The sequence below is a fragment of the Rattus norvegicus genome, chromosome X (assembly GCF_036323735.1).
Source record: "Rattus norvegicus strain BN/NHsdMcwi chromosome X, GRCr8, whole genome shotgun sequence".
Lineage (NCBI taxonomy): Eukaryota > Metazoa > Chordata > Mammalia > Rodentia > Muridae > Rattus > Rattus norvegicus.
In genome coordinates, this window is record NC_086039.1 from 33,971,441 (window position 1) to 34,043,529 (window position 72,089).

General features: G+C 41.1%; 2 protein-coding genes and 1 long non-coding RNA gene across 8 annotated transcripts in view; 1 reads left to right on the forward strand and 2 right to left on the reverse strand.

The window, feature by feature from the left end:
• Window positions 1-1,411, reverse strand: part of Ace2 (angiotensin converting enzyme 2) — a 47,394-nt gene extending 45,983 nt beyond the window's left edge. Inside the window, exons 1-2 of one of the 3 annotated variants that reach the window (XM_039099655.2) lie at window positions 1,171-1,411; window positions 1-212 (exon numbers count right to left, since the gene is read on the reverse strand). The exon at window positions 1-212 is cut by the window's left edge and continues 77 nt beyond it. In XM_039099655.2, coding sequence (XP_038955583.1) covers window positions 1-109 — 109 coding nt within the window. In that variant the 5' untranslated portion in view covers window positions 110-212; window positions 1,171-1,411. Of the gene's footprint in view, window positions 235-1,170 lie in introns of those variants that run through there. The other 2 variants (XM_039099654.2, NM_001012006.2) reach the window with 2 other exon arrangements.
• A 20,973-nt stretch (window positions 1,412-22,384) lies between these two features.
• Window positions 22,385-55,684, reverse strand: Cltrn (collectrin, amino acid transport regulator). The gene is made up of 6 exons (NM_020976.2): window positions 55,622-55,684; window positions 55,239-55,297; window positions 50,898-50,983; window positions 41,286-41,399; window positions 39,204-39,398; window positions 22,385-23,050 (listed from the first exon to the last, which is right to left on the reverse strand). Exons 1-6 carry the CDS (start codon window positions 55,677-55,679, stop codon window positions 22,894-22,896), a joined length of 669 nt encoding a protein of 222 aa, NP_066125.2. The 5' UTR covers window positions 55,680-55,684; the 3' UTR covers window positions 22,385-22,893.
• A 12,972-nt stretch (window positions 55,685-68,656) lies between these two features.
• Window positions 68,657-72,089, forward strand: part of LOC102555398 (uncharacterized) — a 9,868-nt gene continuing 6,435 nt past the window's right edge. For 2 of the 4 annotated variants that reach the window (XR_010061386.1, XR_010061387.1), the window contains exons 1-3: window positions 68,657-69,399; window positions 69,810-69,935; window positions 70,941-72,089. The exon at window positions 70,941-72,089 is cut by the window's right edge. This is a non-coding gene — a long non-coding RNA (uncharacterized LOC102555398). The remainder of the gene's footprint in view (window positions 69,400-69,809; window positions 69,936-70,940) is intronic. The other 2 variants (XR_362414.4, XR_005498135.2) reach the window with 1 other exon arrangement.

Sequence of the window (72,089 nt, forward strand, 5' to 3'; positions counted from 1 at the left end):
CAGCTTCCTGGTTAAACTTGTTTAAAAAGCTCTCGGCCTTTTCCTCGATGAGGGACTGAGCAGTAGCAACAGCAACAAGGCTGAGAAGGAGCCAGCAGGAGCTTGACATCTTTCCCCGTGCGCCAAGATCCCATCCACTGAGCAACTTTCCCTAGAGTAAAATCTCTTCATGAGTTTTTCTCTCTCATCAGCCTTTGAACTTGGGTTGGGCACTGAGAAGGGAAGAAAAAAATGCTGAAGAAGAAACAGAAGAGAACAGTAAACAAGCTGCTGGACCAATATGAAGTTAATCCTGGAGAGGACAGATATGTAAACAGATATTTCAGAATGATTTTTTTAAGTAAACTAAATAAAGGCATGTTATTCATTAATCCTAGAAAACCTTAGCTCTGCTAACATTTTATGGCCAAATCAAAACTTGGACATTTGGTTAATATGTTCCTTAAAAGCTGATAAAGATACACCGCGGGGTATACTATGATTTTACAGTAACAAAAAAAAAAGGCCAGAATTAGAAATCATGGACACACATTGGAACTTATAACGTTTTCTGACAAGTCTCTCAATAAGCGATCCATCCTCTTCCTCTCCCCTTTCTCTCTTCCTTAGAGCTTTTAGACAGTTTCTCTCTGTAGCCTTGGCTGTCCTGGAACTACCTCTGTAGATGAGGCTAGCCTCTAACTCAGAGATCTGCTTGTCTCTGCCTCCTGAGTGCTGGGATCAAAGGTGTACACCACCACCACCTGGCTGAATCTTTTTTTCTTTATAAAAATCCGATAAAAGTAGAGGCAAAGTTTCTTACTTGTAAAGGAAGCTGTTAGCCAAGGAAATGAGCTTTTGAAAGCATTCACTTAAAATTAATGGAGAGAATGGGGCTAGGTGCCTTTAATCCCAGCACTCAGGGGACAGAGGAAAGCAGTTTGAGGACAGCCTGGTCTATCAATCAAGGACAGCTAGGGCTATACAAAGAAACCCTGTCTCTAAAAACGAAAAAAAAAATGATTTCTCCACCCATTTAAGAAACTGTAAGACTATTCTCCACATATAGGACTGATACTCCCCATTTGGCTGGGGTGAAGTTTCAAGCTGTCAATTTCTGTTTCTCAGGAGACGTGGTAAACTCCAGTTCTGTGGCTGACTTCATCGGGTGCCTCTTTCCCTTTCACTTACCTGCTTACAACTAAGCTGAGACCTCAAGGACGTAATAATGACTCCGCATTATGAAATCCAAAGCGTATCCATGTCAAGTCCTTGGCATCCATAGGCATGAGATCGTGGCACTATGAACTCCGAAGAGATTTTAATGGTTATCCTGGTGAAGTTCAGCAGCTGGCCCCGTGTCCTCATTCCCAGAGTGGAAGAGAGGAGCCACTTTAAATGGTAAGGCTCATAGGCCTGCTTGATTATGATTATGAAAGCTTCACACAGAGCAAACATTTCTCCATCCAGAAAAACGAGTCTTCCAGGTTCAGAAGAAATGCTAATAACCAAGCCTGAAAAATAATTCCACTACTTCACCTTATTCTAAAGCTGGGCACACAATTGTAGAATAAGAGAAAGTGGGGGTTGGGGATTTAGCTCAGTGGTAGAGCGCTTACCTAGGAAGCGCAAGGCCCTGGGTTCAGTCCCCAGCTCCGAAAAAAAAAAAAAAAAAAAAAGAAAAAGTGGTAATTGCTCGAAGTGCTTTGTGTGGTAACATTTTATTTAAGCATCCCAACATACCTGTGGGCAAATATTTACATCATCATTTTATGGAGTGTGAAATTGGGCTTAACTAGCTAAACCTCACTAGGCTAATGAGTGGAAGCAAGCCATGGATCCAGGCTGTCTGGCTCTAGAACACAGACTCCGAGCTAAGTTGTATGATACAGGAGTAGAAGAACAGGCTTGGAGCCATACATAGCCAAAGGAGAAGGAACTACTTCTTTAATGAAGATGATGGATCTGGTTCTATAACATCCATGAGAATCAAGATAAAGCAGGGGCTAAATTTCAAAAATTAAAAAGAAAATGGCAGGAGAGAAGAATTGGTACAGATGTGGCTGGGATGCTTTTTCGTGCACAGGATATGCAACCTCCTTGCTTCCCACGGGCTTAAGGGAAAAATAAATCGGAGAACACAGTGGGACACAGCATGTGAGTCCCTGAACACGAACATTGGATGCAAAAAAATAAAAAGAGCTAAGAACACCTCCTGAATGAATTGCTTGGGGTTAAGACAGAAAATAGGACAGTTCAAATTCAGTTTACTGAGACAGAAAATGAGATTCACAAAATCAAGTTAAAATGTAGAAAACAAGATACAAAATCCAAGCTAAGAGTAGATGGACAAGAAGACTAAACTAGAGATGAGGCAGGAAAATGGCGGAAGCCAAGAAACTGAGGAGCCAGGGAAATAAATGGTGGAATTGCATAGAGTGATGCTTTACAAAAACCGGCCTGCGATGGCCAGTAGCAAGTACTCAATGAACTGCTGGGATTTTAATTCACTCTTCATTGGGAAGATAATCTCAACACCTAGAAGTATTTATTATCTTTGATCCCATTCTGAGAATAGAAAGGACTCTCCAGAGATGGAGGACATTTGACCCAGAAAACAAGTGGCCTCAAGGAACATATTCTCTTTAAGGAAAGAGAACCAGAAAAAAAAAAGATGAAATGATTAGACAGGCAAGAAGCTATTCTAACTTTGAAAAATGTTGGAGTCGGAGTGTGTTTGATAAAAAGCAAAGAGTTTGACTTTGATGTTTAACAAAATTGTAAAATATAATTTTTATTATGTGACTAATAAGCACTTGGAAAGTGTCTATCTGGTCCATAAGGGATTTTCTAAGAAGTCAGGTGCTGCCGCCTCCCTGATTACCCCTCTAATGAAAACATACAGACTATTTCTTATATAAGAAAGATTCCAAAGATAAAGGTTTTCATCTCAATAAAGGATGTATGTATGTATGTATGTATGTATGTATGTATGTATGTATGTATAAACTGTGTGTGTGTGTGTGAGAGAGAGAGAGAGAGAGAGACTAAAATTGAATGTCCCTGAAACAACCACATATTGCAGGATTGGGCAGTTGCCTGATGCACAATCAACAAGAATTTGTCTGGTATTTATTGGTGGCCTAGTATGGGCTCTGTGGTACTCTAAATATCATATACAAGCATTAATGCATAAGGCAGCAAAGATTCCCATAGGTGTTGTATTATCTGATATTAGGGTATAGAGCACAATTGAGTACTCTGTGATAAATACTATGGCTTCCATTAATCAGAAAATAGAAGAAAGGAAGGAAGAGGATGATGAAATAGGGAGAGAGGTTTTCTGTTAAAAAGGGGGAGTGTCTCTGAAAAGGTGTCAGCTGAGTGGAGGTCTAAAAGGTTGTGTGAAAGCTATCTGGGAGAAGACTTTTCTGGATAAAGGTGGTAGCCATGCACAAAGAGTATAGGCAGATCTCAAAACCATCAAAGGCCTATGTGACTAGACATGAAGCTGAGAAGAATGCTTTGTCTCAACAACAGGAGGGCCTTCAAGAAAATGCCATCTTTAGATTTTTACCCTTAGGCATGCAGGAGGAGAATGGAAGCCTTCAAGTAGAGAAGTTATATGACAGAAGTCTTTACATGCTCTGACTGCTGCTTAGCGTGCATACTAAGGAGATTGAGCTGTGTGGCTTTAGGCCTTTGATATACTAGTACTTTGTATGCAGTTTCTTTACTGAGAAGCTACTGGTCTCATGGAGATGGTGTATTTTATGAATTCATACCTGCATAGTAATAAAAGCTACTCACAATGAAAGCAGCAGTGTAATAACTTATAAATTTCCATACTGAGATATTTAAGCAAACTGTCGGACAATCCTTCATGGACAGTCATCACATCAGTGCTTGACTAAGGGCTTGATTCCAGGGTCTATTTGGACGGCAGGATCCTGATTTGTTGATTTTTTTTAAACTGACCTATGCTAAAATAGGAGGGGAAAAACACCTGTGGAGGAAGCAGGTTCATTTGTGAAAGTAAAGAATTCAAAGAGAGAAAGTCTGAGCCCCGCCATGGAAAACATGCCAGGTGCTCTGATAGCCTAATAATCACATGCAGATACAACACTTTCTCCATACACAAAGAAGAATAGTGAGTGCTTCTTGAGAGAAGAAGGGAAAACAAATCATAAACATAATGGCCTCCTCCTGATATTTCCAGATACTATCTCTGTGGTTATGCTTGCTTTGCACCAGGCCTCGCACAGAAACTCTTCACCATAACATTTATAAATGGGAGACCCTGTTACTACAATTAAGGAGACAACTTCCTAGTGATCTCAGGACTGATCTAAATTCCCATGGACTGACAGGAGTGGGTTGCAGGCTGTTGAGATAGATGCCTACTGTCTGTTGCGTCGTAGCTTCAGTCACCTAGGAACTTCAAGTATCTGGTAAGTCCTCATCGGTCTGGCACGTTCTCAGAACAAGCAAGCCCACACAAGCAAAGCAGAAATGTGATACTTTGACTACACCAATTTTAGGCTTTAAACCTATTTAAAGTAGAAAGTGCTCTAGGGCAGATTCCATACTGATTCTGATTTGCTTGGGTATTGCTTTGTGTGGTATTATTTTGCTGTTTTCTTTCTTTTGTGAATACTAGTTACTGGCTGGTCCAGACCGTGGACCTGAGGGCTTACAGTAAATGGCTCCAAGTACTTTTATTGCTAATAATTCTGCTGCCTCTGCACACATGCCTTCTTGGGGTATCAGCTCTTAGTAGCCCCACCCACAGCAAGTCTCCCTGCTTTTGATCTGCTGTCTGCCGAGACCTTAGTGGAAACTACATAATCATGAGGTTCTGTCAGGAAGCTCCCCTTGCATAGGTTCATACCTGTGGGTGGGTCTCCAATCTTCTAGAACAAAGTACACAGACTTTGAGATCCAGGTTTCCCTTACTGATCAACTTTTGATGTGCTTCCCACTGAGTCACAAGCAGTAAGGTTGCCAAACAGCTAGAGCAAAGCCATCTTCTACTTCCCCACACTGAGAGAGAGAGGGAGAGGCAGAGAGAGAGAGAGAGAGAGAGAGAGAGAGAGAGAGAGAGAGAGAGAGAATGAATGAATATTTCTGATAACACTTTATCTTAAAATCGATTGACTGACACTTCTGACAGAAACAAAAAGGGTGATATTAGGAATACAAAACAGAGAGATTTAAAGTTTACATGACCAGGAATGATTTATGCTTAGTACAATTGTTTTTAGCTACACATTGGTCACATACAGTAAGTTCATACATTCTTTAGAAAACGGACAAATTGGTTTCTGTCCCACTATCTCCTTTTTCTGTATTTAATTTCACAGTAGACCATTCCTCTTACAGATAATATCCATTAACCAACTTGACAAATCTTTCCAACAGAAGTCAAATTTGTAGGAATAGTGTGTTTTTCTGGGAAGTTATATCGATTATGAGTTCCTGAAATTTATGGTTCTGTCTTACTTGACACAGTAACACTAATGTATCTTCACATATAAACTATAAAATATCACACAGCACTGGATCAGGGGAACCACTAATCAATTTGTCTAGGACCGTAACAACCCTAAGTTTCTACAATTTAGAGCTTTCTAAAATACTGAGGCTTTATCCTACATGGAACAGAATACATGACAAGGGTAAAATAGAAACGTGACATGATCTTTTTTATATTTTAGAGACATCACTTTGGCTGATATTCCAAGAGTATACTCTACATTAGGTAAGGTTATATGCAGAAATCAACAAGGACTGCCTTCATCCAAGTAAGGTATGATAGGGCCTTGGTGGTAGCACTATTGGTAAAGTATGGTTAGGTTTTGAATGCACTTTGTAATTTTTTTTAAGGATTCTCATAAGTTGAAGGATCATCGGAATCTTTGGAGGATAAACAAATAAAAAGGTCAAAGGTGAAACAAATAAAAGGGTCAAAGTTGAGATCGATTTAGAAGGAGACGATTGCTAATAAACAGGTTTGGAGGTATGATTAAGAGTCTGGTGGAGCTTGTGAGAAGATGCTGAGAAGGCAAATACGAAGTTTGGCAGAGAGTTCAGGGATAGGAATTTAAATCTGATAATTGCCAACTAAAGATGGTAAATTAAACTCATCCTGACAATTAAGACCAAGTGATCCCAGTGTACTGAAAGTTATTACTTAGTCCAGACTGAAGAAAAATAAGATACACAAATAAGATCCAGGTGTGGTGGTATCTGTCCTTGGGAGGCAGAGGCAGGTGGAGCTCTGAGTGCAAGAGCAGCATGGTTTACAGAAACAACCAAAGTTACACAGAGAAACCCTGTCTCAACAAACAAACAAACAAACAAACAAACAAAAAGACAAATAATAAGAAAAAAAACCACAATGTCCCTAGAGGAGTCATCTGAGCAATACGAATGGTGATGATGCGGGGGACTTTTAGGAACTTGAGCACTAGTTTTCAGCCACATTACAACTGTCTTAGAAGCACAGAGATATTGAGCTGACATAAGATGAATATCCAGGAAAGGCAACTAATATAAAAGATAATCAAAGTTAAGTGACTTAGAGCCAATGCAAAGAAAGCCTTCAACTTTGGTGGGCATTCAGAACATAGTACAAACAAACAAAATAAAAAACAACAACAAAAGAAAACTCATTCGAGAGCCAGATCCTGTCTCAGCTAAAGTTTAAAGTTGACTGAAGAATTTTCCATGTTTGTTAATGCTCCCAATTTTCTCGAAATATCTTAGAAAAGCCTTCGCTTTTGTTGGCTTCTATCCCAGGCTACGAGTCATGCTTTCTGCTCCAACTGGAAATGTTCAATGGTAGTTGTCTTCTTGACAGACTGTGCCTGGAGACCTCATTGTGCTCCTCCTCATTCATCTAAGGGAAGTGTCTGTTTTAGGTCATCAGGGGGATCCTAGTCAAGACCAGTTACTAACTTTCCCCCCTATCTCCATCTATTCAGAGTCCCTCTTATCAATCTGGAAGCTGGAACCCCCTGCAGTACCTAGTAATACCAGATGTCTCCCATCCAAGAACTAAACAAGCCTGACCCTGCTTAGCTTCTGAGATCAGATGAAATCAGGTGTGAGATTCAGGGTGGTGTGACTGTAGACAGGATGAGACTCCTTTAAAGCTAATAAAATATTGTGTAGCATGGTGGTTTAAACCTTGTCAACTTAAGTAAGCTTTGAATCACCCAAGAGACACAAGGTTTGACTGTAAGCATACCATCCCATGGAACCTGAACCTAATAGAAGGAGGAAGTTAGCTACATATATGCCATCCTCTGTCTCTCTCTAATTCTAGACTGTGAATACCATGTGACCAGCCGCCTCATGTTCCCACTACCTTGCATTCTCCGCCATGATGGATCGCGTCCCCCACAACAGTGACCCAAATTAAACCCTTCCTCTCTAAACTGTTCCTTGTCAGGTATTTTGCCACAACTATGAGAAGACTAACTAATATACCTAGATTTTCCCAAATGTACTAACTTCCAGAAGAAGTGATGTCCGGCGGAAATGCTGATAAAGGCTGTGATGAATTGATTTTCTTTTTTGCAATTTGCCAACCTGACAATTTGAAATTTTTCAATGTCATAATCTTTTTAATGAGTCAAGAGACAGAACTCCACCTACGCAGCCACGTTATTAAAACTGCTCCTCACCATCACCACATACACATAAATTAGCAGTATTTAGACAATTTCCATCCTTTATTTTCTCCCACATCACTTACCACCACATGTGGATAATTACATTCCATTAGTTTATCTTTAATGTAGCCTGCCCCACTAGAACCTCAACTCAAGGAGGTTAGAGAGTTTTCTGCTTGGTTCACTACTTATTAGCTTCAGCTGCTTTGAAAACTGGACGTCACATAATAGACACACCAGAATAAGGTAGAGGGCGGTATCAACTGAAAAGGGGCAGGTAATCATACAAGATGAAATTTGGATGAAAATTGTAATTTGAATTAATGTGCTGAATGACATGAGAAGAAAAATAGCATGATTATTCTAAGCTAGATGCCTTATATGTGTTAAGTCACTAAAGACAAATAAGTGATCCTATAAGAAAGAAATCAGCACCAGTTTTTGTAAATGAAGATCTATGTCCATCAAACTACCACTTCGAAGATCATAATATTAATTTGGGAAGTTAGGACTTGGCCCAGATATCGCAGTCACCAAACAGTGAATTAGGCAGCAAAAGGAGTAAGGACACGCTGACATTGTATGAGACAAAATATCTTTCTGTCACAATTACCACGATACCAAACTCATTGCTGCCTATGAAATTGGGATGTCAAGGAATGATATAACACATATGGAAATCTTGACAATTCATCCCATTAATAACTTTTACTTGAAAAAACGTTATTAAATTTACTCATTCATTTTAAGTTTTTAATATTACATGTATTCTTCAGTCCTCTTTAGTACTGTCCCATCTGTAGGCATAAACTAGAATTCATTTTCCCACAACTACATTTATCAGAATCCTTAGATGAGGTAGAAGGTACTTTTCTAATAGTGATAGCAAAATGAAACACTCACTAAAATAATAGAATTGCAGAGTGTATGCTATAAAATAAGTGTTGTAGAAAAGTCATCAGGATGTATATATGCTCTTTAAATTCAGTCAGCAAAACATAGGACTAGTAATTATAACAGTGCTAATTTATTTATTCCATAGTCTAAGAGTACTATGAACTCAGAATGTTAGAATTCCATTCAGAGTCCATACCATTGTGGACAAAATGATGGCTCAGCAGTTAAGAGCACTTGCTGTTCTTCTAGAGGACCCAAATTGATTTCCAGATCACATGTTGGAAAACTTACAAGTGACTTTAACTCCAACTCCAGGGGACTGACACCCTCTTCTGGACCTTGAGGTACCCATACATATGAGGCATACATTCAACGGCACACACAGTCACATAAATAAAAATAAATCTTTAAAGTAGGTTTTCAGAAACAAAAACAACAAAAAAATGAGTGCCTCCCAGAGAGGTCATTATGTTAAGGGAAATACTTTAGATGCAGGAGAGGGGCAGGGAGGGAGGGAGGGAGGGAAAGAGGGGGAGGAAGAGAAGGAAGAAGGGGAGGGAGGGAGAGGGGGAAATAGGAGGAGGAGGAGGGGAAGAAGAAGAAGAAGGAGGAGGAGGAGGAGGAGGAGGAGGAGGAGGAGAAGGAGAAGGAGAAGGAGAAGGAGAAGGAGAAGGAGAAGGAGAAGGAGAAGGAGAAGGAGAAGGAGAAGAAGAAGAAGAAGAAGAAGAAGAAGAAGAAGAAGAAGAAGAAGAAGAAGAAGAAGAAGAAGAAGAAAAAGCAGCCATATTTTCATTCATTTGTAAAGACCAATAAATCAACTCAATTTTGCAGAACAGGATGGAGTAGTGGTCACAAGAGACTGGGGGTAGGGCAGAGATGGAGAGCCAATAAAGTTAATGAGGACCACTGAAACAGAATGGGGAAATTACTCCCAGTTCTTTAACATGGTAAGACAATTATTAGTTAAAGCAAACTATGCTATCTTTTAAAATGACTAAAAGAGGAAGAGTTTCCCCAAACATAATGATGATTCCAATTTGAGTTAAAAAAATAGTGTTTCTCACCATGATTTGATAATTACACAGTGTATATATGCATTGGATTGTCATAATATACCCTATAAACATGTACAAATATTCTGACTCCATAAAAGATAAGGAGTCCCTGTCATTGTTTTAGAAAAGATGAGATAGCTAAATAACTGTGGCACAAATAAGCTAGAATGCTGGTTAAACTTAAAGGCTTCTCTAGCAGCCATGTTGGATGTACTCATTCCTACACTCACAGTTTGTGAGAACAGGATGTAATAGTTATGACCTGCAGCTGTGAGAGGCGCCACACCTGCTAACAACAATTGTGTTATTGGAATGGGTGTATTTACTTCATAATAAATAGCTGACATAAATTATAGAAGCATAGGTAACCATATGAATCACGAGGTCTTTGGGATTCTCTGACACGTATGACCCAGATGTCTGCTCATCCTCTGAAGTACCATTTCTTCCTGTAGTGCATGGGATAATTACATCACCACAGCTCTTTTATATTATGTGGTTGAGCAGTCGATTCAAAGTAAAATATGTGATTAATATGGGGAGAAACCCAAATAAAGTCAAGATACTTCATGACTTCATAGTTTAGTCCATTATGAAAATATTAATCCTAAAGTTCTGAAAGAGAAGAGAAGACAGAGTGTGTGACTGACTCTACAATGCATAGAATTCTCTCCATTTGTGTCCCTCACACATGATATCTCAGCTAAGAGCATCAGTGATGCTGTAACAATTATAAGCTTCAAGGACATGAGGCTTCTGAAGAGCTAACACAAGCAGAGTGAGGTTTGTCTATAGTGCCAGTGAAAGAAGCTTCATCGGATCTCCAAAATTTTATCCTGTAAAACTAGTACTGTGCCCAAGGGTGCTAAATCGGAGAGATGTGAGGGAAAGTGTGGGTGATTATAGAACCACCCCATTTCCCAATATCATTAAGATGGTACATAGATATGTCACATTGTAACTCTTCAGCATCATAATAGTCTAACTTCAAGGAGGACTAGTCTAAAAGTCGTAAGTTGAAGGTGTGAGCTTCAATGCCCACACAAATACTTGAACTTGGAATTATAAGAAGGTGCTGATGTTTTATGTCTTCTTATGTTTTAAGTCAATATCTCTTGGCTTCTACAGTGCTGGAGATGTGATGTCACCATGTATATTATATATATATATATATATATATATATATATATATATATATATTAAACACAGGAAATAAGTTGGGAAGCGTTGGCATTCGATTTAATACCCAAAACGGTCCATTGAAAGATATGCCACCCTGTCTTCGATCCTATCAGAAAAGAGTCTTTGCAAGTCACAAATAATGATTAACATTTACATGCAGGAATTCTATGTGAGGCATTTTACAATCATGCATATTTTAATATATTTTTAAAAGCAAATTACATCATCCCACCCCCTTCCTTTTCCTCCTCCCTGATCCTCATCTCCTTCTCAAATTGTCGGAGTGTTTTCCTTTGATTGTTGTACTTTGGGTGCACAGAGTCACTCCACGAATGAGGGGTCCTGATTTTCATTTTGGGGGAGTATAAATGAAGACTGAAAAGAAGTTAGCTAAAGAGCCTAAGTCCAACTAACAAGTGGAGGTGCCTGGATTTGAGTCTATATTTTCGCCATGAAGGTCAACTAATTAGAGAGGGGGCTGTGTGGATATGTACTGGAAAGCATTTGTGTTCATTGAAAAACTCCTTCTTCACTTCTTCCTGTCTTTGTGCCCTTGTACAGCATGACTTCGAGATCTCTCCAAGCATCATTGAGTATAGTTGATTTCTCCTCTTTGGAATGCTTTGGTCAGTAGAAAGCAGTAAAATTGTGATATGTCAGTTCTGAGTTTAGGCCATAAGAAGTCTAACATATCCTCCCCTCCCCCTGCTAGGTTCTGCCCCTGGTCATCAAACCTAAGCTGAATTCCAGGAATGTAATGGACCACTGGAGCAGAGATGAAATATCCAAGCTGAGACCATTCTGGACGAGCTAGCCCCTAGTCTTCTTACACTGACCACAGCTGCATAGAAGAAGCCCTTCTTCTGGAACTTCTTAGTTAATTTCAGACCAAGTCATCAACCCCACAGAATCGTGAACTAAATTTACAACTGTTGTTTCAAGCCACAGAATTTTGCAGTGACTAGCTACATAGAAAAAGCTAACTGATGATATGTAAATAACTTCATTAAGCTGTTGTTTTTTTTGTGTTTGAGGCGGGGTCTCATTATATAGCCCTGGCTGTCCTTGAATTCTGATAAATCCACTTGCCTCTGCCTCCCAAGTGCTAGGATTAAGACATGGGCCACCACATTTTGCTCACTAAGCCCTTTTTAATGAAGTATTCAGTTTGGATATCTTTTATATTTTTATTGAAAAATTTCTATACATTATATTCTGATTATGCTTTACCCTCCTGCAACTCTCCCTGGATCTTTCCTATCTTCCTACCCACTCAACTCTAGGCCCTTTCTTTCTCTATCTCCTTAGAAAATAAACAAGCAAACAAATAAGGCAAACAAGCCAGAATTTAAAAAATTAAAATAAACACACGAAGACACAAAAATGAAAACCCATAAAAACCTAAAATCAGAAACCGTGATATATAAACAACAACAAAAATATGGTGAGACCCCAAAAAATGTCCAAAGAAAGTAATATGAGACAAAATGTCTACAAAAGTACCATTGAGTTCATTTTGTGTTGACTGTCTACTACTGGCATGGTGTCTCTCCTCAAGTGTGGTTAATATAATGAGTGAGACTCCACTGAAAAAAATATTTTTTCTTTTCCAAGCAGATATCAATTGGAGATAGTGTCTTAGTTAGGGATGGGAGTAGTGCTTCTTTAAGGCTTTTTTTTATTTACATGTTTGTATGCCTGGGTGGATTTATGTGTGCCATATGTATGAAGGTCTTCATGGAAGCCAAGAAAAGTTGTCAGATCCCCTGGAACTGGAGTTACAGGCAGTTCTGAGCTTCCAGGTGGGTTCTGGAAACTGAGCCTACACCCTCTTCAAGAGCTGTGAGTGATCTTAACTACTGAGCCATCTCTCTAGACACTACCTTGGTTCTGTCTTAAGGAAATAGGAAAGGATACCTTTCATACAGGTCATTATAAATACTTATTCCACCCTCTGTAGGAATATTCTGAGGAACAGTTTCTATAGAGTCTTCATCCCAACTTTGATGTTACCGTTCTTGAGAACTTCAGACACCAAAGGGAAAGCTTGCAAGATCACGTCTGTGACCTTCACCTCTGTCCAGTAGCCCTTCCACCTTAACATCAACAATTTCTTTGTATTAATTAAATCTGATATAATCAGCAAAGAATGCCCAATAATACAAAGCTCTGGGTAGAGAGGAGAGAGAGTTCCTAAACACAATATTGAAATGTTTTCCATGGCTACAAACCCCCCATGTGCTGTTAACAAACACTACTAGAAGTAGACTTGAGAGTGGACATCACATAGACCACACTGATTCTGTTGCTGGCAACTTGTTCTCAGATGATGTAGATAAACTATGATGTGGGTGAGATATGAGCTGTACAGTTACAAGACCTTCCCTGATGGGATGTCATTAGGAGTCCAGTGGGTTTTCTATGTTAAGAGTTGAGCCACAGGAACTGCTTGCTACTGTTGCTGCTGAGAACGTAGGTTCCAAAAGCCACTGAATGCTTGCTGGCACCCAGACCCTTTTACTGCTTTATTGGGGTGTGTCAATCACTGTTACCTTTCTGAGTGCACCAAACCCATATCTTAAAGTTCAACGTTTTGCTTAGTGCCTAGTCTGTGTCACCCAGTATGAGAAATGGGCTTTAACCTATGAGTGTGTTTTACAATTCAACCCCCACCTCTTTCTATGTAAGGTGGGAAGAGGCTCAGAAAAATGAAAAGGATTTCGGAAGGAGAAAATAATTATGATTTTTAAAAATGGACAGAAATAGCAGAGCACTTTTGCCTTGGAGCTCGTTGACGTCAACACGCAAAAGACATTGACCAGATACCGAAGCATCTCTTGAGACAGGAACAAGAGGAAATGACTGAGAGGGCACTGCACAAGCTCATGTTTAGCCCTAAGGGAGAATCGCCTGACAGTTGTAAACACTGATACATTTCTAAAGGAGGCTGTATAAACTGCATCTCTGGAAGGTTCCGTTGGATCGATCCCCAGCTCAGTCAGAAGTTTAAGTATAGTCCTGACTATAGTGAAGGAACATGGAGAACCAGAGTTCCAGATAAACAGTGCTCTGATACAAGCCACGAATACCGCCCCTTACCACCTGTGCCACTTCTATTGCTGGTATAAGGACATCAGTTCCCTAGGCAACAAAGCTTATCCCTACTTTATCTATAATGTGAGAAGAATTAAACCCCCTGTCCCTGGATCCCAGCCCTCTCAGAATACAGACTCCCCTTAATCCTCATTCAGGTTCAGTGAAGACAGTAGAAAGGCACATGTTTGTTTGTTGCACTGATTTTCTACCTTTGCTACATGTATGAGCATGTTTTATGATCTAGAGAGGTGGAGGATTTATAGGGAGCTAAAGAGGGGGGTGGTGCTTCCTACCCTGGAGACACCTGGGCTTCTCCCCTAGAAGAAATTAGTAGATGTTTGAGAACGAGGAATGGTGTAGCCTAATTTTCTGTTGTAACAGGAAACACTGGGTTTTTCTTTCTCTAAATTGGTCTTGGTATTCAGATGAAGAGAGTTACATTTCTGAATGCAGCTCTTTCTAGATCCCCTGAAGCACACTCTGCACCACAGACAAGAAAAACACAAGGGAAACAGAGCTCCCCTCAGCTCATGGTGTAGGAATTTGCAGCAGGCAGTTATCCACACAGCCATCTAAATTGGAGAACAGAGTTATAGCTCTCTTTTTTGACTTTCCAGCTCTGAAACACAGCCCAACTGCCCACGATTCTACTTTTGCTCTGCACCACTGTGCATGGCACCCAGTGTTGTGTCCGGCAGTCCTCTAGCAACCACCTCAAACACTCTCCAGCCATGGGTTCCAGACACCCCTCCCAGTTCCTGCCCTCTGTCAAGTGCGCACCTGGCATGATATGCTCCAGTTACTCCAGGAAGAGAAACTGATGATGAAGCACTTTTTTTTAACTAGAATAAGATAAAGGTAGAACAAAGGGAATCAAAACAGAAACAAGACCGGACAAGCTGACTTCTGCTTGCAACGTTAGTCTTGGGCAAGGCTAGCCTCGGCTACACAGAAAGTTCAAGGACAGTTTGGACTATAGGAGTTCCTTTCTCAAAACATGAAAATGATAGTTGTTGGGATGGCTCAGCAGAGAATTAGTTGCTGCCAAGTCTGATGAACCGAGTTCAATCCCCAAGTCCCTTATTATGGTAAGAGAGAACCTACTTCTGGAAGTTGTCCTCTGGCCATTACATGTCCACCATCATACTCGCCCCTCCCCTGAATGCAATTTTATAGATTTTTATTTAATTTTATGGATTTAAATATATTTAAAATATATTTAAATATTTGTGTGCTGTGTGAGTATAGGAACCTACAGAGGTCAGAAGAGGCATTGAGTTGCCTCAATAAAACAAGACAAGACAAAACAAAACAAACAAAAGAACAGTAAACCCAAATGAAAAAAAATAAGACCAATAAATGACATTTTTATATGATTTATAAGACGTGACATGGAAACTTCCCAACTCAAATCCACAAAGAAAAACAAGGAAGGGTTTATTTAAGGAAATGGGTTAGTCTTCATATCCACAATGACTAAATCTTAGGGGTAAGATAAGTCCCTGATGGGAAAGATAGGGAGATACGTCAGAAAGGTGGCAGAAGGGAATGCACAGCTAGGAATCTATTTCACTTCTTAATGCAGGCAAAAATTATGCAACTCAGAAAAAGTGCCATTGTGATGATTTCTGGCCCTTCGCAAGACCGTCAAGCCTCCACCTGCCCTGTAGAAACAAAACTGTCTTCTAGTCCTCAACCAAGTTTCCTGTGACATATTTAGTGGACTGCTTTACTGGAATGTACGTGTCCAAGCACTCCCTTCTGCAATCATGGCACTTACATAAGCCTCGCTATTCTCTCACTGTAACTACACAGGTGATAATCCAGCAAGCAAACAATGTATGACAGGAATTAAATCGAAAGCCCCAGTCACTCAAAATGATGGCAAACGTATTAATTAACATTGGCCACCTTTTGCCACTTTCGAGTCAGTAGATTCTAAGTCCTCTACTCATTGGTTTAAATTTCTTTAGCTATTCAGAGAGCAAGTTGGGCCACCTGGGATCATCCCACACGGAAGCCCCAAAGACTTATCCTGTCTGTAAAAACCTATTCCTCCTTTTGCAGTGCCCTGTCCTCACAGGGACCATTGAAACCTTGCTCATAGGGGTTACAAGTGATGAAACAAGACAGGTGAGTCATCCCCAGGTATCTGGCAAGCAAGACAAAGTAAAAGACACAAAGTGTCATTTGCCTTTGACCTGGTGCAATGCTTGACTACTTAATCACGAAACAATTTGTCCAGTGACTGGGTAAAACTTTCAAATTGGATTGGAAATTGGAAGACAATTTATTCAATAAATGAAAAAATGGAATGATTCTAATCAGAAGCCGGGATGGGGAGAGCAGTAGAAAGGAAAAGAAGAAATGTTGGTTAAAATCTAAATGAAGGCCATTGTAGCTGGACATGATAATGCAGGTCTGTCGTCCATGCTGTTCTGGAAGCTGGCACAGGTTGATCCCAAATCCAAGGACTTCCCAGCCTACAGAGTGATGTCAAGGCCTAGCCGAATGTCTCAGTGAGACCCTGTCTCAAATATAAAGTAGAAAACAAACTGAGGTCCTAGCTCATTAGTGGAGGAGTTGGCCAGCATGGCCAGATGGGGACTGAGGAGAGAGAATCCTCAGCTATATTTATGGGTGTTGGCGCTGTGACACCAACCTCATAGAGGCTCAGGAGAGGTGAAGACAAGGAAGGTTGTGATCTTAGCAAACAAAACTCCAGTGACCTTTAAGGGATCAGCCTCGTCAGAGTGCAGAATGGACGTCAGCAAGCAGAGCTGCAGAGAAAGTGGAAGGCAATAAAGGCAAGTATGAACTGAACTGACTCTTTTCATGAAAAAGGTCTTGCATGTTGCCTTAACTGCTCTTAAACTCCTGAGATCAAGCCATCCTCCCACCCCAGCCCCTGCTGTAGCTGAGGCCACCAGCAGCCACCACTGCAGCTGGCTGATAGGCCTACTTTTTTTTTTTTTTTTTTGTTTTAAAAAGCTGCTCCTTAAAAATTCTAGGCTTTTATTTAAATTTTCTGTGAAATTTCAAATTTTCCTTTTAAAGAAGTGTGTTCATACAATCTTAAAATAAAATAACTTTAAAAAAATTCAACTGTGAAGAAGGTACAGGATACAACCATAATCTACACATGGAAAATCCGAGCTTTAGCAGTGCAAATGATTCAGTGTCTCTAAAACGAATATCATTACAATGACTCATGTTGCAATGTTTGGCTGTCAGTATGTTTTTCTACATGAATGCATGGAGGTAGATCTTTAATACCTCATTAAACAAGCATTGTTTCAAACCATGGCCTTTATAAACCTTGCTTTCAAACCAGGACAGGAATTATCATACAAAAATCCTGCCCAATTCAAAATTGTCTTCTTGGTTATCATGTACCATGTAGTTATCCTCAATCAAGATGGGAATGAAGCCATAGGACAGCTTTTTCATCTGCCACCCTAGCAAAAACGACTGCCATTCATATGGCTGTCTAGGGACGGCAGCAGGCCACATGTTACTTATGTCCCAAAATGCAATCATGCCACGATTTCTCTAAGATTACCTACATATAGAGTTTTAACTACCAACCCTGGGTTATGGATTTTTACGTTAACAAATAATATAAATTACGAAACAAATAATATAAATATTTAACCATACCCAACTGATGTTTGAATGTCTAGATCCAGTGTTCCAGAAAATGAAAATAGAGAGTCTGAGCCAAGGTGACTGGCAACAGGAAAAAAAAAAAGGCCAGAAAACTCACACATTCAAGACCAGTCAAAAACAAACAATTTGACCCAGAAAATTTCTTCTTGCACAACCTCTGATCTTACTGATGTCCATTCACTAGGTCTCTCCAAACTCTAAGTTTGGATGATAGGCCTACTTTTTAATGTTCTGAGATCAGTGTCTGCGGAAGGTCTTCATGCCTGTCCTTGTTTGTATTTCGTGGGTCTCACATGATTTCATGAACGGAGTGAAAAGCATCAGGCACATTCTTGGGGATGGAAAGAGAATAAAGAAATAGAGAAAGTAGAAAAGAAGCAAAAAAGAGTTTTGTATGTGCTCATCTAAGGAGAGAACAGAATATAAAGTATAATACAGAATCTCATGGAGATTCATGGGTTTTTAAATAGAGCTCAACAGAGTAGATGCTTAATTTCTTCTTCTTTTCCTTTTTTTTTTTCTTCCAAACTTGTTTAAATCGATTGCAGACTGCTCCAGCAACTTGTTGGCTCCACATGTTCCGTCTGAATCTGTGCTCCAGGTTTTGGCACCAGATGAATGAAAGAAAGAAAAAGCAGAATATGAGTGCGGTTAGGTAAGCTGGAGGAGGTTCATTGTAGATAAGAGAGAGCATGCTCAGAAGCACAGGTGTCTTGGAGAGCCCAGAGTAAACATAACTCTGAGTTGAGCCATGTAAGCAGACAGGGAAGGGAAGAGGAACTGCTGACCAAGATGGGTGGCATGAGCCACGAGACTGGCATAGCCAAAATGGCTGAGTTTCATAGGAAGCAGGGGAGTGGTTGGGGGTGGAAGTTCAGTCCGATACTTGGGAAGGAGTGTTCAGGGTAGTGGGCAAGGGTATGCAGCTAGGAGGACACTGTAACAGGTAGAGACCGAAGGATGATGGGAGAATCTGGCCACCAGATCTGCTTTGGTATGTTAATGGTTCCTCAGCCATTTGCTCTGGTTTTAAGACATAACACTCTTATTCCGTGATACCCAGGAGTGACAATAAATGTTCCCAGTTCACAATATTAAATATGTAATTATATATAAAATATGGTAATTGTTCTAAATGCCAGAACTCCTGAACTCACTATTCCCCACCGTGTGTGTGTGTGTGTGTGTGTGTGTGTGTGTGTGGTGTGTGTGTGTGTTGTAGTGTGTATGTGTGTGTGTGTGTGGTGTGTGTGGTGTGTGTGTGTGTTGTAGTGTGTATGTGTGTGTGTGTGTGTGTGTGTGTGGTGTGTGTGTGTTGTAGTGTGTATGTGTGTGGTGTGTGTGTGTGTGGTGTGTGTGTGTGTGGTGTGTGTGTGTGTGTTGTGGTGTGTATGTGTGTGTGTGGTGTGTGTGTGTGTGTGTTGTAGTGTGTATGTGTGTGTGTGTGTGGTGTGTGTGTGTGTGTTGTAGTGTGTATGTGTGTGTGTGTGTGTGTGGTGTGTGTGTGTTGTAGTGTGTATGTGTGTGTGTGTGTGTGTGGTGTGTGTGTGTGTGTTGTAGTGTGTATGTGTGTGGTGTGTGTGTGTGTGTGGTGTGTGTGTGTGGTGTGTGTGTGTGTTGTGGTGTGTATGTGTGTGTGTGGTGTGTGTGTGTGTGTGTGTGTGTGTGTGTTTTGCTGAGGGTGGAACTTAGAATCTTAAGCCACCCATACGTTAGGCAAGCATTGTACCACTGAGATATACCCCACCCCACTCTTTCCTTCTATGATCATTTATCTTAATTGCTTTTTATGAGAAACATGTATGTTAAAAGTATTTTCAAAGGCCAAGGTAGCAAGCAGCATTTCTACTTCTTCTATGAAATAGGTCCAGATGTCACCATCCCTGCTAAGTGCTTCTGTGTTGTGTTGATTTTCAGGTGCACCGTTTCCCCAGTTTCACTGAGGAGTTTGCGCTAAGGACAGACAGTAGAAAAGCAGTTCCATTTCCACCAGCTTTACATTTGCTTTCCAGTACATATCACCTCTCAGTGGTTTCCTACATAGTGCATTACGTGATCATTACATTAAAAAGAAGAAGCGGGGTTGATGATTGACTCCTCTCTCTTAGCCAGGGTGTTTGTCAAAGGCAAGAGGCAGAAGCTTCATTTTGCTGTTCTGGTGATTGTCAAGGTTACGGCACATTTCTGTTAGCGTAAAAATCTTTTCAAACAAGGTGTTTAATGGAGCAGACCTTTTCCAGAGGGAGAAAACCCTCCCTGTCAGGATAAACAGTAGAGAAAATGGGCTAGTGACCAAAATGAGCTCATGTCTGTCTTCCAAATAAAACCCATACTGGTATTAATGTCACTTAATCTCTTTCTATAACTAAGACATTTTCCTAACAGCTGTATATTATATATTATGTATAATATATTTGTTATATTGTATATAATATACAGCTGTAATATTACAATTATGTAATATGTAATATACATAATGTTCTATAATCTTTTGGATGGCTGTAAACCATTGTAACATTGTAATATCTCAAATTTCACCACTACACCACCCCTAATTAAAAACAGTGCATACCTTGTTAGAAACGCACCTCTTGGGTTCTGCTTGCTAACACACTCTGAGTAACATTCAGATGACGTTTCACTGTTAAAGACTTTTTTATATAAAGCCACACTAGAGTGTTTCTAGAGTGTCAAGCTCAAGAGAGTGAAAGATATAAAATTGCTCTTTCGGGGACTGGAGAAATGGCTCAGCAGTGCTGAGTACTGGCGGCTGTTCCAGAAGAACTTAGCTCATTCCCATCAGCCACAGTTATCTCTAACTCTGGTTCCAGGAGACCTGAGGCACTTTTCTGGCCTCCTCAGGTACTGCATGCAAGTGGTGCACAGACTCATACTCGGGCAAAGCACCCACACACACAAAATATAAGAAAAGTTTTAAAAATTTAATAAAATAAAAAATAATTGTACTTTAGTAAGTCAAATGTTGCTAACCGAATGATTAAATCCGTTCCTCTCATAGAAGTTGTGAGTCGAGTGTTGGGGACCTAGTTCAGTGGTATGGTGGTTTCCTAGTCTATGCAAGGCCTGGTTTCAATACCTTATACCACATACCAAAAAAGAAAAAAGAAGTTGAGAACAGAATAATTTTTAATTAAAAATTTTAATTTATTTTTATTGGATTTTTTATTTATTTACATTTCAAATGTTATCCCCTTTCCCAGTTTGCCCTCTGGAAACCCCTTATCCCATCCTCCCTCCCCCTGCTTCTATGAGGATGCTCTCCCACCCACCTACCCACTCCCACCTCACCGCCCTGACATTCCCCTACACTGGGGCATCGAGCCTTCCCAGGACCCAGGGCCTCCCCTCCCATCGATGCCTGACAAAGTCATCCTCTGCTACATATGTGGATGGAGCCATGGGTCACTCCATGTGTACGCTTTGGCCCCTGGAAGCTCTTCAGTGTCTGGTTGGTTGATATTGTGGTTCTTCCTATGGGGTTGCAAACCCCTGCAGCTCCTTCACTCCTTTCCCCAACTCCCCTATTGGGGACCCCATGATCAACCCAATGGTTGGCTGAGAGCATCTGCATCTGTATTTGTCATGCTCTAGCAGAGCCTCTCAGGAGACAGCTATATCAGGTTCCTGTCAGCATGCACTTCTTGGCATCTGCAAGTGTCTGGGTTTGGTGGCTGTATATGGGATGGATCCCCAGGTGGTAATTATTACGAGAGTAGCAGTGAGGGAGGAACAGAGGAGGGTCAATCAGTGGGATTAACCTAATAGTTGGCCAGGAACATGCAGTTCTGGTATGCCATTGCACAGTGGGGTGACTACAGATAATGCTGTGTTTTATATTCTAAAAACACAGAAGAAAATGTTTTGAATGTTTTCACCAAAAAGAAATGATGTTTTTCAAGAAGATGGGTATGCTAAATCTGCATTAAACATCACATAGTTGCATACAGATAACAGAGCATCATGCTGGGTGTTCCAGGATGCCTCTAATCCCAGCACTCTGAAAGCAGAGATAGGTGGGTCTCTGGGAATTCATGAGGTCAGTGTGGTCTACACAGTGAGTTCTAGGCCAGCTAGAGTTACATAGTGAGATCCTGCCTTAAAAATCATGCTGTATATAATGTAGTGTTATGAATATGTTGTAGATATGCATCACCATGCCTGTATTTTACATACATAAAAATATACACAAGTAGATGGTTTCGTGGGTAAGGCTGCTCACTGCAAACCCAGGCAACCTGAGTTCCATCCTTGAAGCCCATATGGTGGAAGGAGAGAGTGATACCCCAAAACTGTCCTCTGGCCTTCACATACCATATACATGCTATGACACTTGTGGGCACGCACACACACACACACACACACACACACACACACACATTATGCACACTAAAATAAATGTTAGAATTTAAAAATATACAATTTTCTGTTTTATGCGTGAACTTAAAGATTAGTTTAAATTTTAAAAGTGTGTGTGAAAATAAAAAAGTGTCTGCAAGCAAGGATGTACACAAATAAAGCCAGGCAGTGTCGACACACTCCTTTAAGCCCAACACTCAGGAAGTAGAGGCAGGCAGATCTCTGTGAGTTTGAGGCCAGCCTAGTCTACAAAGTGAGTTCCGGCACAACCAGGGCTACACAGAGAAACCCTGTCTTGAAAACAAAACAAAACAGAATGGGTGTATACCCATAAGACCAACACAAATTTCTAGGGCTTTAGATCAAATTAAATATAAATAATAAAGTTAGACTCACTATGTTCCACCATGTGAAAATGTCTCAAAGCATAGTCAGCCACACAATCAAAGTGAGATGATCACTACTTTTATTATATCAGCGTAGATAGGACTTGTACAAATTGCAAATAGCAAACAACAAAAAGATCCTCTTGCCCTACTAAAGGCTAATATGTATAAAATATACAAGCAGCTGTTTGTGTGAGAACAGAATAAAATTCCATTACCATTTTCATCCATCTCATGTTTACTTTTCCTTGCTTCATCATGTACAGACTAATATAAACAGTATTCAAAAAGATCCATTTTTAATTATTTCTGTGCCATGCTATAGTCATTCTCCAGTGGTAAGAATTTTTCCTTAGGTCTTCAAAATATGAAATATAGTTATAGCCCTGACTTAATTTCTAAAGATGCTCAAATCAGTAACTACAAACATGTGTAACTACATTTACATATTTGGTTATCAAAAAGAAAATTCTCGAATATTTTGAGAAGCCAACTAACTCCTTATGATTTCAGTGGTCTATTGTTGTCTATCACATTCAAGCATCTTGAAATTTTCTTACAAGACTGTAACTCTCAGAGAGGGGTGAGACGCTCATCCTCTGTCAAGAAGCCATCATTAATGTGCCCTCCCTTCATGTCCAAGGGATCACAAGGGATGCCATTTTCAATTGTGATGATGTTTTCACACTTGTCTTCTGCATCCTCCACTCCAGGTGGTCCTTTCTTGTTCCTGAAAGCACATGAAAAGAGAGAGTGGAATCAAGGATGAGGAAGCTTTGGATGAATATGGTGTTGTTTGCAAACGTGACAAATAGAAAGGGGCACTGGAGAAAGGGGCTGTGTGCTTTCCAGGACTATAACAGTTAATGGAGTAAAAAGACTACCAAGATAAAGATTCCACATTAATGACATGTACATACTAATTAGAATAAGTAGTCTTATTTAAAACACCAGCCTAAGAAGTATAAGAATAGGTATATTTTATATACGACACACATATTAATTCATTTGCATACAACTCCACGCAAACAAGTTGCATAAAGGAGCATGAAAAAATATATAGTGCACTGGCAACTTTTTAAAAATTAGTTCAGCCATGCAGTGGCGGTGCATGCCTTTAATCCTAGGAGGCAGAGACAGGTGGATCTCTGTGAATTCAAGGCCAGCCTGGTCTCCAGAGCCAGTTTCAGAACAACCAAGGCTATATAAAGAAACCCTGTCTCAAAAAAAAAAAAAACCCAAAATATAAAAACCAAATTCTGTAACATATGGGATTTCAAAAGGCAATAAATTCCTCTCATGGAATTTGACAAAGTAATGTTGAGTGAAGCTCAAATTAATGAAATATCAGAAAGCCAATTCACCTGACTTTGAAGAAATGAATTGCTACAAACTGGCTGGTTTTACTCATTACCAAATAGTTGTGTTCATTGGTAAGTCTAGGTTTATAGTTCAAAATTCACTTTGTTAATTATATTAGAGCACTCAGCTGCAACTCCGAGTCATTCCTATTCTACATGACAGAGTTGAGTGTTGGATTTTCTGATGTTCTGACCCCCTGTGTACTTGCTATTCATATCCTTAATGTTTCTTCAGGGTGTCGAAAGCTATATACCACTGGGGCCTTAAGATACCATTAGGGACTCCCAACAATGGTGGCAGTAACTCAGGTATCTGACAGATAAGGAGATGGCAAAAATTCTTTGATGATGATCAGAAGGGGATTTCCCGAAAAGTCCTACAAGAGAGTAAATTTTCGTGTGTTTTAAGGACTATTTGGTACACAAAGCGGGAAAGAAAAGAAAGCTCTTCTTTACAGGAGAATTCTAGCTAATAAAGAGCAATGGAAAGTCACTACTGCTCTAACAGTCGATTCTGCTCACCAATGAAGACAAAACAGTTGAGTAAGTGATACTCAAATAGGCTTTACACATGATCTCAGAATACCCTCATAATCCACATATGAGATACAAAAGACTACCCATAGGTGGAAAAAATGTCAAGTGTTTTCAGATGAACACTGAGAAGATCCCAAATATTATTTATTTTTCTGCATTCTTTCCCCTTCTAAATTTTTCATCTGACACTCGTAATTAAGAAGGCAAGTTTAAAGACATTTTATAAAAATAACTGTCCTGACCAGGTGGTGGTGACGCACACTTCTAGTCCCAGTACTCGGGAGGCAGAGGCATGCAGATCTCTGAGTTTGAGGCTAGTCTGGTCTACAGAGCAAATTTCAAGACACCCAGGGATACATAGAGAAATCCTGCCTCAGAAAGACAAAAACAAACAAACAAACAAACACACTTGTTCTGGATTCACTCAAAGGTAATCATTCAATTCAGGGGGATAGATAAATAAACAAATGTAGAACAATGGTTGCGTGGATAGACAAAAAAGTTCTGGATGGTCAGATGGATGGAGGGATGGATGGATGAATGGATGATGGATGGATGGATGGATGGATGGATGGACAAGTGGATGAATAGATGTACAAACTAACATTGTAGGCTAAGGTACTCAAACACTAATCCAGTGTAAATGTTGAATGAAATCTATCATAAATAGAAGAAAGGAAGAGAGGGAAACAAGAAGAAAGAGAGGAGAGGAGGAAGACATATATATTTAGGAAAATTTATGAATCTCTTGTGTCTTCTTTTAATGGATGAAGAAGATACTTATATTCCAATCTTAGGAAATAGGAGTTAGTATTGTTTTACCGGGTTTTGCTGATGACATACTAAATAACATTAAATAGTTGACATTCAGAATGAAAAATAAAGTAGCATTCCAATTCTGTCAATCTTTATGTTATCATTTGATAGTACTTTGCCATTGTATATGCCATTATAAAATGGCACAAGTAACTCTCTGGGCAATCACTAAATAGGAGTCGTTGGGTTTTCAACATCAACTCATAAAGGTTCTGGCTTAATGCAGGGTTGGAAGTTTGGTGTTGTCTTTGCAGGTAGGCTACTGTGTTGCCTCTTTCTTGGGATGAAGACACAACGCTGGCCATTCCAAATCTCAACAACCAACACAGTCATGGGTACGTGAGACTTTAATATTATGAGAGCATCCTCCCACCAGGCTAACTCACCCACTGAAAGACCTAAAATACTCTATTTAATGCAGGGATGCCACCATTTTCTATGTCCTCCAAAAAGTCTAAGTAACTAATGTCTGTAATAGTGAATCACACCACTTCCTCTCATAGTAGACAGCATTTACTAACAAGTATGACTTAAGTTGGGAGACAGTCCATCACTTTAAAAGGGGGGCTTCAACAAAAGGGAAAAAAGATTAAAGATAATTTTTTAAAAGCAAAAAAATAAAAACAAATCCCCTGTAAAATTGTTCTTTGGCTTGGAGTGAATAACGACTTTCTCTAACAATAGATTTTAAAGTTTGCTCTGAATTATGTCGGTCCATATGACAAAAACCTTTTGGTAGTGGTGGTTCACATCACTAAATTTCAGCCCTCAGAAGGCGAGACAGATGACATCTGTGAATTCAAGGCCAGCATGGAATACAGAGTGCGTTTGAGGCCAATCTGGGCCACATAGTAAGACTTTGTCTCCAAACAAAAAATATTGGTGAATTTTTGTAATGTGGGACATACACACATGCTGGCACATACTTACATATGTATACACACAATCTGTGATGTGGCATATATATGCACTGATACATATATGTATATAAACAGAGGAATATGCAATGCAAAGGTAGTCTGAGAAACAATGGCAAGTATCTACTGGCCAGACAGTTTCTTCTGTAAAACATAGTTTTGTGGAGTTAGAAAAATAATGACAGAGAGCTGGATATGTGTGGATCAATGCAAGGGATCTGACCTCCCTTCTTCCAACTACAAAGGAAGAACAATCAGGCACCACAGTGAACAGGGAATAAATTAAAAAAAAAATACAAACAGGAGATGACCAGAAAGAGTCAGAGGGAAATCCTTATGGAAACATATCAAATTGATCTGTGTTGGAGACAACTCAGGGACATCTTGTTTAGTGTGACCTTGGATCCAGTTGTTCAGAGTCTTGGTGCTCCTGGGCTTCACAAACTGCGGCGTCAGGAACTTGCTAGTTGGTAGACATGATAAGCAGCTCAAAGGTTATCTAACAACTTTATAGCACTTCGTCACATTGCATACCTTGTGCCATAATAAACCGATCCAGTACCCATGGGTTGCTCTTACTGAGCATAATAAAACTTAACTGTCTTTCTGGATTATTCTCATTTGATGTTCTGCTAAAAGCATGAGTTCTTTTTTCTTGAAGGGTCTAAGAAGGAAAGCTATGCTACCTCCTAAGAGATTGGAGGAGCTTATCCCCCATACATTCAGAGAGAGGTGGTCTAAAAACGGAGGACATGAGATATCTCAGGAGGCCTTTGAGGATTGAGTGTGTCGTTGACAAGAATATGCTCTGTTCTGATATATGAGTAAAAGCAAAAGGAGTATCCATGTCTCTCTTAAAACTACAGCCTAGTAGGTTAAGTCCCAAGAATGGTCAGGAAAACAACAGTTAGACCAAATACATTTTTCAAATAAGACAGAAATAATTATTGGCAATTAGAGCAGTCCTAATGATCCCTCTAAACAATTCCTAAGGAAAATGTCATTGTTGCTGGAATGACTTAGTGGACATTGCAGTATGGTGCCTGGCTTCTCTGGCAACTTTCTAATTATCCAACACAGTAGGCAAGTTCTTTAATATTGGTCAATAACCAGTATTATTCCAATAGCTAGTTATTTCAATCATATTGGGATAATGATGGTGATAAGAATTTCCCCATGGCATGAATTTCACTAGATACCTTCTATGTGTTTTTGTCTTTTGAGTTCCTGCTACAATGCAGTACAGATTGTATTGTCCTTGTTTTTAAGATGATGAAAACTGAGTTTCAGATATATGTAGTGACCTTTCTTTCAGAATGGAACATGACTCATGAAAGTCCTAGAACACTCTTTTAGATACATCAGCCTCTACACTTAGCACAATGATTTACTACTGCTTGTGTACTTTTTATTTGATTATTGATGATTCATTCCATGATAGGAGCTTTCGTGCAGATCACAGAAGACACAATCATAGATAATAGAGATGGGCCCTGCCTACAAGATGATCATAGTCTTGTTACTAGTAATGCAGCAAGGCCAAGGACTTAAGACATAGAACCCTAGCTAATGTTCACACCTGAGCAGAGTCATTAGTAAATTTTCTTGGTTTGTTACTAGTTATTCTTCTTTTCCTGTAAAGTCAGTGGCAAATCAAAGTGTATTTGGGTTTCTTTATATCCTCCTTCTTGTACAAAGCTGTAATTCTCTCAATCGTTTCACACATTATAACTTGACATTCAAGTCAGATGTAGCGGCTCGTGACTTTAATCCCAACACTCAGGAGGCAGAGGCAGACAGAGCTCTGTGAGTCAGAGGCCATCCTGGTCTACATAATGAGTTCCAGTACAGCCAAGGCTACATAGTGAGATCCTGTCTCAAAAAAAAAAAAAAACAAACAAACTTTATATTCTTATAAATTGTATTACAAATAAAAGTGTAAGCCAAATGAGAAATTTCTTGATAATTGTTTTCCCTTGCTGTGTTTAGAAATGTACCCCTCTAAAGGGACCTCAGAATGACCTCTCTCCCTCCCTGAGAAGATTTACATACAATTAAGGATTGGTACAGGAGAGAAAGATAATTTCCTTAGTGGTGTGACCATTGGCAAGTTGCTGATGCCCCTATGAATAACCCTCACCCGTGCTCCTGTAAGCAATCCCAGTGAAACTCATTGGGTCACCTTCCCCCGATAGAAAGGACATCAAAGTAAAGGGAGGGGGCAAGTTGTGAGGTATTACATCCTTATTATAGGCAGGAAAATTGAGACACATGGAAATTAGGTAATGTGATCAAGTAAGTTCACATATGTAAGTGCTACAGTATTTGAGTTACCTAGTTTGAACACAAGCCTACTCAACCCCACAGTTTGAGAGCTCAGTGTAACGTTGTCATTAACAAAACTAACAGATTAATGCCTTGCCTGAGACATTTCCTCAGTGGTAAGTCAACTATGCATCCGTCTTAGTCAACTTTAGCATGCCTCTCCATAGAAGCAGAACAGTAGCCCAAAGGACCACATAGCCCCTTCAGGTCTTCTGAGTCTGTGATTTTGGAACACAAAACTCTGTTCACTATTATTTAACACATAGATGGGATGGTTAAACATTTCCCAAAAAAACTTTCATTACATTTATTTATTTATTTATTTATTTATTTAGTGTAAGCATGTGTGAATGGGTGTTTGTGAGCCATGGCATGAGTGTGGAAGTCAAAAGGCAATTGGCAGGAATCTGTTCTCTTCTTCTAGCATGTGGGTTCTGGGGGTCAAACTTAGATCATTTCCTTTGACCTTTTGAGCTTTCCCTGCTGGGCCAAGTTGAACATTTCATTAGCTTTCTTCCTCAAGGCTTGAAAAGAAGTATCTACCTTCTGTATGATTATAACAAATTTTCAGACGAGCCACGGTACACAAAACTGTAATCTCACTATATTGGAGGCAAAGGCAGGATGTTCAAGGTCATCCTCAGCTGTATGATTAATTCTAGACAGGTCTGGGCTACATGAGACCCTGTCTCCAGAAAATGGAGTCATAGGCTTTCCCCCACTTCAAACTCTACCCTCTCCTATTCTTTGAAACAATACTTTGCCAAGGAGAAAAATCACCACAGATAGTATCAAACTTAAAACAGAAATCATTTTGCTCGGGGAGAATGTCATAATGGTCCTGACTATATTTGATCATTGTTGATGCTTTGCGGGTTTCCACAAAACATTTGCCCATCTGTTTTCCTAGTTTGGATGTGAAATGAATTTGTGAAGGCAGCATTGTAACAACAGCCTCGCTTCTCCTAGGCAACAGATTATGATACTACGGAGCCAATTATTATATTACTGCAGAATCTGTTTGGAAGGAGATAGCTGATCCCATCACAAACTAGCTGAAAGACCAGCAAATGGCAAGAAGATAAAATAACACTAAGAGCTAACACTTGCCGAGCACTCACTGTGTGCCAGGTAGCATCCTAAGCACTCTCTTGTACTGAGTCTTTTAACCTATCAGGTTAATTATTTCCAGTACACTTAGCTTATCAATCAAGAAAAGTTATCTACATGCAACCAGCAAAGGTAAATTTAAGCAGAATGACTAAGACCACAAAGCCATATTCTCCTCCCAAACTCCCGTTTCCCTGCCTCTTTGTTTGTACTGGAATACAGGTAATGGGTTCTGTGTGAGAGCATAATGTACGAGATCAATACTTCCAACCTAAGCAGTTTATCTCCTGAATCTAGTGTTGTTAAAAAAAATCCTGCATTATATTGTACTAGTAAGGAAATTGGGAATCAAGCAAATGATATCAATCATTTGGACCCACGGAGTATAAACATCTCAGAAGAAATACAACTTTAAAGTGCCAAGTGTGGATTTTCAAATATTGCAAGAAAATGTATCTTGATATTCTAAAACCTAAAACAAATGCATGCGCCAGAGCAAATAAGTCAGCATGCCATGCCACACTCACCCAGAAAAGTCAAGCAAGTACCACTTGATCCTAGTCTTGGGGCTTAGTTTAAAGCATAAACAAATAGCACGTTTATGCCAGAGTGTTACCATTTGTGGGAAAAATGGAGGTATTTGCAACTTAAAATGCTTCTGTTAGTAATTAGGGAAGCACATAGAAAAAGTGGTAAGTGTGAGGAGAGGTGTTTAATTCAACACATAGTTGATCAAACACACCCCACAGGTCCCAACTGGATGTCAAGCCTTTCACAAACCATGTCCCTGTGGTTTTAGGATGTATATCCCCAGAGTGCCCCTTCACTGAATTTTTTCTGTCTTTATCAGAAAGGAAGGTTTAGACAGGAGAAGATAGGTTTAGGGAAGGATTAAGGGGGCAGGGGGAGTGCTGGAAAGATGCCTCTACTTTTAAGAGCGTAGACTGCTCTAACAGAGGACTAGAGTTTGGTCTCTAACATCACAGCAGGTGGTTCAGAATCACTTTTAACTCCAACCCTAGGGGGATCCATCTCTAGCTTCTTCAGACTTCTGTGCTCGTGTGTACACACACCCCTATGCACATGCACATAATTTACAATCATAATTTTTTCAATTGAGGAAGTTCTCCTTTTCCTCTCTGAATTAGAGATACTTATAAACAAAAATATATTCTCCTTCTATCATGCTGACAAATTTTTGTCTCCCCTCCTTGCTGCTACTCCAGTAACTGCCACTGATCTGGAATTTCCCTTTGAAGCAGTATTAATGATTTAGACATTAACTCAGCTTGTCTCACTGAATGCAAGAAAATGAACTCAAGAAACTGGACCCTGCATGTGAGCTGGCAAATTGAATATTTGAAAACTAAAGAAACTAAGACAACGTGGATAATATCAAAATGTATTTCTTTCAAGTACCCTAATTTAGTGAATCTGAGAGTCGGATGAAAAAAACTACACTTTCTAAACAACTGTTCCAGTAGATCCTGATTCAGGGAGTTGATTCAAAAGCCACAAGCAACAGGAACTTTTTACAATGACAAACACACAAGGGACCAGTATCCACTAGTAGAAGAGAAGATTGGCACAGGAGTTTGGCCTACAGGCCCCAGGCCAGCAATGGTAGGGAGACCTTAAAACATTTGTGCTACTATGGACATTTGCGTGTGGATTACTACCAAAAGCTTAACTCCGCCCATGCAAAAAGTATGCTTTTCTCCATATAGCCAGCATACAAAATTACAACCTAGAACTTTACACAGCCTAGAGTAATCTGAGAGGCTAAACCTCAAAGAGCTGCCTCTCTCAGGTTTATCTGTGGGTATTCATGTCTGTGAGGGACTGACTGTCTTGATTATTAATTCATGTGAGGAGAAGACTCGGCCCACTCTGGCCAGCACTGTTCGTGTGGCAGGTAGTTCTGCGCTGTCTAAGAAAGCTAGCGAAGCTCGAGCCTGTGAATGAAGCACAGTGTGACCCAGCAAACAGCATTCCTCTGTGGTCCCTCCCTGTTAGTTTGTACCCTGACCCTGACTTCCCTCAGTGATGGACTGTAACCTGTAAGAGGAAATGGTTTCCTCCCCTATGTTGCTTTTGGTCAGTGTTCTAGCACAGCAACAGAAAGGAAACTAGAACATAGATGTTAAACTCAAGCCTGGATACAAAACGGTCTCATAGGATACAGTGGAAGAAAAACAGTGGGGTGGCTTATGGGGTAGAGGTGTTCATTATGCAAAACTGAAGAGCTGAGTTTGAGAGCTTGGCCCATTTATAGGGGAGAGGAGAAAACTAACTGCATAGTTGTCCTCTAAAACACACACACATACACACACACACACACACACACACACACACACACAGAGAAAGAGAGAGAGAGAGAGAGAGAATCATATATACACAGAGAATAATAAAGAGAATAGAATAGAGTACAATACAAAACAACAGAGGAAAATATTAATAAAAGGAACCTCATTAAATAAGAGACACCGGATTTTAAAACCATCAAAAGGAATAAAATTAAAATAGCTATATTGTAAGTCATGACTTAGGTAAGTTTTAGGTATTAACTTGAACCATTCATAAGAAAGTAGGAAATAGCTCTCTGCTCCCAAACCCCGTGGGAGAGAGACCTCACCGCCTGATCAGGTGGGCACTCCTGAGGCTGCAGAGCGGAGGAGACCACCAACACTGCCCACCCCTGCCCACATCCCTGGCCCAAGAGGCAACTGTATAAGGCCTCTGGGTTCCCGTAGGGGAGGGCCCGGGAGCGGCAGGACCCCTGCGCCTGATACACTGCCGGAACCTGAAGGAAACAGACCGGATAAACAGTTCTCCGCACCCAAATCCCGAGGGAGGGAGAGCTGAACCTTCAGAGAGGCGGACACGCCTGGGAAACCAGAAGAGACTGCACTCTGTGCACATCCAGGCGCCAGAGGAAAACACCAAACGCCATCTGGAACCCTGGTGCACGGAGGCTCCCGGAAAGAGCGGCGCAGATCTTCCCGGTTGCTGCCACAGCGGAGAGGACTTAGGCAGTACCCCACGAGCAAACTTGAGCCTTGGAACTGCAGGTAGGACCAACTTTTCCCCTGCAAGAAACCTGCCTGGTGAACTCAGGACACACAGAGGCAAAATTCCTCTAAGGCCGTGCACTTCCTGTGTTTACCGGAAGTCCCACACCGGCGGATCCCGGACCGCAGCAGCTCTCTGCTCCCAAACCCCGTGGGAGAGAGACCCCACCGCCTGATCAGGTGGGCACTCCTGAGGCTGCAGAGCGGAGGAGACCACCAACACTGCCCACCCCTGCCCACATCCCTGGCCCAAGAGGCAACTGTATAAGGCCTCTGGGTTCCCATAGGGGAGGGCCCGGGAGCGGCAAGACCCCTGAGACTGAGACACTGCCGGAACCTGAAGGAAACAGACCGGATAAACAGTTCTCTGCACCCAAATCCCGTGGGAGGGAGAGCTGAACCTTCAGAGAGGCGGACACGCCTGGGAAACCAGAAGAGACTGCACTCTGTGCACATCCAGGCGCCAGAGGAAAACACCAAACGTCATCTGAAACCCTGGTGCACGGAGGCTCCCGGAAGGAGCGGCACAGATTTTCCCGGTTGCTGCCACAGCAGAGAGGACTTAGGCAGTACCCCACGAGCAAACTTGAGCCTTGGAACCACAGGTAGGACCAATTTTTCCCCTGCAAGAAACCTGCCTGGTGAACTCAAGACACAGGCCCACAGGAACAGCTGAAGACCTGTAGAGAGGAAAAACTACACGCCCGAAAGCAGAACACTCTGTCCCCATAACTGGCTGAAAGAAAACAGGAAAACAGGTCTACAGCACTCCTGACACACAGGTTATAGGACAGTCTAGCCACAGTCAGAAATAGCAGAACAAAGTAACACTAGAGATAATCTGATGGCGAGAGGCAAGCACAGGAACCCAAGCAACAGAAACCAAGACTACATGGCATCATCGGAGCCCAATTCTCCCACCAAAGCAAACACGGAATATCCAAACACACCAGAAAAGCAAGACCTAGTTTCAAAATCATATTTGATCATGATGCTGGAGGACTTCAAGAAAGACATAAAGAACTCCCTTAGAGAACAAGTAGAAGCCTACAGAGAGGAATCGCAAAAATCCCTGAAAGAATTCCAGGAAAACACAATCAAACAGTTGAAGGAATTAAAAATGGAAATAGAAGCAATCAAGAAAGAACACATGGAAACAACCCTGGACATAGAAAATCAAAAGAAAAGACAAGGAGCTGTAGATACAAGCTTCACCAACAGAATTCAAGAGATGGAAGAGAGAATCTCAGGAGCAGAAGATTCCATAGAAATCATTGACTCAACTGTCAAAGATAATGTAAAGCGGAAAAAGCTACTGGTCCAAAACATACAGGAAATCCAGGACTCAATGAGAAGATCAAACCTAAGGATAATAGGTATAGAAGAGAGTGAAGACTCCCAGCTCAAAGGACCAGTAAATATCTTCAACAAAATCATAGAAGAAAACTTCCCTAACCTAAAAAAAGAGATACCCATAGGCATACAAGAAGCCTACAGAACTCCAAATAGATTGGACCAGAAAAGAAACACCTCCCGTCACATAATTGTCAAAACACCAAACGCACAAAATAAAGAAAGAATATTAAAAGCAGTAAGGGAAAAAGGTCAAATAACATATAAAGGGAGACCTATCAGAATCACACCAGACTTTTCGCCAGAAACTATGAAGGCCAGAAGATCCTGGACAGATGTCATACAGACCCTAAGAGAACACAAATGCCAGCCCAGGTTACTGTATCCTGCAAAACTCTCAATTAACATAGATGGAGAAACCAAGATATTCCATGACAAAACCAAATTTACACAATATCTTTCTACAAATCCAGCACTACAAAGGATAATAAAGGGTAAAGCCCAACATAAGGAGGCAAGCTATACCCTAGAAGCAAGAAACTAATCATCTTGGCAACAAAACAAAGAGAATGAAAGCACACAATCATAACCTCACTTCCAAATATGAATATAACGGGAAGCAATAATCACTATTCCTTAATATCTCTCAATATCAATGGCCTCAACTCCCCAATAAAAAGACATAGATTAACAAACTGGATACGCAACGAGGACCCTGCATTCTGCTGCCTACAGGAAACACACCTCAGAGACAAAGACAGACATTACCTCAGAGTGAAAGGCTGGAAAACAATTTTCCAAGCAAATGGTCAGAAGAAGAAAGCTGGAGTAGCCATTCTAATATCAAATAAAATCAATTTTCAACTAAAAGTCATCAAAAAAGATAAGGAAGGACACTTCATATTCATCAAAGGAAAAATCCACCAAGATGAAGTCTCAATCCTAAATATCTATGCCCCAAATACAAGGGCACCTACATATGTAAAAGAAACCTTACTAAAGCTCAAAACACACATTGCACCTCACACAATAATAGTGGGAGATTTCAACACCCCACTCTCATCAATGGACAGATCATGGAAACAGAAATTAAACAGAGATGTCGACAGACTAAGAGAAGTCATGAGCCAAATGGACTTAACGGATATTTATAGAACATTCTATCCTAAAGCAAAAGGATATACCTTCTTCTCAGCTCCTCATGGTACTTTCTCCAAAATTGACCATATAATTGGTCAAAAAACGGGCCTCAACAGGTACAGAAAGATAGAAATAATCCCATGCGTGCTATCGGACCACCACGGCCTAAAACTGGTCTTCAATAACAATAAGGGAAATATGCCCACATATACGTGGAAATTGAACAATGCTCTACTCAATGATAACCTGGTCAAGGAAGAAATAAAGAAAGAAATTAAAAACCTTTTAGAATTTAATGAAAATGAAGGTACAACATACCCAAACTTATGGGACACAATGAAAGCTGTGCTAAGAGGAAAACTCATAGCGCTGAGTGCCTGCAGAAAGAAACAGGAAAGAGCATATGTCAGCAGCTTGACAGCACACCTAAAAGCTCTAGAACAAAAAGAAGCAAATACACCCAGGAGGAGTAGAAGGCAGGAAATAATCAAACTCAGAGCTGAAATCAACCAAGTAGAAACAAAAAGGACCATAGAAAGAATCAACAGAACCAAAAGTTGGTTCTTTGAGAAAATCAACAAGATAGATAAACCCTTAGCCAGACTAACGAGAGGACACAGAGAGTGCGTCCAAATTAACAAAATCAGAAATGAAAAGGGAGACATAACTACAGATTCAGAGGAAATTCAAAAAATCATCAGATCTTACTATAAAAACCTATATTCAACAAAACTTGAAAATCTTCAGGAAATGGACAATTTCCTAGACAGATACCAGGTATCGAAGTTAAATCAGGAACAGATAAACCAGTTAAACAACCCCATAACTCCTAAGGAAATAGAAGCAGTCATTAAAGGTCTCCCAACCAAAAAGAGCCCAGGTCCAGACGGGTTTAGTGCAGAATTCTATCAAACCTTCATAGAAGACCTTATACCAATATTATCCAAACTATTCCACAAAATTGAAACAGATGGAGCCCTACCGAATTCCTTCTATGAAGCCACAATTACTCTTATACCTAAACCACACAAAGACCCAACAAAGAAAGAGAACTTCAGACCAATTTCCCTTATGAATATCGACGCAAAAATACTCAATAAAATTCTGGCAAACCGAATTCAAGAGCACATCAAAACAATCATCCACCATGATCAAGTAGGCTTCATCCCAGGCATGCAGGGATGGTTTAATATAAGGAAAACCATCAACGTGATCCATCATATAAACAAACTGAAAGAACAGAACCACATGATCATTTCATTAGATGCTGAGAAAGCATTTGACAAAATTCAACACCCCTTCATGATAAAAGTCCTGGAAAGAATAGGAATTCAAGGCCCATACCTAAACAGTAAAAGCCATATACAGCAAACCAGTTGCTAACATTAAACTAAATGGAGAGAAACTTGAAGCAATCCCACTAAAATCAGGGACTAGACAAGGCTGCCCACTCTCTCCCTACTTATTCAATATAGTTCTTGAAGTTCTAGCCAGAGCAATCAGACAACAAAAGGAGATCAAAGGGATACAGATCGGAAAAGAAGAGGTCAAAATATCACTATTTGCAGATGACATGATAGTATATTTAAGTGATCCCAAAAGTTCCACCAGAGAACTACTAAAGCTGATAAACAACTTCAGCAAAGTGGCTGGGTATAAAATTAACTCAAATAAATCAGTTGCCTTCCTCTATACAAAAGAGAAACAAGCCGAGAAAGAAATTAGGGAAACGACACCCTTCATAATAGACCCAAATAATATAAAGTACCTCGGTGTGACTTTAACCAAGCAAGTAAAAGATCTGTACAATAAGAACTTCAAGACACTGAGGAAAGAAATTGAAGAAGACCTCAGAAGATGGAAAGATCTCCCATGCTCATGGATTGGCAGGATTAATATAGTAAAAATGGCCATTTTACCAAAAGCAATCTACAGATTCAATGCAATCCCCATCAAAATACCAATCCAATTCTTCAAAGAGTTAGACAGAACAATTTGCAAATTCATCTGGAATAACAAAAAACCCAGGATAGCTAAAGCTATCCTCAACAATAAGAGGACTTCAGGGGGAATCACTATCCCTGAACTCAAGCAGTATTACAGAGCAATAGTGATAAAAACTGCATGGTATTGGTACAGAGACAGACAGATAGACCAATGGAATAGAATTGAAGACCCAGAAATGAACCCACACACCTATGGTCACTTGATTTTTGACAAAGGAGCCAAAACCATCCAATGGAAAAAAGATAGCATTTTCAGCAAATGGTGCTGGTTCAACTGGAGGGCAACATGTAGAAGAATGCAGATCGATCCATGCTTATCACCCTGTACAAAGCTTAAGTCCAAGTGGATCAAGGACCTCCACATCAAACCAGACACACTCAAACTAATAGAAGAAAAACTAGGGAAGCATCTGGAACACATGGGCACTGGAAAAAATTTCCTGAACAAAACACCAATGGCTTATGCTCTAAGATCAAGAATCGACAAATGGGATCTCATAAAACTGCAAAGCTTCTGTAAGGCAAAGGACACTGTGGTTAGGACAAAACGGCAACCAACAGATTGGGAAAAGATCTTTACCAATCCTATAACAGATAGAGGCCTTATATCCAAAATATACAAAGAACTCAAGAAGTTAGACCGCAGGGAAACAAATAACCCTATTAAAAAATGGGGTTCAGAGCTAAACAAAGAATTCACAGCTGAGGAATGCCGAATGGCTGAGAAACACCTAAAGAAATGTTCAACATCTTTAGTCATAAGGGAAATGCAAATCAAAACAACCCTGAGATTTCACCTCACACCAGCGAGAATGGCTAAGATCAAAAACTCAGGTGACAGCAGATGCTGGCGAGGATGTGGAGAAAGAGGAACACTCCTCCATTGTTCTTGGGATTGCAGACTGGTAAAACCATTCTGGAAATCAGTCTGGAGGTTCCTCAGAAAATTGGACATTGAACTGCCTGAGGATCCAGCCATACCTCTCTTGGGCATATACCCAAAAGATGCCTCAACATATAAAAGAGACACGTGCTCCACTATGTTCATCGCAGCCTTATTTATAATAGCCAGAAACTGGAAAGAACCCAGATGCCCTTCAACAGAGGAATGGATACAGAAAATGTGGTACATCTACACAATGGAATATTACTCAGCTATCAAAAACAACGAGTTTATGAAATTCGTAGGCAAATGGTTGGAACTGGAAAATATCATCCTGAGTGAGCTAACCCACTCACAGAAAGACATACATGGTATGCACTCATTGATAAGTGGCTATTAGCCCAAATGCTTGAATTACCCTAGATCCCTAGAACAAAGGAAACTCAAGACGGATGATCAAAATGTGAATGCTTCACTCCTTCTTTAAATGAGGAAAAAGAATACCCTTGGCAGGGAAGGGAGAGGCAAAGATTAAAACAGAGACTGAAGGAACACCCATTCAGAGCCTGCCCCACAGGTGGCCCATACATATACAGCCACCCAATTAGACAAGATGGATGAAGCAAAGAAGTGCAGACCGACAGGAGCCGGATGTAGATCGCTCCTGAGAGACACAGCCAGAATACAGCAAATAAAGAGGCGAATGCCAGCAGCAAACCACTGAACTGAGAATAGGTCCCCCGTTGAAGGAATCAGAGAAAGAACTGGAAGAGCTTGAAGGTGCTCGAGACCCCAAAAGTACAACAATGTCAAGCAACCAGAGCTTCCAGGGACTAAGCCACTACCTAAAGACTATACATGGACTGACCCTGGACTCTGTCCCCATAGGTAGCAATGAATATCCTAGTAAGAGCACCAGTGGAAGGGGAAGCCCTGGGTCCTGCTAAGACTGAACCCCCAGTGAACTAGACTATGCGGGGAGGGTGGCAATGGGGGGAGGTTTGGGAGGGGAACACCCATAAGGAAGGGGAGGGGGGAGGGTGATGTTTGTCCGGAAACCGGGAAAGGGAATAACACTTGAAATGTATATAAGAAATACTCAAGTTAATAAAAAAAAAAAAAAAGAAAGTAGGAAATAGTCCTTAAACCATTTATCCCCAGGGGACTAGAGAGATGGCTCAGAGGTTAAGAATATTGACTGTTCTCCCAGAGGTTCTGAGTTCAAATCCCAGCAACCACATGATGTCTCACCACCAACAGTAATGGAATCCGATGCCCTCCTCTGGTGTGTGTGTGAAGACAGTGTGCTCACGTACATAAAATAAATAAATCTTTTTATAAAAAATTCATTCTGAATATCGTACCTTCTTCGTTGCCGGATTCCGGATAAAACCAGTAGTGCAATTGCAACTGTAACAATGCAAAATATCACACCAAATACAATAATCCAGACGGGCACAGATGGATCCATCGGGGGAGCAAGAGTGGAAGGAATTTTTAAAAATTCCAGAGTATGATCATCCAAAAAGAATGCACTGTTGATCCGGTTCCTGTTCATTCTAAAAGGCAATATAATTTTAGAGAAGGAAGTAAGACCAGAGTGAAACCATTTAGATACCAAGTTCATACCTATCTCTCCAGACCTTTGAGTTCTGCCCCTACCCCATTTTATTTCTTAATATTTGAATGAATAACAAAACTTTAAGGTGACTTACATAAAGATCACCTGTTTCTTTAAATTAAAATATTTTAAAAAGTGCTTCTGTGTAACTACACAATTACTGCTCAGGGGCCCAAAACTCTAAAGACACATGAAGGCAAATGTTTTTGTTTTCCTGTGGGTAGGGAAATCTAGGTGTTGGAAAGAGTCAGGTTGGTGGTGAAGAGCTCTTTTACTTTGTTTTGTTTTTGTTTGGAGACAGGGTTTCTCTGTGTAGACATGGCTATCCGGGAACTCACTCTGTAGATCAAGCTGGTCAGAACTGAGATCTGCCTGCTTCAGCTGCCTTCCACGTGCTAGGATCAAAGGCGTGTACCACCTTCACCAGTCTGTAGATTTTGTTTGATAATTGGTGTGTTTTGTACTTGGCATGCACCTGATTTTCTGACTAGCACAATTCAAATGCTCAGTAGGCACATTTGGCTGGTAGCATTGGGACTGGGCAATCATGGTCTAAAGCTGTGGCTTGAGAATCTCTGCAGCCCAGCATCCAGCCATCAAGAAAGATCTCCATCAGCCAAGAAAAGTCTATGCTAAGGTCAGAGGATGTTGCTCAGTGGTATATCTCCACTCAGTATGCACAAGCTGAGTTACATCCTCAGAATCACATAAACTCGCAACCCTATGCACGGACATGACCATTCATTGACAGGAAAGAAAACTCCAGTGGCAAAAGGATAGTTTAAATGTAATTTTAGCAAATTGCAGAACATGTTCCTCTATTAATCATCTAATCTTTTAAAATAATTGTGTGTGTGTGTGTGTGTGTGTGTGTGTGTGTGTGTGTGTGTGACATGGCGGTCATTGAAAACAACCTTAACTGTCAGTAACCCTCATAATTGAATCCTATTTAAGTATGAGAATGAAAACCTTTTGCCAAAATAGTGAGTATCATTACTGAGCTATGACCGTGAGGAAAACAAAACTTGTTCCGTGCCCTCACTCCATCTCCTTGCCTTACTTGGTTTTTGTTGCTATTTTGGTCCACACCAGGAACATATTCTGACTCCTCTCAGGTAGACTGGAAGTTCTAGTCAGATTCAAATAATATCACCTCCACCACTGACCTCCCTCCCCTATGATCACACAAGATTTAGCTAAGACCTCGGTTTAATTACTTCAGTTTTCACAATAGAGCTGTAACAGACACTTTACAACCAGTTGTTCATGTCCACACCTCAGTCCATACATGTGACTACTTAGTGCAGATTTTAAAATTAGAACAAATTTGATCATTAAATGTGTCATCTGCATGTATAAAAATGTCCAGCGAGACTCATTATTTTGTACAATTAATATATGCTAATAAGTTTAATTCAGCTTTCAAAAATCACTGTAGATGGGGTAGCAGCAAGGGTGCGCAACTGACTTTTGAAGTCTAATAATTTTAAGGGAGGTTCTGTCCTGTGCATAGTAGGGTGGATAGCAACATCCCTCGTTTCTGCCTGCTTAGCATGGGTGGTGCCTCCTTCTCCTCCAGTTGTAACAAGAAAAACGTGTCCAAACATTGCCAAACATTTGTTTCCCTGAAGGCAAATTGCTAATGGAGGAAAATTACCAATCTACACCAATCTCTTTTGGAAACGAAGTGAATGGAATACTTGACACATTAATCAGTGCATCAGGTGTGGAGTGGAGTGAGATCTCTTCAGTATCTATGGAAACAGATACGCCCATCAGGGAGTTGATAGATGGATCAGTGAACAGCATACTCGGGGAGGATTACCTTATGGCTGACTGTACTTCAGCTGCAGGAAGAGTATGGTTTTTCAAAGGGTCTGTGACCACAAACCAGAATGACACTCTCTGGGTTACATTGCAAAGCAGGACGTGGGAAATTCTGCAGAGATGGGAGAAATGTGTTATAAAAATATCATCATAAATCACATGAAACTATTCACTCTGATCTGATCACTATCACACGAGGGATCTTAGATATATGTGAGAAATCATTTCTACCGTTGAAAAGAATATCTTAATGCCTTTAATCCCAGTACTTGGGAGGCAGAGACAGGTGGATCTCTGTGAGTATGATGCCAGCCTAGTCTACAGAGTGAGCTCCAGGACAGCCAGGGCTATACAGAGTAACCCTGTCTTGGGGGAAATAAAGAAGATAAAAATTCAGCTTATGGATGGATTTAAGGTCTGCTCCATAGGAGGAAACGCATGCCTAGGACTGCAAATCTGACTAAGAACCCTTGGTGGGGAAGTTCACAAGCCTCAGGGGAGAAGTAATTCCTATTATTTTGCTAAATAGACACAGTACCGATTGTTCTCTAAATTTGTAGCCCTACACCCATGGATCATAGCCAGAGAGTATACCCATAGATTAGTGCAGCTCTCAGACCTCAAGAGAAGTTTCTTTGTGCAATGCAGAAACTTACAACTGGAGAAAAGTACAGAAAACGCATGTCAGTAGAATGCTTAACCACAAGGGGATATCTGCATCACCCTCACCCTGGGGCTCAGCAACTATAGAGGAAAAAGGGGCAGAAAGACTGTAAGAGGTAAGCGGGGTCTGGAATGAAACAGTATCTTCTGGACATGGCAGGACTACTGTGCTCAAGAATTCATGATAGCTGTGTTTGCCTGCACAAGACTGTACAAGATGGAGCCAGTCAGACTTCTAGCACAGATCGGGAGAAACTCACAGACCCCTACTTCTAATAGAGGAGCCATTGATAAGTTTATAGCTTCTGGGAGAGGGAGAGTCAGTTTTCTTTAATGCTATGGCCTTTGGTTGGTTAATCACATAGTATGGAAAACTGTCTTTTCTTTCTTTCTCTGTCACAAACAAAAGTAGAAGCAAGTGGCCCTCTGCATGGAGCTAAGTGTCTGGGACCATCAGTTGAAAGCAGAAGGGATAAGTTCCTGTATCTTCCATGCAGCGTCAGTTCCAACTGCAGCTGCTATATCCCAAGATCGCCTCCTGCCAGTAGACGCCAGTCTGGAGGGTGGGGAGCTAAGGTCAAAGGTTCAAAGTGGGCCCCTTGCCATTCAGAGAGCAGTTGCCTAGTATCAGCTAGCTCAGATATTGTCCATGCAGGTCCTAACGGTATAGGGTTGTGTGTTCCCTTTATCATCTAAGCCAGTGTTTCTCAACCTGTGGGGTGTGACCCTTTGGAGGAGTTGAATGACCCCTTCACAGAGGTTGCATATCAGATATTTACATTACAATTCATATCAGTAGCAAAATTACAGGTATTCAGTAGCCACAAAAATAATTTCATGGTTGTGGGTCACCACAACGTGAGGAACTGTATTAAGGAGTTGCAGCATTAGGAAGGGTGAGAATCACTGACAAGCAGTAGCAGCCCCTAATAACGTTGTCTATGGTCACAGGCCTGCCAGTTGGGTAAGCAGAGGATCCCTAACCCCCTTCGTGCTTGGCTTGAGCCCTAAGCCCAACCATCAGTCTCTCTAGTCCTCTGTGCTTCATTAACCAAGTCCTCAGTTGTGGGAAAGGAGACTACCCTCTCAAGAGCTCCCATCCATCCACCTGCCTCCTAGAAGGGCATCTAAGTAGGCACTGTCTCAGGTACCTTGACGCAAATTCAGGTGGGCAGAAGGTCTTGCAGTGGCACTTTGCCAGAATGCAGGGACCATTCTCAGACCCACAGCTGAATTCTGCAATCAGGACCTGGAATTCAAGGTGCACTTGCCTCAACTTCACCAGAGCCCTCAGAAAGCGAACCAATCTGCTCCAAGTCCAAGCTAAGATCCCCAGAAGTTACCTCTGCAGCTTCACCAAAGGATTGATAGTGCTCGCCTTATGAGAAAGAAACAGAACCTCGAGACCAGGCCATCTGCCTTCACGCTGATTACCAGAAATAAAGTAGTAAGAGTTTCTCTTTTTTTTTTTTTTCTGCGACTATAATTTCTTTCTTTCTAGGACTACAGCATGGTTTTCCACAAGAGGTACTGTTAAGGCTTGGGGCCAGATTACATCATGTGCCTTAAGAGAAGCAGCATGCTTGGGATCTTAAGCAGCAAACAACAATAGAGACAACTAACAAGGTCTTCAGGCAGTTCAGTATTCGCTGGGATAAGAAGCCAAAAAGTAATAAGAAGGAAGGAAGGAAGGAAGGAAGGAAGGAAGGAAGGAAGGAAGGAAGGAAGGAAGGAAGGGAAGGAAGAAAGAAAGAGAGAGAGAGAGAGAGAGAGAGAGAGAGAGAGAGAGAGAGAGAGAGAGAAGGCAAGCAAGCACTGGTTGAAAACCACAAACCAATTCTGACCTCTACTGGTAAGAAACTGTCAAGCTTAGTCTTCCAAAATGTGTGGCTCTGCAAAAGTAACAAAGACACAAATATGACCAGAATGGTGTGTGTGTGTGTGTGTGTGTGTGTGTGTGTGTGTGTGTGTGTGTGTTCCATTTTAGGGAGGTGAAGACTAAGGAAACAGAGGTCTACATTTTGGAGCCTGTATTAGGTTGAGAATAATTTCTGTTATTTGGCCTCATTGATAAGCAAAATATGTAAAATGGATTTTAAGTGAGAGACTTTAAACTCTTTAATTGGCTTATTTTAAAAGATGTGTTTAAGTCTTATTTATGTGTATGAATTATGAATGCATGTATGCACTTGTGAACAGGTACCTTCAAATGTCAGAAGTGTGCATCCAATCACCCGGAACTAGAGTTACAGGCCACTGTCAGCTGCTGGGAAACTGAACTTGGGTCCTCTGGAAGAATAGGAAACGCTAATAACTGCTGAATCATCCCTCCAGCCTCCTCCCCAAATTTAAATTTAAATAATACCAAGTACTGGCAAAGTGCACAGAAGTGGAATCCCAAGAAGGTATGAAAAAGCCAATGGGTCAAGTCACTCTGGAACATTAATTAGAAGTATTTTCCAGAAGATGGAGCATGGCTACCTCAAATTCCTGCATCTGCGCACCTGTACCCAGAGACACTGATAGAGAGTCTTTGTAGCAGTCTTCACTAAAGCATTGGAACAGCATAACTGTCTATCAACAAAGGGGATGGATAAAGTAACTATGACACGTGCCATAGAAACAGTACTCCAATACTACGAGAGAAAAACAATGAAGCGCAATCAAGCCAGATAATTCTGTTGTGGGGAAAAGGGTACATATTCTCTTAGCAGAACATTTGACTTCTCCTCGGCCTCCAGCTCTGAGAATCAAAAATGTTTCCAGGTATTGCAAAACATCCTCTGAAGGACAAAATAGTCACTTGATAGAAAGCGCTGACGTGCTTGAATTACCCTAGATACCTAGAACACATGAAACTCAAGACGGATGATCAAAATGTGAATGCTTCACTCCTTCTTTAAAAGGGGAACAAGAATACCCTTGGCAGGGAAGAGAGAGGCAAAGATTAAAACAGACACAGAAGGAACACCCATTCAGAGCCTGCCCCACATGTGGCCCATACATATACAGCCACCCAATTAGACAAGATGGATGAAGCAAAAAAGTGCAGGCCTACAGGAGCCGGATGTAGATCTCTCCTGAGAGACACAGCCAGAATACAGCAAATACAGAGGCGAATGCCAGCAACAAACCACTGAACTGAGAACGGGACCCCCGTTGAAGGAATCAGAGAAAGAACTGGAAGAGCTTGAAGGAGCTCGAGACCCCTTATGAACAACAATGTCAAGCAACCAGAGCTTCCAGGGACTAAGCCACTACCTAAAGACTATACATGGACTGACCCTGGACTCTGACCCCATAGGTAGCAATGAATATCCTAGTAAGAGCACCAGTGGAAGGGGAAGCCCTGGGTCCTGCTAAGACTGAACCCCCAGTGATCTAGACTGTGGGGGGAGGGCGGCAATGGGGGGAGGCTGAAGGGGGGAACACCCATAAATAAGGGGAGGGGGAGGGATTAGGGGGATGTTTGCCCGGAGACCGGGGAAGGGAATAACATTCGAAATGTAAATAAGAAATACTCAAGTTAACAAAAATAAAAAATAAAAAAATAAAAAAATAAAAAAAAGAAAGTGCTGACGTAGAACTGCGAATCTTTAACACAAAGATAGGGGCGGAGAAATGGATCAGCAGCGAAGATACTTGCAGCTCTTGCAAATGCCTAGAACTCATTTCCCAGCGCCCACCCCAGGCAGCTCGTAACCACATATGGTCCAGCTCCAAGGAATCTGATGCCCTTTTCTGGCCACTGAAGGCATTCATACACACACACACACACACACACACACACACACACACACACACACACACACACGCATGCACATGCACGCACACACACACCACTAAATAATAAATAAATACATAATTAAAAATAAACCTTAAAAAAAGATGTAGTGGGAGGCAGAGGCAGGCAGATCTCTGTGAGTTCAAGGGTAGCCTGGTCTACAAAGTGAGTTCCAGGACAGACAAAGCTATACAGAGAAACCGTGTCTCAAAAAACTAATAAAATAAAATAAAATTGAAAATACTTTTCACAACTGAATACAAATCCTATATTTTCCAAATTTTATATATGGATGGGTCTAATGGAACCATGTAAGTTTATTTTAGCAACCACTGTGAACAATGATTGATTGATTTTTCTTTTGAGTGTTTTACAATCATGTACGTATGTGTGTACTGAAGAACCAGCCTGCCTCCATCTTAAATAAAGGCCATCTTATAGTAAAGACAACTAGGTTCACTCCTGTTTATGATTAAGCCTCTGTTTCTGAAGGATTGGGCTATGCCCACCTGTACCCTTAACTACAAAAGGTTCTGTACTGCCTGTTCCAGGAATGGCCATCATGTCTATGTTTCCTAAAGTCGGTGATAACCATCTTGCAGCCCTACCTTTGTTTCAGAGGGTTATATGAGCATCTCTGACTACCTTGTTATGGCTACCTGTTGTTATGACTACCTTGCTCTGCCCTCCTCCAACCATGTCTTTGTGTCAGGAGGGGTTAACTTGTTATCCTTACATTCTGCACCTATTTTGCCTGCCAAATCTCCCATTTGGAAATCTCCTATCCCTGAGCTATAAATAAAAGTGTTGTGTTCCTCACATACAATGCTGACCTCTGGAACCCTGCCTTAGGGGGAGGCAGCCCATGTCCATGAATAAAAAAGCTGACTTTAGTTAATTTGTTCATGGTGATTTGGGTGGTCTCTCTCTGTCCATCTTTGGGATTAGCAGTACCATGCACATGCTGGTGCCTGTGGAGGTCAGGAGAAGGCACTGGGCTCCCTGGAACTGGAGTTATGAAGAGTTGCAAACCACCCTTTGGGTGCTGGGAACTGAACCTGGATTCTCTGCAAATGCAGTAAGTGCTCTTAACCATGCTTTTAAGCACTGAGTCATGTCTTCAGCCCTTGACCAATGATTTGTTTTTTATCAAAAATTGTATTAACATCTACATGAATGGCTTCTTTCAGCGACTCACTAAAAAATAAGCCGCAATGTTCCCTCTGCCTCCTTAGATGTATGAAGCACTGACCTAGGCAATTCTCTGCAAACTGGCTCCATATTTAGTTCTCATCAATGAGGCCAGACAAAGCCAAGGGTAGTAAGAATTAGGCTTTTGTTTCTGAAAATGAGGACTAAAAATGAGCTGGTCTGCAAGCATGAGACATGTAATCCCCTTACCTTTCCATGGGTACAAGAACACATTGTTCATTTTAGGTCACAAGACTTATCCTTGGATAATTAAGTAGAGCAAGAAATCCATTATATGTTCTATGCTACTTAGAAAGAGAAAGCAACACTGGCAATAGACTTCTACCTATCTTACAAAAAGTGATGCATTATCTTAAAAGCCAGCATTTGTATAACACGTACTTAAATGTCTGATTGCCTGAAAACTAAACTAGACTTCTAACTAGCTGACAGTTTCCTTGACAACAACTAAGAATGCTTTGGAATTCCGGTTGCAGTAAATCCAGTTTAAATCATTTGGAACCTGTGTCCCAAGCCCAAACACCTACCTTCAATAAACCAACTAAAAGAGTCAAATTAAAGTGTCAGCAGAAAAGGAGATTTATTTAATGTGACCACACTGGAAGAGAGACTATGGGATCCAGGGAAGCCCCAAAGTCCATCCTGGAGGCCCTAAAGTGAGATCAATGTTTAAATGGAGGGCCAAGGATATGCACATCTAACAGCTCTGTCAAGGTGTGGCCCTGCCCATTACTGGCTCCCCCATGTCTGGGCTTTAGTCTCATTCTGAAATCTCTTTCCAGAAGACAATTTCCTGCTTGATGGGTACCTGCATTTTCCTTCTCACAGCATGAGATTTCTGGGGAAATTCTCATTTCTTGGGGGTCACTGTTTTGGTAACAAGTAGTCAAATTGACAGGCAGGGATATGTTAGAATATTTTTACATCTGTCGGGCCTGTTCAAGTACACAGCAGGCTTTCAGAAGGGCATTTATTTCTGTGGCTACCACTACAGCAATATACTTCCTTAGGCTGACACCACAGTCCGACTGAAGGAAAATGTGTTCTTCCCAATGTCATCATCGCTGGCCTTCACAGAAAAACATTTCACTGATTTAGTTTTATACTTTGTTAGATTTATGATAAGCAACAAAACTTCTATAAGCCCTGGGTGTCCATTGAAAGTTTAATCGCCTTTCAAGATCACCACAATGTCCGAGGTTCTGAAGGAAAACATTCCAAAGGTGAATTCCTCAAATTCTGAAACGTTACATAGCTCATCACCTTTGCCCAAGAACAGAACATTTGATTGGACAAAACCATGAACCAGGGAAAATGTAGGCATGTGGGGGAAATCACAGTGCCAGTGACACAGCGAAGTACAGCATTTGCTGACAAGAAGAGCTAGCACACAGAAGAGACCCTTACTGTTATCCCCAAGAGATAAAGTGCTCTCTTTCCTTTTGAATTTTTCTAATTCGATCACCTCGTTTGTATTTAAATTGATTTTCCTCTAATTACATGTATGTGTCTGTGTGGTTATCGTTTCATGCATGCAGAGGCCAGAAGACGACATCAGATCGTCTAGAGCTGGAGTTACAGGAAGTTCTGGGCTGCCCTACCTGGGAGCTGGAACTGAATTCATGTATTCTGCAAGAACACTGTACTTCTTTCACTGCTAAGCCCTCTATGCTTCTCCCTTATTTGTATTTCTAAAAATTACAATGCTAGAGGAGATGGAAGGGAGGTAATAATGGATGGATATGATCAAAATATACTGCATAAATATGTGAAATTTTCAAAGGATAAATTTTAAATGTCATTAATATTTTTCTTTAAAATTTGATAAAGCATGAGGAGAATTTAGGGTAAATTTTTCTTATTTCTCTATATACTATTTTATAAAACTTTTGTCATTGTATAATACATTATTATTATTATCATTATTATTATTATTATACATGTATACATGTGTAGAATTTGTGGAGCTAGCTCAGTTGTTGAAGTACCTGACACATGACTGTGAAGACCTTTCAAGTCACTGCCACTAAGAGAACAAAGGAGGCAGAGACAAGTGGATCTTGGAGCTTGCTGGCCAGCCGATCTAGCCAATCCTTCATCATACATGCAAGCACACACACACACACACACACACAAACTGAAATAGGGTTTCACTATGTAGGCCTAGTTGACCTAGATCTCACTTTGTAGACCAGGCTAGCCTCAGACACTCAGCCTCTACCTCTGGAATCCTGGCATTAAAGGTGTGTGCCATCACACCCAGCTTCCTTTTCCTGTTTTTAACTTTTTATGCTTACATCAGATATTGGGAATCTGAGAGAAATCAACTGATAGTTATCCTCTTCTCTGGGCTCTGAATTATTGCAAAAGTCACTCTTTAGTAAAGAACTTAGGGCTTGGAGATGAAAGGACTCCTTGGAGACTATTTGGTTCCTAGGCAATGTTTCCTTTCTAATCGTAAAAAATCCTGAAATTAAACCATGCCTGTGGTTCCCAGTCCTCAGGATGCTGAGACAGAAGGACCAGAATTTCAACACCATCATAGCTACATAATGAATTGAAGGCCACCTTGGACCACATGAGACTGTCTCAAACCAACAACAACAGCAACAAAAATTCTGAAATGAAATAAGTTCAACTGTAACTGTCTTTGGTAGAGCTAAGTTGAGACCCATCTCATGTGTTAATACATGGCAGGCTGTACGACATGGAAACTTCTAATCTAAATGCTCCTTAACAATACCCAGAAAGTACAGCCTGACACGTCTACCAGAAAGCAGCACCAGGAAAGCTGGGAGCATACAGGGCAAGCTTGCTCCCAGATGCTTTATCCAGCCCACCTGAAGGTTCAGGAGAGGGAGTAGAGAGCCGAGTGGTAGCAAAATCACAAATAGAAAAGGAAAGAATCTCTACAAATAGAGAAGATTCATCCAGAAGAGTAGGGAAACAAATGTAAAACTATTAACGCTGCACAGGCATAGTGTAAAGCACATTAATCACAGAGACTGGGCAGGGAGTTCTCTGTGAGTTCCACACCAGCCTGGTCTACATAGCTCCAGGAGAGCCAAGGCTACATCATGAGACCCTATCTCAAAAGACAAAAACAAACAAAAAAGCCACCATCACAAAAACTATTTTTTAAAAGTTTGTACTAAGTACTTTTAAGAAAATTAACAAGATATATATGTGATATATACCACTGTGGGGGTCCATATTTAGGTTACGTTTTAGAAGAGAATAGATTTCTTTGATATTACCTAGCTCTCTGCAAGAAAAATGATATTGTATAATAGAAACATGTAAAGCTGAGGACATAAAAATGCAAATATAATTTTGCTCATGGCCATTGACAGTCATGTTACCCATTGAACGAAGGGAATATGATAGAAATTGTAAGCTGAGCTCCGTCGGAACATTAAGTATTCTATAAAAATGCAGGTTCCAGGTGTCTCATGCCTGTTACCCCAGCACTCGAATGGCTGAGGCAGAAGGATCACCACAAGTTCCAAACCAGCTTGGGCTCCACAGCAAGTTCCAGGCAAGTTTACAGAGGAAGTTACAAAGCAAAGCAAGGGATGCAGAGATGGTTCAGTGGGTAAAGATAGTTGCTGCCAAACCTGAGGGCCTGGATTTCATCCCCCAAACCCACATCGTAGAAGGAAAGAACCAACTCCCACAAGATGTCCTGACTTCTACTTGCATGTCATGATGTGCACGTGCTCCAAGGTAGTTGGCAATGCATTTCTGGTGCCCAGGAGCAGTTAACAAAGCTACACACACACACACACACACACACACACACACACACACACACACACACGCACTAAATACGTAAATAAATAATAAATTTTGTAAAAAGAAAATTGCTGGCCCCTTACATCAGGGGAGGGTACTAGAGCATGGAAATTGGAATCTCAAACAGGCATTTGAGATTCCGTGCTGTTGGCTTACTCTGTTCCTTCTCTGTTGGGAACTTTTCTCATGGAGAATGCCACCATTGCTCTGAAGAGATATTCTTCATCTGTGTCCCAGACATACTGAAAGAAAGGGGAAAGTAGAGGTGAATGAGGTGGGAAAGAGTCCGTTGGGTGGGAAGTTCCATCACTCTGCTTTTTCTTCTTTTCCTCACCCACATCCATGTTTCTCTTGCAGTGGCGATCATGACAACTCACATTCTTATGCAGTCTATAGTTCCAAGTTTGGCCTTTCCGGTTGCACAGTCTTAGACTCTGCAATATCATTAGCCTGTCAACAAACTTGATATTTGGATAGTTCAACCTAGCATATCATGAGAGTGTTGTTAAGATCTGGGGTCATACCGAGATGGAAACACATATTTTATTATCATTGCTCTTGCGTTCTTAGTGTGCTGAGGAAGGAACAATAAGAAAAGTAGACGACCCTAAACAACAGCAGAAAATGTATCCTCTGGTTACCTTCTCTATACACAAACGGTATATTCTTTCCTAAATATCTTTAGGGTCTAGCAGTGGTACAGGCTTACAATAAGTAACCTTAGCACCCAGGACGGTAGTGTAAGCGACTCAGGCCAGCCTGGTCTATATAAAGAGTTCCAGGCCAGCCACAACTGCATATTGACAGTTTGTCTAATAAAAATTATATGTATAAGGCTAGAGAGACGGCTCAGCATTTAAGCGCACATACTGATATTCCAGAGGACCTGAGTTGAGTTCCCAGCATCCACGTCAGGTGACTCATAATCAGCTGTAACTCCAACTCTGGGGGATCTGACACCCTCTTCTGATCTCTATGGATACACATTGTTTTAATTTTTAAAAACAAGTATACAGATATACCATATGTATATATAATTTTATATACATTACAAATAGGTATACACATGCACATTCTTGTGTATGCTCGCACATAGCGAAGCCTTGTTGTGAGGATGTGGAGCCAGGGAAGGAGCCTGCCCAAATATAAATGAGAATGTCAGGGTAGCAAGCAAAACTGACAATGCCTGCCAGAACTTGCCAGAGCATGGCTTTAAATTGCATTTCGGTTCTTGGAAAGGACACCTTAGTTCCTCTTACAAAATGAGCATGCACTCTGCCAGCAGGAGTGCAGCTTAGGTCATGGAGTAAAGCTCACAGCTCCTGAGATCTGGACAAGACTAACTAGTGCTGCTTTGTCTTGGGGCTTGAACAGAGAGAGCCAACTTGAGTTGAGGGGAAGACTAAAAGCCTGTGTGTGTCCCAGTCATGTCACCTTTCTACTGTGACTTTCAAAGTGTTTCTGAGTGGTTTCCAGGCAAAGCAAGTGACACATACAGTAATAAAAAATGTACGACTGAAGGAGAATGAAGAGTTACTTAGGGTTACAGTCCTGGCTTAACACCCACAGACCAAAATAGCGCCTGAAGAGACATACGCAAGAAGGCTCATAGTACTTTATGTACCTGTTGTCCAGATACCTGGCATACAGACAGTGACTTCATGGACCACACAGTACATATTAGTTGCATATATTTATCTGTCATCAACGATTACTTGCTTCCTCATTTGAATAATACTTCTACCAAGCCCTCAAGTCTCCCTGGTCACTTTACTTTCTGCCTATATCTAAGAACACTGAATCCTCACATTTTAGTTGAATAGTCAAAAGTAACAAAGTCACAGAAATGGGGCTTGTTTAATTTTAAGTTCATGATACCCTACTCTCAAATTCCCTGCTCACCTCTTAGCATTCTCCATAAATTATTTGTCTCAAAACAATTGTCTGTCCCAAGACTGCTTCAAACTTCCTACATGTCCCCCGCAATCATAACATTTTCCCTTCCACCTTGGCTCTCACTTGATGCTTTTTTTTTTATGGTCCCTCCAACAGCCAGAGCTGAAGAGTGAACCTGGGACTTTCACTTGCTAGGCAAAAGCTCTCCACTGAGCTTAATCCCTAACCCCTGAGTTTGTAATTTAGAGATAATGTCTCAATTTAGCAATTTAAACTCCCTTGACCTCCTAAGGCAAAGAAACGAACCTTCCACCACTGACATATATCCTAACCACTTCCTCTCCTGAAGTGGCAGACATTTCTCTCCTGATAATGGCTAATCCCCACAAGTGTGCTAGGAATGCCTCTGCTCCTCCCTTCTCAGACTTGAAACAACATCAGTTTCTTCTGTGTACTCAAGTCTGGCTGGCTGGAGCCTGTTCTCTGACTTTTACTCATGCTCAACTGAACCAATAGTAAAAACCTGTGGCTCTGCTTGATCTTCCCACTGCTCTCTCCAACCTTTCACAGCCAGATTTCCCTCTCCCTTTCCCTTTCCCTTTTCCTCCCCCTCTCCCTTTCACTTTCCCTCCCCCTCTCCCTTTCCCTTTCCCTTTCCCTCCCCTTCTCCCTCCCCTCTCCTTGTCTCCCTCTCCCCTTCCTCCTCCCCCTCTCCCTCTCCCCCTCTCTCCCTCTCCCATTTCTCCTCTCCCTTTCCTTCTCCCTTCCCCACCCCCTCACAGGGTCTTATGTATTTCAGGCTAACTGAGTAATGCAGAATGATGGTGAACTTCTGATCTTTCTGCTTCCATCTCCTAAGTGCTAGCAGGCCTGGTTTATGGGGTGCTAGAGATGGAACTCAGGGCCTCCCACATGCTAAGCAAGCACTCTACCAGCTGATGTACAAGCCCCAGCCTCCTGACGCAGCCTCCAGTCCAAGCCAAAGTTCTTATAGGAGTGACCTATATTTCTGCATGTTCACACCCAACTTATTTTTTATCCTCCTCTCCAATATCTGACTTTTCGGTTCTACATCGTTCCAAAGATAGCTCCCACTAAACTCCTCGACCTTCATATTGCTTCACAGAATGAGCTTGGCCTCTCAACAGCTCCTCTGTCTTGAAACAAACCCCCTCCCACCCACTGTCAGCATGGCACACATTCCCCATGTAGTCTCCTTTTTTCAAGGCCCTTAAATGCCATGTTCTTCCTCATGGCTTCAGTTGCAGACATCCGGGTCTTCCTTCCATCCTTCCCGTTCACTAAGCTTGTGATTATTGCTGTGTTCACCTGTGACAGCCCTCTGCCATCCCTCTCTCCTTCTCTGCTCTGGGTCTGTTCATGGTTACGTTAGACATTGCGGACGTGCCTGGCACGGAGGCTCCTGCTGAGGCCAGAGCCCAGTATACTCCTCCCTGTATTACTTCCCAAGACTGCACATTTGCATTTGCTTTACTATTTGATGGACAACTGACTCTCTCACTACTATAAGCTCCACAAAGAATAGACAAGCCCAGTTGTAGCTGCCATTGCGTCCCTAACATGCAGTCAAGTCTAAAGATCCTGGGATAGGAGGGCTTATACACCCGCTGGGAGCTGGGCCTCTGCAGTCAAACTCCCTAGGTTTGACTCTCCTGCCATTTACAGCTTGAGATCTTCAGAGTCACACATGACTCTGGGTGGTGTTTTTTCACTCATCCAATCAGAATCAATGTACCTATACTCAAAGGGGTACGGGCTCAGAAGCTGATAGTTCAGTGCTTTGAAGACCCCCCAGTACGAAGTAAAATAATGTCTTAATAAATGCTTATTTTTTATGCTATTATAACAACTATTACTTATCAGATGAATAATGAAAACTCAGGCAGCCAATGATTGGTCAGCAAATAGAATACCTCCAAATCCCTTTAGCAATCCGGGTTTCATTTGCTTGTTTGCTTGTTTGATTTTTTGTAGTACGAGGCATTAATATCATCTACTAGGTTTTTTTTTAAATGCAGAGCTGGGAAACTGACACTAAAATTAAACAGTGACATCTTCTAAATTCAATGATCTTTCCTATTCTTCCACCCCCTACAGACTCTGAGGATTTTAAACTTCTATTATCTCAAGCACAATTTCCATACTGTCACCTTCATAGATGGGACAAAGCTTCATGTAGAACTGGATGATTCTGTACTGTGAAATATATTGGTAGCACTAGTCTTTCTTTCTGATGACTAGAAAACAGACTGATACCATTTAGATGCCCACATAGTGAAGGACAGACAACCTAAATAAATGCATCTATATCAGACCAGATAGTCCCCTTTGCTCTATGTTCCTGGACTGAAGGTTTCAAGTTTTCAAAACTGTTTTCTGTCACATGATTTCCCCATGTATATCCAATCACTCACTACTGATAATGTACTTTAAGCAAACTCCTTATATCAGTGACTCCCGTGTTACTGTAATCTGGCTTTGGCAATCAGACTTGAAGACTCAGAGAAGCCATTTATTTGAAAAAAACCCAAAGCTATTAGAAAACAAAACTTGGAATGAGACAGCAGGTGTTTTACTTACCGCTTTATCTCCAAGAGCTGCTTTGATGCTAAGTCTTACTTTAAAGGCATTTTCTGCATCTACCAGAGGGAGGGGGAAAAAGAAAAGGAAAAAAAAACAAAAACCGTGAGAAAATGGAGCCTGATAAATCCTGATGTTTAACACAGCCCAGATGAACGTAACAAAGAACTACAATTGATCTGTACCAGTGCCCCTGTAACTTGAACAAAAAGCCTATGAAATCACTTACATTTCCCTTCAGATTCCTAAAAGTCATTGGTTCACCTTTCAAGCCACATGTCCAAAGACTTAGAGGAAAAATCATTCTTTTTTTTCTTCACTTTATAACTTCTCAAGCATTTAGGAAACTTTTACTATATTTTTTAAGCTTCAAGGTTACGTACCTGGACGGCAGAGTTCAGCGTGAATAGTAGTCACCAGGAAAAAGAGTGCCCACAGCATTCTTTCAGAGTCGCAAACAGAAGACAAACTGAGACAAAAATCCACTCTCTACTTAAAGCTGCTTTAACCATTCTGTGACCCGGATTAGGGTATCGGAGAAATCAGCGAGCCACCATCTAAAAGGTTTAATAATTAACGCCCATCAGTTGGGTTAATACGTCCATAGAAGCGAACCATCTCCTGTCAGTTATTTACGAAAATCTATTTGAGAAACAGGTTGGTCGTTTCTTCCTCGAACTGTACCCCAGAAGAATGTTTCCTAGGCTGACATAATCAGAAGCCTCCCTCACGCCTCCTACATGTAGTTGTCTGGTTTTAGCTCAAGGTGGAGAGCACGGAATCCTCCCTGGAGGTTTTCTTTGTGCCCTTTCAAGCTAATCTATCTGATTCAAAGATGGGCTATCATACTTGGGAAACAAATATAATTCCTTTTTCATCGCTGGTGAGCAAAGGGAACACTTCCTAAAATGCTGGTTGGTAAACAAGTCCCAACTAGAGGATGGTTGGGCTGAACCCTAAGACCTTGCTGCTGTCTAAAACTCAACATTAATGATATGAAGTGTCGCTGCTGGATATGATGACCCTTAGATGGTAATGATGGTGATGACGATGATGACAATGATGATGATGATGATGATGATGATGAAACCTCCCCTGAACAATGCTCTGTACTGGTGACACTAGGTACAAGTAAATGCTAACCCCTTAAAAGGGGTTGGAACTGCTAAGAAACTGTAATTTAGTTAAGTTGCTACATGGTACTAGTGACAAGATTGTTCAGTGCAACTAGTCAACAGTGACTAAGAGCTGCTTACTGTGAACTAAACTCCCTGGATTGTTTCTCAAGTCCTCACAGTGGTTACAATCGTCTCACATATGAGGTATCCAAGGACTGGGAGTTAAAGTCACTGGGAGCAATGGCATGAGGAGAATGTCCCTTTCCCAGCTACCCTGACTTACCTGGAACCTTGCTACCAAAACTGAAATCACAACCAACCTCTGAGCTGCTCTGAGGTCTAAGATAGTGGGATTATGAGCTCTCCCCCAGTGGGCATTCCATCAACCATGGCAGTGGGAGTGCCCTGGGGTCTATGCCTGGGCTTTCCTCCCTCCCCCATGGCACGTCCTTCCTGGAAAGTCGTGAGTGGGGAGATGAACTTGGATGGCTCTGAGGTTAAGTAGGACATTTGGCTTTTGAAGCAACAAGGAGGAAGCTATGAGCAGGGACACATCTGTTCCACTTCGAGAGACACGGTGGGGGCAGGATATTGTTGGAGACGGCTCTTTCTCCACCCACCCGAGGAAGGCTTTTACCATCTCCTCCACCTTGGCACCGAGGTCACTGAGAGAAGAAAAGCTGTCCCAGAGGAAGAGGCAGCCAAGCCAGCCCAGCCATTCTAGCAATGACACTGTTAAATGCAATGGAAATTTCCCAAAGGAAAGAGCTGACCTAATTCCCGGGGAAAAAAGAGACTAGATGAGCTTATCTTGAGAAGGAAAAGTCAATACACACAGAGAGATAGAGGTTCAATCAGGGCACAGTGGCGTGTTAGAGACACAGACATCTGATTCAATTTGCTTGAAGTCTTTAATTTCATAAAAGTAATAAATTCCCATATGCTCTCACACGGCTGTAACTGGGATTGCAGGAAAAGCAACACTAAAATACCAAGTCTTAGTGGGTAAGCAGCATTCATTTCCAAAGAGGAAAAAAAGTCTTCTCTGAATAGTTCTTGTTTCCCAGTCATCTGTCTGTGTCTGTCTGTCTGTCTGTCTGTCTGTCTCTCTCTCTCTCTCTGTCTCTCTCACACACACATATACATATTCGCATACACTCCCACACACACACACACACACACACCACACACACACATACACACTTGAGGGCACTGCATTGCATTCATGTTGTGCACAAACATACATGTAGGGAAAACACTAATACACATAAAATAAAAAGAAGAAAATCTGGAAAAGTAAAAAAAGGTTTTAAATACACCTAATACCACCAGTATGAATGACTAATGTGGACATATTTTAATAAGTAACACCCATTTTTGGAAACTTTTTTCTTTCTTTTTTGTTTGTTTAATTCACTTTATTAATTTTACATATATGGACATTAAATTTATATGCATAAAAATTAATAAATAATATCCATGTTGGTTATGTCACTCTATTTGTTTTGTTAATTACATTTGTACATATATTTTTCTTCCATTTTCATTAAATTGGGTATTTTTTGTTTACATTTCAAATGTTATTCCTTCAAATGTTTCCTGTCCATCAGCCCCCTAACCTCTCCCCCTCCCCTTCTTTATGAATGTGGAACCGTTTTTCTTTTCATTTTGATTTTCTTTTCCTTCCTTCCTTTCTGCCTGCCATTCTTCCTTTCTTCCTTCCTTTCTTTCCTTTTTATTTCTTTCTTTTTAACAGGTAGCCCAGGTTGCCCTCTAACTCAATGAAAAGGCACGTGTGACCTTTGAACTCTTGATTCTCTGCGTCATCCACCTCTCAAGTGCTACAATAATAAGCATGCATCGTTATACCCAACAGCTCTGGGTCTTCTGGTCTGTTCTTAGGAAATACTGTTGTGGCTCATATAGTGGCATGCTCAGAACAAGAGGGCATGATGTTGGAACTTATGGACCCTTGTCTTCTCTTCTTAAAGGAATTCTACAGAATCTAGTGAGTTAGTTTAAAAATGATACTTAGGGAGAAAGGTAACTTCTTACTTCTAAATACCAAAGAATATATTTTCTGTATGTCTGTGGTGTATGTGGCTGTATGAGTGCATTCACATGTGTGAGTGGGGGCATGTGTGTGGTTTCATGAATATCAGAAAACAATGTTCTGCTCTGTCACTCTCTGCCTTACCACTTGAGACAAGGTCTCACTCTGGCCTAGGAGATAGACTGGGGACTCAGGAAACCCCAATGATCCGCTTGTCTTTGCCCCACTACAATTTGGGGGTTCCAGGTTGAGTCCACATAAGTCCTCATGCTCAGGCAGTAAGTGCTCTAACACACCAAGTCATCTACTCAGACTTCAACTTACTGTGTTTACTTGTGTGTGTGTGTGTGTGTGTGTGTGTGTGTGTGTGTGCGCGCGTGCCTGTGCCTGTTGACCCAACTTTGATATTTACTTTGATATTTAGAACCCATTTAAAGGTAGAATTGGCTCCACAAAGTTAACACCACAGCAGTGCACACATGTGCTTCTACACATATGGTGGGTCTCCAGGCTTGCTTAACAAGTGCCTTCACCTGCTGAGAGCCATCTCACTGCCCCCCAAGGAGTTTTGTTTGTATGTCTGTTTTTTTAGTTCTTATTCATTATTTGTGTGTGGTGGTAGTGTTTTGTGCTTGAGAGTGCCTGTGCAAGAGAGAGAGAGAGAGAGAGAGAGAGAGAGAGAGAGAGAGAGAGAGAGAGAAGGAGGGAGGAAGGGAGGGAGGGAGGGAGGGAAAGGAGAGATGGAGGAAGAGGCGGGCGGAGAGGGAGAGAGGGAGAGAGAGAGCGCGTGGGCCTTGGCCCTTGTGTGAAGATCAGAGAAAAGCTTTCGGTGTACTGTTTTTTTTCCCAATCTAGGACCAAATTCAGGCCTTTGGGCTCACACAGTCTTTAACTGCTGTGCCATTTTGCCTGCCTATTAGTAACTGACTGTGCATTTTAACCAGCTGCCTTTTCATTATCTATAAGCTAATTATGATCATGGGATTGAGCCAGCTGCTGCAGTAATACATTTCATTCATTATTTAAACTCTTTGTTGTATGTTTGGCTGCGTTGTTGTTTGTTTTTTGTTTTTGCTTTTGTTTATTTTTGAGACAGGGTCTCACTATGTAGCATTGTCTGTCCTGGAAATTCACTAAGTAGCCCAGGCTGGCCTCAAATTCACACTGAGACCCTCCCAAATGCTGGTATTAAAGGCATAAAGGTGTGAGTCATCACACCCAAGTAAATGAGTCCTTTTTTTTAAAGATATGGTCTCTCTACCTACCACTCTCTGACATGGAACTCACAGTGTAGACCAGGCTGGCCTTGACCTCACAGAGATCCACCTGCTTGTGCCTTGTGAGTGCTGGGGTTAAAGGCTTGTGCCACCACACCTGGCACATTATTCTCTTAAACAAACTTAGTTCTCAACTTTAATTTTAACCTTAATAATTTGTCCTATACTATTTATAAAAAAGATTTCTTTGAAATTATGTTCATGTATGTGTTTGAGTGTTGGTATATGAAAGCAGGTACCCAAGGAAAACAAATTATGGCATTAGATCTCCCTTGGAGTGGAGTTACAGGGGCGTTTTAAGTATGCAGTTCTGGGTGCTAGAACCAAACTCATCCTCTGTACGTACAACAGTCACTCTTAACTGCTAAGCTACCTCTTCACCTGCCTCGCTGGCAGGAGCTGTGTTTAGCTTATTTTATTTGTACAGTATCATGTTCTAAACCAACACTTAAAATTCTGCCCCCTCGCCCTTACAGCATCATTTCGAAAGTGATAAGAAAGGCTCCTAACCACTTCTATGTTCATGCCACTTGACTCTATTCTATCACCTCTTTTCCTTCATATTTTATTATTTATTTATTTAACAGGTTCTCACTATGTAGCTCTGACTGGCCTGGAACTCACTCTGTAGACCGTGAACCTTGAACTCACAGAGATCCACCTGCCTCTGCCTCTTGAGTGCTTGGAGTGAACGTATGTAGTCCCCACACCCCCGCCATTTTTTTTTTAATTTTTCGCTAGCTTGTCCAAGATGACCTTGAACTCATTCTGTAACCCATTCAGTCCTTGAGCTTTCTTTCCTCTGGCCAAAGCTTCCCAAGTAGCTGAAATTACAGCCCGGCATCTGCAAGCTCGGCTACTATATTCTGTTTATACTTTTTCGTATGTGTATTCATTTCTCTCATTTTTCCACTGAACTTGCCAGAGACTTGCCTATTCATGTAATTTGAGAAAGAACAAGATCATGGGTCTAGTTTTTCCTTCTGTTCTGATTCCTGACTTATTAGCAGTTTATAATTTCTTGAGCCCTTATTTCTATGGCCATTAGATGTTTCTTGTCTTATTTTTCTAATTCTTGACTTTGTTAATGGGTTAACTGTACAGTATAATAATACTATACAAATAAAATAAGCTAAAAAACAACTCCTACAAGTGAGGCAGGTGAAGAGGTAGCTTAGCAGTTAAGAATTCTTTATTTTTAATCTTTTTCAGTTCATAATGATTGCAAAAATCTAAGATTAGCAATATACTTGGGGAATTGTTCTAGCTATATGACCTAAGACAAAATGATTACATTCTTTTTTATTTGTTTTTATTTTACCAGATTATTTTATGTGTACGGGTATTTTGTCTGAATGCACATTTGTGTGCCGTATGTCTGTAGAGGTCAAAAGCAGGTGACAGCTCTCCTAGAACTGGAGCTCCACATAGGTGGGAGACATGGGTCTTCTGTTCTGGAAGAGAAGCCTATGTTCTTACATGATCAGCAAACTCTCTAGTCCCTACTGATCTTATTTTTATTTTCTAAAACTTTAAAGTTGGGGCTGGAGAGATGGCTTATCAATTAAGACACTGGTTGCAGCTAGTCGCAATGGTGAACACCTTTAATCCCAGCACTGGAAGGCAGAGGCAGGCAGATCTCTATAGCACCCAAGTTCAGTTCCCAGCATCCACCTGGCAGCTCACACCATGTCCTCTCTTTGCCTCCTCAGAGTACATGGTACACTTACATGCAGGTAGGTGGAATATTCATACACATAAAATAAAAATGAATACCTTTTTAAAAGTTTACAAGTACAGTTTCAACTTTTCTCTCTATCCCAGTAATTATCTAAAAACGAGTTCTCTGCAGAAAAACAAAAACAGCAATGGAAAACGGGCATTTGTAATATAGACTTGTATAGGTCCTTTCACACAAAGAAAGAGACACAAGTACAAGTGTCAGCCAGGAGAGTCTGCCAATAATGTGAGTTGACATTTGAAGGTACCACAAGTGACTTGTCCCTAAGACAATACTGAAAACACTCATTGTTAAGTAGATTGATAAAGATCTCAACAAAATACACGGAACGCAGAGTTACATATCAAAGTTCTCGCTCATCAGGGTAACTCCTGCAGTTTTCCAAACTCTGCCCAGATTTAGTGTTCAGTTCAATTGCAAGTATTCTACTTGATACATTTATTTTCTTGAATTGTGCCTATCTGTGCACAAGTGTATTGCCATGGGGTGCATATAGAGGTCAGAGAACAACTTTCAGGAGTGGCTGTCTTCTCACTTCCTTGATAATTTAGGTCTGTCTGCCTGTCTATCTACGCTCCACCCCCACCCCGTGTGTGTGTGTGTGTGTGTGTGTGTGTGTGTGTGTGTGTGTGTCTGTCTGTCTGTCTGTCTGTCTGTCTGTCTGTCAATTTTGCAGTACTGGGGATCAAACCCAGGAACTTATACATGCGAGGCAAGTACCCTGCCACGTACAAATCTACTTCCCGTTTTCTTTTTTATTTTGAAACAGGGCTCATTACATTGCCCAGGCTGACTTTGAACTTGCTCTGTTGCCAGGCAGTCCTTTAACTTTGATCTTCCTGCCTTAGCCTCCCACATAGCTAAGATCCAAGGCCTGCACCACGTGATCCAGTTTCATGTACAAATTTTAAGTAGCAAATTTCCAGAGGATTCTTCTCTGTTTAACTTGCTTTATGAAGTTACTGCTCATTTTGGCGGTAACTTCTTAGTCACTGTGGTCAGGATGGCAAAGAAAAGAATTTCAACCATGGAATATCACAATTTATTTCCAAATGTTCAGAGTATAGAGCATCAAGAAGATGTTTAGATTATTGTTGCCATAAGCATTCAAAGGGGTAGCCAATATCCTGAGGCAGGAAATAGACATTGATCTCTGCATGTTTTTAATATCCTTGCTGTTTCTGGGCACATAACTATTGATCTCCTGCTCAGACAGAAGTCAGTAAAATATGAGATGACGCAAAATGGAAATGTGTCTCTCGTCCTACCGACTCCTGTAGGATGCTATTTTGTTTAGTTGGTTTATCTTTTTGTTTGTTTGCCTTGAGACAGGGTCTCTGTACTGAGCCCTGGGCTATGAAGATCAGACTGGCCTCTGCCTCCTGGATGATGGCCTTAAAGGTGTATCCCACCACACCCAGGGTAAAATGTTTTTAAAGCTCACTAAACTACTAAAAGCACATTTACCAATCAAAAAGCAAGAAGTAGGAAGGACTGATGTCCCTTTTAAATTTGAACCTATTCTGTTTTGTTGTCACAACTGGAATGGTTTTATTCTTTTTATACATGGGGAACCAAGATATTTCTGTCCATTCTGCAAAATATTCTATTTTAGCTTAACCATTTTCTCTTTTCTTTTTGAGACAGGGTCTCACTATGTAGCCCTGGCTGGCCTGGAAAATTCACAGAGATCTGCCTGCTTCTGTTTCTAGAGTACTGGGTATAAAAGTAGGTATCACATGGCAAGTCAGTTGTCCTCAGTCACAGCGATTTTATCCTCTGTAGGATAGATATTGTCAGTGCATGAAGTCATTTTTGATTATCCCAAATGGGAGAAAAGAAGCAAGCTACTGATAGCAAATGAAGAGGCCACTGATGCTGCTAAGTCTTCTAGAAATTTTAGGAACATCATTTGGGTCACTGTCTAGCAACTTGTTCTTGTCTGTAGTAAAGTTAATAGAAATAGCCCACTCATGAAAAGCAGGAGTTAATAGGGAACCAAATGTGTATGGCAGGGGTAGGTCTGTAAAATTACTCACGTGGGAAATATGGTATACTAGATGCTGGACAGATGGGTCAGTCGTTAAGAGCCCTTGCTGCTACTGCCGAGGGCCTGGGTTCAGTTTACAGAATCTACATGGACATGTTACCCCACAACTGGAGATAACTACAGTTCCAAAGGACCCAACTCTCTCTTTTTATCTCCTTGGGCACTGCACGAATATGGTTCACAAACAGACATGGAGGCCAAACACACACATAAAAATAAATAACACTTTTTAAAAAAGATTGTAGAACTTCATTTGTGGGATTTTATCTTTGAGAATAGTTTTTTTACACAGTGTATTTTACACATTTTAAATAATTCATTTATTTTTATTTTATGTGCATTGGCATTCTGCCTTTTTGTATTTGTGTGTATGTAGGGGTGTCAGACCCCCTGAAACTGGAGTTACACACAGTTGTGAGCTGCCATATCATGTGGGTTCTAGGAATTGAACCTGGGTTGGAAGAACAGCCAGGGCTCTTAGCTGCTGAGCCATCTTTCCAGCCCTGATACAGTATATTTTAATCTCAGTTTCCCTTCTCTTGTCTCCTCCCAGATCCTCTCTACCTTCCCTCCCATCCAAATCTATGCCTTCTTTCTCTCTCTTTAGAAAATAAACAGACAAACAAAACAAACAAACCAAAATAGAGAAAAGGGGGAAAAAGCACAAAGAAGTGCACACACATACACACACACGCGCGCGCCTAGACAAACCACTATGAGACAAAAAGATCTCCCCAAATATCCATGTTTGTTCTGTGTTGCACATGTGTTGCCAAGCCTTTGCCTCCCTTAAGTGTGGTTTGTATATCCAGTGAGACTCCTTTAAAATAAACTATTTTTTCCTTCATGAGTGTTTGTCATTTGGAGACGGCTTCTTAGTTAGGGATAGGAGATATGTCCACTTTCCCCTCTCAGTGCTGGGACCCCATCTGGCTTCAACCTGTGCAGGTCCTGTGCATGCTGCTACCATTCCTGTGAGTTTGTATGTGTGCCAGTTCTGAATTTACTACTAATGTAAGTTCATTTGTCTTTTTGTTAACATGGATAATGAGAAAAAGTAATTTCCTGGTGATTAGACCATGAACATACACATGCCAGTGATTCAAAAATCCATGATTATTTACATTAGTGTGTGCACACTGGAGATCCGCTGACTTGAAAGCCCCTTCCTCTCCCCCCTTGGCCTTGACATTTGCACTCAAACCATTTCCACACTCAAATGTTCATAAGTGTTACAGTGTGCATGCGAGAGAATCTCAATTCTTTGTGCCCTAAAAGCTGAACACACCTAGCTTTCCAGAGCATCTGGACTGAGTCATATCCTCTATTCTTTTCAGAAAGGGTCTCCCAGTTGTTGTTTCTCTACTTGATCATGGTCTCACCTGTGTCTTTGTGTATTTGTTTCCACAAGATTTCCTGAAACAGAGCCCTGAGAGCTTTTATTTGCCTTTAATTGCAGGCACTATTCCAAGTCTGTCTTATTACCATCTCTCTTAAGGAACCGTTCCTTTGTTTTGTTTTGTTTTGTTCTTCTTACAGATTTATAAGTGGTTCCTGCAACCCAGTCACTTTTTGTTCTGTCCTTTATCCAGTGTTCTCAAAGCACTTGGTTCACACTTGTACATCCATTTCTTCCCACATTTAGGTTTTGGTTCTACAAAAGTCAGGCTTCTCCTCTATGGCTCAGTTTTGCATGCCATAACCCAAGAGTGAATCAAAGTTGCACATAACTGAACTGACTTCTTTGAGGCAAAAGCTGAAATTCTACTAGCTTGACACCTGGGCGGTGAAGGGCATTCACATGAGTCAGTTCATTCTTTACATTGCTACTCAGGGTAAAACAGTTTCCAGGATCCTTGAGTAACAAGGAACACTATACATTTAAAGTGTCTCTAATCCATCTATTCCAATTTTTTATTTAAAAAATTTATACAAATGTTTTCATCATATACTTTCTTCTCTCCCAAGTCCTTGAAGATTCTCCCCACATCCAATTTCATATTCTCTCTCTCTCTCTCTCTCTCTCTCTCTCTCTCTCTCTCTCTCTCTAAAAAAAAAAGAAAAGAAAGCAACCAGAAAATGAAAATCAAAAACAAATAACCTCAAGCCAAACAAAAACAAAAAGCTTGGAATCCATTTTGTGCTGGCCAATTACTCCTGGGCACCAGGCCTGCCTGAAGTATGGCCCTATGCTCATTTTAAGGTGAGGAAGTCAGATACAAGGACATTTAAAAGCTCATCAAATTTTGTAAGTTAATCAATAGCTGTAATCATGATGAACTTTGTCTTATTTTTTCACAGGTTAACATTTTTTGTTAGTCAGAGAAAGTTAATCACTACTGCTAGGGAATAAAAATTAATTCAGAGAAACCATTAAGTAAATGAAATTCTGCCAACTTTTCTAAGGCAGGATTTTTTGAAAGCAAGGTCTCTCTATGTAGCCTTGGCTATCCTGGAACTTACTATGTAGACTAGGCTGGCCATCCAAGTGCTGGGATTCAAGGTGTGTGCCACCATATCTGGCTTTAAGATAAGAATTTAAAGGTCAATTTATTCAATGAGCTTGTGTCTCACCTTGGGCATGGAGATGTTATAATGAATTTCATCTACTAAAAGCAAGACTTAACTGGCAGTCTATCCTATAGGTGTATCTGTTTCCACTGTTGCTCAGGTGTGGTATGCAAGGATTATAGAGGGACATTATTTTGGATTTACAATCTACATGAAGCCCAAAGAGCCATGTCATAGCAAAATGGAATCACTCCTTTGAAATGCCATTGACTAACCTGGAACTTTAAGGAAGCAGATAGAGCTCAACAGACCAGCTTTTTCTTCTAAAAGTACTCTAAAGGTGCTAGAGGGCCTAGGCACTCAGTTGAAGTGGAAAGTTTAGGCAGTTGCTAAATTTCACTTATTGTCAATGTAGCAACAGTGGATCATTTTATATGACACTTTCTTCCCACTTACTCACATAATCCTCATGAGTTACAGTCTAGAGGTCTCGAATAGGTTTGTTTTCCCAGTCAGTTAAGGAGTTAAAAGGCAAGGAAAATCTCCAGGGCAACAGGTAGCACTGGGAGAAATCTCAGACCCAGCAGACAATAGCAGACAAAATCAGCAGTAAAGAAAAGACTTTTAGTTGGGGTGAGGAGAAACACACACACACACACACACACACACACACACACACACACACACACACAGAGCACAATAAAAAGACCCTCAACAATATAGCCCTCTATAAGAGCTGGGGATTTTAAAGATCTTTTGAGGTGGGTCTTTCCCCCCAACTTAAGGTTGATCAATTTGAACAAAGTTGGGGAGGTTGAGAGCTCCACAAGTCTGGGGTAAACAGGGTCTGCTTTAGTCTTAAACTTGTTGGACAGAAAGTCGGTTCTTACTAGTAAGAGAAAAAAGCCCAACAGGCTGTATTTTTTTCCCCAGACAGAGTCTATCTACTTGGCTCTTCTGGGCTCACTTCATAGACCAGGTTGGGCCCGAACTCACGAGATCTACCTTGGGCCTTTGTTTTCAACTGCCTGCCTTTTGTTTCTGGTCAGGAGGATGAGGAAGAAGCTCTTGGAAACTCGCCATCATTATTGTCTAGTCACGGCCCCTCTCCCTACTCATTTGCCTATCAGGGAGTCTGTCTAGCTCCTTCCAGCAAAGAATCCCAAGTTTCCCTCAGGACAAGAGTTAAGAAGTATGCTTTACCAAACCTAAATCTCCATCAGCTTTTAGGAATACTGTCAAACCTTAAAATATTCGTCATTTCCTCTGTTCTGTGACCTTCTTGAAAACTTAGAACTGCATCTACTTCCCACCTTCAAGTACTGCTATGAATCTGATGGTTTGCAATTAGATGTCTATTTACTCTCCTCACTGATTTTCCCCTTCAATTCTTTAAAGTATTTCTCTTGTAGAACGTTGTGTACATTTTAATAGGCTGCTTCAAGTCATTTCTGAAAGATGAAGGACAAATAATGTTGTCAAACTTAAAGCAGCCATTTTTACAGGGTAAAGCAAAAACAAACAAACAACATGTCTGGCATTTTGAAAAATAAATGAGAGTTCTTAGGGCCAAGGTGAACTTAATAAAAAAATGTTTTTTCTTAAAAAACCTATTCTTTAAAACCAGCGGTTGTGGCGTATACCCACGACCCAGCACTTGGAAGGGAGAGGAATAGCTGAGGTTGAAGTCTGGCTACACCGGGAAACCCTGTCTCAAAAGCCAATCAAACACTTGTTCTTTGCTCTGTGCTCCTTCTAAGTCAGGATTGTTACCACACACATACACACACTATCTTTAAGTCACAAGAGGATGGAAAGTGGGAAGAAACTCATATTTTAAAGTGATCACAAAATCTTGACTGCTGACACATGGAGCTAATCTTTGTACTACGGAGGGGAAACTTGTAACACCCCGCACATATGAAAAGGGAATATTTTCAGTGAATGTTTGTTGAGAATTTTATCATATAAGGTACTGTAATAACTACTATGGAAATGGCCAGCTGGTTTATACTCCCAGCTACTCCTGCTGATTGGCTCAACGGACCAGCACTTCTCAAGCACCGGGTCAACCTATCCAGTCTCTTACCACATCTTTTTATTTATCTTGTCCTAGAAGGAAGGAACTTCAAGATTCTTTCAGGCTTCTTGTACATTCAGAATATACTCATAGATGAATCCATTTTGAATATAGGAACGACGAGTGAATGAATTTTTTTTCCTCCCAGCATGCCCATTCAGAGCTTTGTGGACAGGGAGGAACTCCAGTGGGTTAGCATTGTCTCTGTGGGACCGAAATTATAAATGAAGTAAGAAAGAGTAATGTCAGAGAATGAGGGACTTCAAGCAGAGATCAAAGTGTGGGGCAAACTGCCTCATAGTATGAGGGAGAACTGGAGTCTAGAAAAAGTCATAAGGGGAAATACATCATACTTTACACACTCTACATATCTTTCTAGCATTTAAAGCCTACAGAGCGAGAGGCTGGAAAAAAAGTTTCAGTTGGCTCCCCAGTTGCGAGGTCACAGTTCCACCACTGAACCTCATCATTGGGCAAGAGTTTTGTTTCTTCTCGATTTCTGCTCATAAATTACCATTATGCTTTGGTTTGACGGAAACACGAAAAAAAAGTATTATTACTTGTTTTTTTTTTTTTTTTTTTTTTTTTTTTTTTTTTTTTTTTTTAGTGGAGCATCTAGGATTTGGACTGTTTTCAAAAGGAACTTTTGGGTGTCCCTTTATAAGAGAGGTACTCGATCTGGCGAGAGAAGACGGCCAATGTGGAGCCCACAGTAGGTGATTTGGGAACTTATGAGGTCCCTTAGACATAAAACAGGAAAACATGCATGTAGGGGGAAGGGGGTCTCTTTGAGAGATCTGCCCAGAGGTTGCTCTCAAGCCAAGCTCGGATAAGCCAGTAGGAGAGTCTAACGCAGGAGGGGACGTGACATGAAGTGATCTAGCCAGGTTTGGGCACCATGGGAACGGTCCAACCCGTAAGAAGAAGCAGGTGGTACAGCCCAAAGGAAAAGGCGTGGCCTAGGCGTCGGATAGAGGCAGGCTGGTGACATGGCCTTATGCTCAATAGTGATAGCACGCCGCTATCTGAGGGCAAAGGCCTGGGCAAGTTAGCTCCGGCTCTTATCAGGATCCTGCCAGTGGTTTACTTATAGAGCTATGGTAGAAAGCCGGAGCCGGAGCGAACCGGAGCAAACCGGAACCGGAGCTGCCGCTAACCGGGCAAGCGCCTCCAGGGCGGGACTTCCGGTTTATGGACCAAAAGCGGGCGGGTCAGAGGTCAAGATCTCGCGTAGCGGCGTGACGTAGGGGGGGCGTAACCAAGCTACCCTCGCGCCGGAAACAGCGTGTCAGGAGCCAGCCCACCGGGATCGAGCGCGGAAATTGAAATCGGTAAGTATAGGCGACATGGTAGCATGGCCTGTCTGAGAGGACAAGGACTACCCCTTGGCCTTTACACACACTATCTTGCGATACCTTGGTCCGGGGAGACCCATAAGATGTAGGTCCAATAAGCGGAGGTCCAACCCAAACTTCCCCATGGAACCGGTGGGGTGTCAAACAGTGCGTTCTCGTTTATAAAGGGTCACTAAATGACCTCTGAGGATTTGATCCATTTAGGAGATGAGGAGACTGCATTTCTAGAAACCGAGGCTGAAGAAGCTGGAACTCATCCGGATCTGCGTTATTGCTATAGAGAAATGGATAACGCCATCGGTAGCACAGTTGTGTCTGAACACAAGTCTGACCCTTCCCAACTTCTCGATTTCTTAATATCTTTTTTCTTTTGTGCCCTACTCCAGATTGAGAGAAGAGGAAGTTCCAAAATAGTGAATGGCTGGGATCCGGTGAATACTTGGATGTGTACACCTTAGTTTGGATAAACTCTTCTAAAAACCCCTGTTGCCTTTTCTTCTGCTTTCTGTACTGTAAGTCTACTGATCTCCCCTTTGCTATTCAAAAGTTTTGTTGGCATGTGTAAAACAATCAGTGGGATTACATGTATGCCTGAAGAACTGTAAGTGTGTCTAGTAAAAAGCTTTTCTTTTTGAAAGTTTTAGCATGCTAAAACTACGCAGAAACTGGTAAAGAATTGCAACCAATTTCAACTATCTCAGAGTCTAGTATGGCCTGAGATAAGGTTGCCTTTTTTGATAAGGCCAGTCCCTACACTGCTTTTTATTTCTGTGGATTTCAACCTGTCCAGAGGTTAAATTTTAAAATTTGCAAGCAGTTCAAGGTTAATTCTAGCTGGCCAGTGTAAGTGGGTGCATTGCTGTGAACATAGAAAATCTGGTGAATTAGTAGATGGTTTTTCTCACATCCCTACCCATTCCTTTTCTGTAAGTTATATCTGTTGAGGTCTGGCCTCGTAACATAGCTGTAGCCATTTTGTTGGATGCCTGCCAGCTATTTCATATTGTTGCTGTAATATGGCTACTAGTCATTGATGAAGAAAAATAATTTGGCTCATAGCATGATCATGCTGACCACATATCTTGTTGTGTTCTGAGGTTATGAAGTTTGTTAATCTTAAGAAATTCCACAACTATAAGCTTCACCAGTAGGAACCATCAAATTAAGGCTCAATATGAACAGTTGTGTCTAAAATGGCTTGAGCCAGGGCCAACCACCAGGCCCACTTCCAGAACCTGCATATGAGCTCATTGTGGCTTTTAGTAGTTTTAGCCTTTATAAGCTGGCCCTGAGAAATGTTTGGGGTTGTAGCTCCTAAAGTCTGAGCTGTGTCCCTGACCGATCAGTCCTAGGGTGTGTTCAATAAACCATCCACGTCTGACTGAAATCGGCACTCATGTGGTTTGTGGGGCGCCTCCTGAATCCCAACAATGTTCAGGTCCTGATAATGCCAAGCAGAAGGGAGTAATTATAATAGGAGATAATAATTTTATCTTTAATTATGGGTATGTGTGTAGGCTTCTGCATGAGTCCACTGAGGTGAGAAGAGGCTACTAGGTCACCTGGAGCTGGAGTTATGAGCCACGTGTCACGGTACTGAGACCTGAACTCACTCGGGTCCTCTGGAAGAGCTTTTGACCATGGAGCCACATCAACACTAGGAGGTAATTATTCGACATTGTGTGCATCTTCCTGAGCACTGTAACTATTATGGGACATTTCTGACTTCCCCAAAATGATCACATCAAAAATTTCTCAAGACATGTCCAAATCTCCCCTGAGAAGAAGAGCAAAATGATGCTGTTAGAAAACCACTGAGATAAAAGGGTACACACTCAGACTTGTGTATATGTGAATCTTGATGAGTTTAATGAAATGGCTAATATTCTTTTAAATGATTGATACATATCCACTATTAACAAGGAATTAGTGTTTTCAAACATTGCTTTGCTCTAAGAGTCCAGGTTTCTCAACTTCTTTGCAGTTTATTAATTAATGTAGGAAAAGGAATTCGTTACTAATGCTAGTTTAGTTACACCTGATGGCTTGAAAAGTGGATCATGAACATATTGCCACTGTCAGTTTGTTTTCTCCAACATTGATTGTGGCTTCACTGACAGAAATTAGCATTGACCAAAATCAATTTCTGGCTGCTGGTTATGCCTCCACCCTACCTAGCCTGGTTTATTCAGAACACTGACACTTCATATGCTTAGACATAAAATTGGAAAGGTCATGTTTATCTAGTTACTAATGGTTATGTGAGTGAGACTTTTCTTTCTGTGGTTTATTATTATTATTATTTGTTTTTATGTAGGGAAGTCAAAAACTGAGGGCCTGAAATCGGAATGTTCCTATTAGAATTGTTTGATGGTTTAGTCCTAACCAAGAAAACAAAAATAGTAGCCCACAGATGTAGAATTTTACTTGATTAACTTTCCACATTGTAAGTCATGTTCATATTTCTAAGGTGCTTTGAAAAAAAATTAATGTACAATAGGCCTTGATTGGACTTTCAGGATGCTACACTGTCTCAACCTATTTTTTTTCCTCCATCTTTATTAAATTGGGTATGTCTTATTTACATCTCAATTGTTATTCCCTTTCCTGGCCTCCAGGCCAACATCCCCCTAGCCCCTCCCCCTCTACATGGGTGTTCCCCTCCC

Bases quoted from the DNA above. Each gene is read 5' to 3' on its own strand.
- Cltrn (NM_020976.2), bottom strand. From the start codon at position 55,679: ATGCTGTGGGCACTCTTTTTCCTGGTGACTACTATTCACGCTGAACTC. The intron at 41,400-50,897 runs GTAAGCCAACAG...CCATCTCTGCAG, and splicing joins CCCAACAGAGAAGGAACAGA to AATTTCCCACGTCCTGCTTT. The intron at 39,399-41,285 runs GTAATCCTCCCC...ATTGCCTTTTAG, and splicing joins GAAGTACAGTCAGCCATAAG to AATGAACAGGAACCGGATCA.